At 41.2% G+C, this 67,286-nt stretch overlaps 3 protein-coding genes across 3 annotated transcripts; 2 read left to right on the top strand and 1 right to left on the bottom strand.

Moving 5' to 3' along the window:
• The first annotated feature begins 7,702 nt into the window (after window positions 1–7,702).
• vps11 (VPS11 core subunit of CORVET and HOPS complexes) lies at window positions 7,703–32,992 on the top strand. The gene is made up of 16 exons (XM_076888937.1): window positions 7,703–8,369; window positions 10,970–11,114; window positions 11,201–11,336; window positions 11,421–11,584; window positions 14,705–14,952; window positions 15,154–15,355; window positions 15,483–15,634; window positions 15,891–16,077; window positions 16,232–16,375; window positions 17,618–17,815; window positions 17,919–18,080; window positions 24,134–24,267; window positions 27,284–27,486; window positions 27,622–27,793; window positions 32,062–32,284; window positions 32,455–32,992. The coding sequence occupies exons 1-16, from the start codon at window positions 8,191–8,193 to the stop codon at window positions 32,617–32,619; spliced, it is 2,814 nt and encodes a 937-aa protein (XP_076745052.1). The 5' UTR covers window positions 7,703–8,190; the 3' UTR covers window positions 32,620–32,992.
• A 589-nt stretch (window positions 32,993–33,581) lies between these two features.
• Window positions 33,582–52,336, top strand: hyou1 (hypoxia up-regulated 1). The gene is made up of 24 exons (XM_004574911.4): window positions 33,582–34,015; window positions 34,876–34,951; window positions 35,145–35,238; window positions 35,359–35,437; window positions 35,551–35,705; window positions 36,288–36,364; window positions 36,461–36,642; window positions 38,558–38,673; window positions 39,795–39,981; window positions 40,200–40,334; window positions 40,454–40,536; window positions 40,622–40,754; window positions 40,904–41,091; window positions 41,264–41,402; window positions 41,747–41,804; window positions 42,579–42,655; window positions 42,815–42,988; window positions 43,166–43,320; window positions 43,398–43,485; window positions 49,841–50,097; window positions 50,172–50,256; window positions 50,431–50,686; window positions 50,791–50,889; window positions 51,294–52,336. Exons 2-24 carry the CDS (start codon window positions 34,882–34,884, stop codon window positions 51,341–51,343), a joined length of 2,937 nt encoding a protein of 978 aa, XP_004574968.1. The 5' UTR covers window positions 33,582–34,015; window positions 34,876–34,881; the 3' UTR covers window positions 51,344–52,336.
• Window positions 52,337–54,443: 2,107 nt separating this feature from the next.
• Window positions 54,444–55,293, bottom strand: h2ax1 (H2A.X variant histone family member 1). The gene has a single exon (XM_004574912.4). It carries the CDS (start codon window positions 55,202–55,204, stop codon window positions 54,818–54,820), a length of 387 nt encoding a protein of 128 aa, XP_004574969.1. The 5' UTR covers window positions 55,205–55,293; the 3' UTR covers window positions 54,444–54,817.
• Window positions 55,294–67,286: the final 11,993 nt, after the last annotated feature.

The following is a 67,286-nucleotide window of genomic DNA, read 5'->3' as shown; positions in this document are numbered from 1 at the left end:
TGCACTCAGTCATCTCTGATAACTGGTGATTTTTTTCATAGTGCTGTGGAGGAATGTTGTTACATTCTTCTTTGCGGAATTGAAATCTGCCACATTGGAGTGTTTTAAGAATGAAAAACCTTTGACTAGGCCACACCAAACCCCTCACAGGTGGACTTTCTAGTGTGGTCTCTGGTAAGTCCAAATTCTCCTTCAGGATTTTCTAGTAGAGAGCAGAATTAATAGTTTAAACAATCATGCAAAGTCATCTGGGTCCCAGACCTCACACTACCATCATACTGTTTAACTGTTGGTATGATGTACTTTTTATGAAATGCTATTTTGGTTTTATGTTAAATTGTACGAAATGTATCATTTCCAAAGGAGTTCAACTTTTCCCTCGTCAGTCCATAGAGTATTTTTACCAAAATTCTTGGATCATCAAATTGGAGTTTTTTTGTTTATTTGTTTTTTGACAGCAGTGGCTTTGACCTTGGGTCTCTTCCATAGATATCCCTTATTGTTGAATCATGAACACTGCTTCATAACTGAGGCAAGTGAGCCTTGCTGTTCTTTACAAGTTGTTCAGTGTACTCTTGCAGTAATTTTGGTAGGCTGGCCACTCCAGAAAAAGAATCCCACTGTTCGCTGGAGTCTCAAAGCCATAGAAATCCTTTCCAGTCTGATAGATGTCATCTTTTTCTTTAAGTTATGGGATGATGTCCTTTCGTTTAGCCTACTTTTCTTTGTCAGACAGGTTCTGTTTAAGTAATGTCTTAATTCAGCAGGTCTGGCAGGAGTGTGGATAGTGAAAGTGAACTCGGGTTTCTAAAAATGTGGTTCATCACAATTTATTATGTAACATGTTGGGGCAAATACTTTTTCAAGGCACTATGTGTGTGTGTCAGTAACAAAACCACACATCTACAATACAGCCATAATTTTGTCATTTTCCCTCACTTTTTCTACCTAGAAAATGCTTCTATAATGTTGAATTCCTATATTAATGACCTAAATGATTATAATACCCTTTTGTGTTAGCACTGTCTTCTTGAATGTAATCATTTTGTACCTGTATTTTTCTAATTCAGTCTTGATTGTACTGTATTGTATGCTATGATGGTATACTGTTTCTAAGGTACATAGTTGTTACAACCAACAGTTCTCATGACAGAAAAGCTGCTGCACCTTATAGTCACTGGAAATGTGGGGCAGTTTTAAGTCCAAAGGACTGTCATGTCACCATCCATAAGACTGATAAAAGAAAGATTTGTGCATATTGAGTGGTTGGAAAATCTCTTTCCCCGGTTTGTTACTTTTTTCCTTTGCAGTAAAAGTAAAAGTCTGTTCAGAAGAGTTCAACTGGGACACTTCTGCAATCACAACAATGAAATGCTTGAGTCCCGGTTTATTTATTACTGCTCCTTTTTATAGTTTTAGTCAAATAAAAAAACAAACAAACAGTGAAATATAGAAATGAATATGCATCTGTTTATACATGCACATGTATAAGGTTATTTACCCTTTACTGGATGTAGATCATGACTTTTTTGTGATGAAGAGATTGTCGGATCTTCTAAGTATCTTTCCTCCAATAGGGTTGTATATCATGTGCTTACTCTAATTTATGTTACTGTAATCATTATGAAACGTCTGTTTTTGATTGTTAAAGCCCAGTTGTTACATGCAGCCTTGCCTTACTGGAACCCCTGCTTAGTGTGGGATCCCTTAGCCACCCGACCTTCCATACCCCACATCGTCCTAAACTATGTCATGACACTGTTTGCTGATGCAACTGTTATTCCTTTGACACTTTCTTCTGACGCAACTTTTGCTTCTTGAACACCTATTAAAATAACATCTACTACATCTGTGTGGAATAAGTGTTTTTATATACATTCTTCCATTGCCTCATTATATTTATAATGAACAGCTAGTGCCCTGTTTTGTGTGTGTGTGTGTGTGTGTGTGTGTGTATTAGGGGTGGGCTATGAGGTGCCGTAAGGGACATTATTACTGAAACGCTCTCACACACACAACTGAAACGCTCTCACACACACTACTGAAACGCTCTCACACACACTACTGAAACGCTCTCACACACACTACTGAAACGCTCTCACACACACTACAAACACAAATAAATATACCAAAAAAATAGTTGATAACTGTACATGGACCACAGCACAACCACCATACTAACGTTGTTTAAAACAGATCTGACCTGTAAAGGTGTCCTGTGGAATCTGCCAATACGGCGAGAGCAGCAGGTTCTTTAAGTCATGCAAGTTGAGAGGAGGGGACTCCATTGATCAGACTTGGGATTTGGGAGGATTATCCATTTGAAAGAGGCCACTGCCACGAAGGGGTGTACATGGTCTGCAGTACTGTTCAGGTATGTGCTATGTCTAGAAATGACATCCACGTGAAGTCCAGGACCCAGGGTTTCTCAGAAGAATTTTGCCCAGAGTGTCACACCATCCTTGCCAACTTGCTTTCCTTCCCTCTTGCTGCCATGGATAGCTGTGGATCAGTCCCCATCTTCTCTGGTCTGCATGCCAAATATCCTTGGGCAAGATACTAATCCCATGCATGTCAATGTTAGATAAAAAGCACTTACATAGCAGAGCATAGAAAAAAGTGCTTGTGCGAATGGGTGAACGAACCAAGTTGTCTAAAGTGCTCAGAGTAGAAAGGCGCTATATGAGAACCAGTCCATTTACCATCTCGTCCACAGATAAATGCTGCACATGCATCTGTCTGTCCTCATCACGTAAAAGAAACCGTGATTCACCAGATCAGACTACCTTCTTCCAGCGCTCCAAGGTCAAGTTTTGATGCTCACATGCAAAGGGACTGTGACTGACCTGTGACTTTGCAATCCCATACAAAGCAAGCTGTGGTGCACTGTGTTTGGACTCTTATATGAAACTCTTTTCTGCTATTTCTGTTATATTAGCTCTTTTTTTTTTTTTTTTTAAATATTGTACCACATGGGCCAGCCTTTGTTCCCTGCGCCAATCAATGAGCATTGGGCGCCTATGTCCCTGTCACCGGTTTACTGGTAGCCCTTCCTTGGACCGCTTTTGGTTGGTACTCACCACTGCAAGATATTTTTTAAAACACAAGTGTAATTTGGTCTTGCATTCTTTTAGTTTCTTCTCCACATTCAATGGCTGATTTTGTTTTAGGTCCTTTGATATCAAATATTCTATTTGTAATTAAACAAGAATATGTCAAATATCTCTTTGTTGTGTATCATGGACAAAAAGAATTCACTTTTTTAGTAGGATTGGAATTCAATTTCCAATATTTTTGGAAGATTACATTGGCCTCCAGCAACACTGTGAGGAATGCTGGAGTTGTTTTTGATCAGGATATTTCCTTCAATGCACATATTACACAAATATGCAGGACTGCTTTCTTCCATTTCCACAATATCTCCAAAATTAGAAACATTCTGTCTCAAAGTAATGCTAAAAACTAGTTCATGGAACTGTTACTTCTGGGACTTCTGTAATTCATTATTATCAGTCAGATTATCAGATTATTATTTATCCTAAAACTCCCTGATCCAAAATGTTGCAGTAAGAATCCCTGGCATTGGCACTTGCATGCTCACTCAGCCCCATTTATCTCAAAGACCTTATAGTACCCTATCAACCCAATAGAGCACTTCACTCTTCAGATTACCGGCTTACTTGGTAAATAGACTGATTCTTATATAGCACTTTTCTACTATCCTAGAGTATGCCAACTGCTTGTGACTTTACTTGTGGCATTTAAAAGTAGAATGGGAAGCAAAGCTTTCAGGCCTCTCTTCTGTGGAGCCAGTTTCCAATTTGGATTCAGGAGACAGACACTATCTCTACTTTTAAGATTAGGCTTAGTGGCGCAAAGGTCAGCACTTTGTGAAATAGTCCATCTGTCACAAGCAACCTTGCCAAAGTCACTTAAACCACTTTTCTTCCTCATTCTGAGGTTCGATTAGAACTTAAACAGGTTTTTTCAACATTCCTAAATACACTAAGGTACTGTGACTTGATTGGTTGATTAGATATTTTTGGAGGATCTGCTAAACAGGTGTACCTAACGAAGCCCCAGTAACCCCCCTCTCACCTTTATCTGTACCATATATAACCAGTGTTGGGGAGTAACGGAATACATGTACCGCGGTTACGTATTTAAAATACAAAATATGAGTAACTGTATTCCGTTACAGTTACCGTTTAAAAAGGTGGTATTCAGAATACAGTTACTTTGTTGAAATAAATGGATTACACTGCGGTACTTTCCTGTTTAATATTGTCGCGGGTCAGGACTGTTTGGGTTTTGTTTGACAGCTACGTGCTGTTGTTCCAGGCGGCAGCGTTACGGTTGCCATGGTTACAGGGCGACGCTCTCTCTCTCTCTTTTGACTGTGTGTTTCCTGAGAGCCTTTTCGTTGTTGTTGTTGTTGTGCTAAGCTAACAGGCTGAATGCTACAAGCATAGCTCTAAAGAATGTAGCATCATGGGCAGTGTAGTCCGTGTTGCAGGGAGAATGGACTGCCATACACGTTATGGGTCTGTGAGCGCGAGGAGGGAGAAAAAGGGGAGTGGAAAGGTACGAGTTGTCGTCGAGGAAAAACGGGAGCTGGAAGCATGTAAATATAATAATAACCACTGCAGCCAAGAAGAGTGCCTGACGAGCCCAGTTGTAAGTAAGCTATTAAGACTCGACTGTACACCGTGTTCGTGTTTTCCTCCGAAAACAATAAGTTCCGTTGGAGCAGTCTTTCAACGCCTCTCTCTGTCTCTCGCAAGAAAAGTTGACCCACACAACAAAGTAAAGCTATTTTTCGGCTACGAGCCGACAGGGACCCCGCCGTATTAGCCAGAGGTCCCTTTACTACAGTTCGGAGTCGCGGACCTTCAGTAATAGTAATAAATCACACAGCAATAGTACATTCACGTTGTTGTAAAAAGCATGATAATATATTAAGTAATCCAAAGTATTCAGAATACGTTACTGTCATTGAGTAACGTAACGGAATACGTTACAGAATACATTTTGGGGCATGTATTCTGTATTCTGTAATGGAATACATTTTAAAAGTAACCTTCCCAACACTGTATATAACTGTAAACTGTATAACCGCTGCCATAGCTGGACTGGCCATCGGGCATACCGGGCATCTGCCCGGTGGGCTGATGGTGATTTTTCGTTTTTAATGGGCCGACGGTTTTTTTTTGTTTGTTTGTTTTTTTTGTAACGGTATAAACAATGAAAGGTGGTGGATTGGCCAAATGGTCATGATCGACTCTGGGCTGGACCAATTACAGCCGATGAGGTCGAACTTTAAAGTTCTGTATTTTGGTGTAAAGGAACGTCATTTGTCCCGAACTTCAGCAATTTTTTTTTATAAAAAAGACACAAAGCTGGAGTTATTCTGTGTCTTTACGCTGCACAGCTGCCTCTTCTTCTCTCATTCTCTCCCCCTCCATCTCCTGTTGCTACTTCAATCATGAAACTCATCAATGATCAGCTGATCGGCTTTGCTGTCCTAAGTCCGTCTCGTTTGTTTATCCCCCACTTTGCGCCAGAAAGACGAAACCAGCGGATGTCGCGCTAAACAACAGCAACACGTTTAAGCTTGATAAGCTGTTGTTATAATTTATTTGATATTACTTTCTAGTATCAGCTGATGTTTGCTGGAGCCACAGCCGTAAACTTTTCTTTCTTATTCTCATTTAAAATGTCTAGGTTTTAATAAATACAACCAAATCTTACAACCAAAGTGGTCATCTGATGTAAAATATATAAAAATTCATTATTGTATATAGTAAATATTAAGTCTAATATATGCCCTAATAAGCTATAGTACCATGTGTGCAGTCTGCAATTCTGTTGCAGAAAGATATTGAATCTATTTAATTACTGTAGAAAAATAACTGGTTTCTGTGCATTTGTTTTACCCTGGCAATACATTAAAGTCGATTACGTCGATTAAGCATCATGAGGCGGAGGGTGGGGGGGTGGTCCCCTATTTTTTTTTACTGGGAGTTGGCAACCCTGCTAGTTAGGTATATGTAATTATTGATTAGGTTGTTTGATATTTCTGGTAAGTAAGTACCAGAATAGGGAGGATGGTGTAGGTTTAAGTTTATTAGATTGATACATATATACCAACAAGACAGTGTACATCACTGTCACAACAGCATTTGTTTTCATTCAAAGGCTTTATGGCTTTTCCTATAATACCTGGTGGGCCGTTCTCTAGTCAAAATGCCCAGGCTGATTTTTTTGTCCCAGTCAAGTCCTGACCGCTGCTATATGAACAAATACACACATTTTTCTCTGCAGGGCCCTATTTCAGGAAGCCGGTTTAGTGCAAACTTTGAGTAAGTATACCCTGAGTTAACGAAAACTCTGGGTTTTCGGTTTCACAAAGCGAGTTTAGATTAATTCTGAGTGAGTTACTATGACGACACACTCCGTGAAGCTAACCTGCCCCCTAGCAGGTTTACTTCAACTAACCCTGACGTTCTCTGCCTCTTTGTCGGAAACCTGACTGTAGGAAGTGTCAGACATGGCGTGCCCCTTCCTTGAAGAGCCAGTAGATGTTGAAGCCCAAATTCTCCGCAGAGCTCTCCGCCGGGAGAGAGTGATTAGAGCGCGTTTGGACATTTTATCATTTCCTGATGATTTCCTGTGTGAACGTTACCGTTTTTCAGCACAATCTATAATTTATTTGAATAACATCCTCAGGCCTAATATTGCTCATGTGACACATCGCGGACATTCTCTCAGTTCTGTACATATTATTTGTATTGCACTTCGGTTTTTTGCAAACGGGAGCTTTCTGTATAATATTGGTGACGCTGAGCACGTTTCCAAGGCTACCGTCTGTCGGGCAGTCAGGAATGTTACAGTTGCACTGAAACGTCTCCTGTACTCGTTTGTGGTGTTCCCCGGTCATAGACCCACACGATTTATCAAAGAGGGATGCCACAAAATTGCAGGTATCAGGATGAACAAAACTTAATTCATGATGTGGTGATATTTGAACTACTACTTAAATTTTACATTTATTCTCATGGTTCCCAGGCGTGATTGGCTGTATAGATGGCACTCACATTCCAATCATTGCTCCTTCAGTAAATGAAGGAGACTATGTGAACAGGAAGTCTTTCCACAGCATTAATGTACAGGTACATAGTTCCCTGTAGCATTTCAAACTAACAAATTATTTCACTATAGTAATGGATGCTAATTTGTGTTCTCTGCACTGTGAAGATCATATGTGATGCTGCCAACATTATCACAAATGTGGAAGCCAACTGCTCAGCCTCTGTGAGTGGTGGTGGTGGAGGACCCCCACCTGTTTTTCGGGCCTCCGCTTTTTTTTCTGTTGGCTATAACGGGTCACATTTGAGCATACAGAGTAAGCAAATATGTACTTGTAATGTGCTCAGATAATTTCAATAAGTGCTTACAGAAAGAAAATTAATGTAGCCTCTAACTGCAATCGATTTACATCGGACAAACAGACCAAGCACTATGGCTCATAATACAATTACACCACCTGTTTGGACTATATTTTTATATTTCATTTTTACTTGCTGCCAGGAACGTTTGGGGCCTGTTGGGTTGCACCTGCGCTCACATCACGTCACAAAATAAAATGTATGAAATAAAAAATAAAATATAATAAAATAACGTGTTAAATGGGTGGAAATCCCTAGATCAATGTTTAAATTAACACTCACGCATTGACTCTGTCGGCTATGTTTTGCCATGCATGCTCCCTTTCTTTTGCAGCTGAGCCTGTGTTACTTTTTTTCCGCGGAATTTGCATGTTATCGGCATATGCTGCCATCAGAATTTCGGCCTCAAGCGCTGTAAAATACATTGACCGCGCCTTCTTTCCCTCCGTCTCCATGGTGACTCGCTTAATCTGTGCTCCACTAATCAGGGCTTTATGTATCCTCGTGCGCGCGCTTAACTTGGGGTTAAAGCAACTCCGCGTTGACTGAACTACTTGTTATCAGCCTTTCTGAAACCGAATATTCCGAGTTGGACAGTTCGGGGTTACTCAACCCTGAGTATCGTTTTTCACTCTGAGTTTTCTAAACCGGCTTCCTGAAATAGGGCCCAGAGGTCTGCCTCATGCCTGCTATAGCCAGGAAATGGAGAACCAGCGATTTGGTCATGTGACTCACGTGTCACATGACAACACCCCAGTCTGCAAATACTAACAAAATGGCAGCGTTCTTACAGTGGAGGAAATTTGTCTTCTTTGATAAGGATACGGTGAAGGACCCAGATGACAATGGGAAAAACTTTCTTCTCCCAAAAGGGATCTCGGCTTCTGACTCCGGTCGGGGTCATATCGTTCTCGGAGATATCCTTAAATGGCAACAGTTAGCTACATTAGCTGATGTGATGCTAGCTTGCTGATAACTGACGCTAAATAACCCAGAATTCGTGACAGTAAAATTTTAATTCAGGTAATGTAGAGCATATCTTCGAGATAAGTAACTATTGTCTTTGCAGGTTATTGAAGCAGTAGGTTGTAGGCGGCGACAGAGCTAGGCTGGCTTCGTTTTCTGCGCCATATCAAGCTACATGCAAATGTATACGTTATCGTTGGAGTTGAGGCTCGACTGCTTGTCTGAGACTGCACGAACCCTCGTGGACTTCTTTCCGTCTAAAGCTACATTTTACGTATTTCCCACTTAATCTTTAGCTTTACTGGGAACTTGTAGTTAGTCATCGTGTTTATTCCAGCAAGAAAAAGTAAGGGAAAAGCCGCGTAAAGTTCGTAAAAAATAGTGTACAACAGAAAGGGTTGACATGCACACCAGCACGTTAGATGCTAATCGAGCTTATTATAACCGCCTTGCACGGGTTTCCGATGGAGACCCACAGGGCTTTAGAAAATGATTAATACTGGCCTAGTATCCGCCTATATCCATTGTATCTACATAAATAATATATTTTTTAATATGCACCTTTTAAGACACACCTTGGAATGAAAATGTGTTTTAAGACTATCTTTTAAGATGAATAGATGTTAAATAAATGTTGGGAATGTGGTGCGGGAGACAGCTCCAAAGATTAGGGGCCACTCAACTGAGATGTTCAGAAAATCATGAAACTGCAAGACTGTGGAAAAAGTTCAATTAAGAAGCAGAATCTTAAAATTGATTCACTATTTTACATGATGCCAGTTGAATGACAGGAGTACACATGGTCTCTGAAAGTGTTTCTGGTAATGACATGATCACCAACATTTTGGAAGGTTTAAGGCAATAGAGGTGTCTGTGGTCAGCCAGAGAGGATGGATTTACTGTAACCAGAGCATAAACAAGAGCTGTAAGGGATGGGCTTAGCCAACTACATAAATGTAAATCTCCAGACGGTCTGATATAATTTTAACCTGGGAGGGAGGAAAGATTAGAGAATTTCAGCTAGGGCAGTGCGATATGACCAAAATCTCATATCCCGATATAAGACATCTATCATCCTGATAACGATATAAACCACAAAAATGTAACATTTTCTGTAATTCTGTGAATCTCGGGCAGCTCGACTTGCGTGAAGTGTTTCCAGCTGGGCGTTGTTTACCTGGAGGCGAGTTTTTTAACCTTTGTATGAAACTATACATTTTTAGACATAAGTTGTAACGGCCGCCATTTTTTGTGTAAGTATTTATTACACAGCCTGCTGCTGGGAAAAGCCTATTCTAACGTTTGAGTATAAGGTTTATTTTTTAGCACCTGACGGCTCTTTTTTTTGCTTCTCATCCGTAAATACTCTGCATAGTCTTTCAAGTGATTCAGTTTATTTTGAAAAGTCTCAACAGGATCTTGAGCTTTATTGTGAAAGGTTTATGTGGAAAATAAACAAGCGGACACGCGATGGTTATACCGTCATTGTTGCTAACAATGCATAAAAACAGGCGCTTGTCCGTCCATAGTGTGGTTATATTAAATATAAGAGAAAGAGTGAACTTTAAGAAATTAATATAGCCACTACAGTGACCATCAAAACGATGACAAAATATAGCCGTAAACAGTTTATTTTGCCACGCCTGGAAACAAACCATAGCGTAAAATGAAACGATAGACGTTTTTATATTGTCATCCGATATATATCGTTATATCGAACAGCCCTAATTTCAGTACACATAGAGATTTTTGGTTTCTACTAGAAGAACATCTGTTTTAGTGAGAGAAAAAGTTGAGACAGCGGAACTCAATTGAATGGCCATGAAACTATGTCATTTCTATGTCATTGGCATAGAAATGAAATTGAGTAAAAATCTGACCAAAACATAAATAATAAAATGGTGATCTAAGAAAGACCCACGTGGAAAAAAACCACTGACAACTGGAGCAGCACAAGTATAGTTAAAATCATAAATGATCTTAAGTTTCTGTGGCTGAAAACGAGACTGCAATTGTTTAAACAGGTTAAACATTGTCTAGTAAGGTGATAGTAAGTTTTTCTTTTGAAAGAAAAGGTAGTTAAGGTGAAAGGGTCTGCACCAGGTTCCTCAAGTGTTGGAATTATCACAATTGTTTTAAGAGCGGAACAGTTAAATTAGACAAGAGTGAATAACGTCAGGAGAGGGGATAAACAGGACTTCCACTTGAGTTGAAGTGGGTTAAGATGACAGGCAGAAGGCCTAGATTTATTAATAAATTCAGGTATTTCCTCATCAGTCACAAGTATGAAACTACAAAGGAAAGGAGTATGACACTTTCACAATATAATATAACTTGTGAAATTACTTGGAACCAGGTCTTGATGAATAATATTAAAATAAAATATACTGTGCATATAGTATGTAAGCATATACATTTATGTAAGTATATTGAAAAGAGAAAAGGATGGGGTATTTTTTTTAATTAATTTTGCAGCAATTTTATAAACAGCTTTTTTGTATTTTAGAAATTGTTTTGTAAATATATTTATCCTTAACCTTTGTAGTGTTACATATGGAAGGTAAGATCTGGCTTTTGATGCGCTCCTTGCAGCTGATGTCTTTTCAGGCCTACAAGTTGCGAGTTACACATCTCTACCAGCTTAAGCAACACAGCATCCTTGTGTCAGTGGGTCAGGATGAACATGGAATAAACCCTGTAGTAAGTCTGATGTTTCCCAGAGAAGTCTCATTTTCAAAACACACATACAGAAACCACTGCTAAACTGAATAATTCTTATTTCTTAGGTAAAGGTCTGGAACCTGGACAAGAGGGACAGTGGAAATCCTCTCTGCACTAGGATATTTCCTGCAATTCCAGGCAACAAACCAACTGAAGTTTCTTGCCTCAGTGTGCACGAAAACCTGAACTTTATGGCAATTGGTAAGACTCGAAGAAAGGTTCTTTTGGTCTACTGACCCAGTCGTCATTCTGAAAGGTTATAGCAGATTCTGTGTTTCCTGGCAGGCTTCACGGATGGCAGTGTGGTTTTGACCAAAGGTGACATCACCAGAGATCGTCACAGTAAAACTCTGACTCTGCATGAGGGAGCTAGCCCTGTCACTGGCCTCGCCTTCCGCCAAGTAGCAAAAGTTACCCATCTGTTTGTTGCCACCCTGGAGAAAGTCTACGTAAGTCACCATGTGCTATACAGAAATGAGGACCATCCTGTGCAATATCTTTGAAATGTCAATTAATGGAAGTGACCTAACAGTCGCTACATTCGTTCAAAGTTGAACACTTTGGCATTTGCTATTCAGGGATCTAGACTAACTTTTAGCCACGGTTACTTAACAAAAGTTAAGTCGCACCCAAATTTTTCAACTGCACCGCTTAACACTGCAGTTTTACATGTTCACTTTTTTGTGGGGAAAATTGCTGTCCATATAGACAATATTCATTTGTAAATGATTAACTAACAATCTTGTCAGCACAACGTTCTTTATTTGGAGCACAGTTCTACAAGAAAGATAAGTTACTGAAAAAGTGCTTGTGCTTAAAGTGCCAAAAAAGTATTAGTACTAGTATTGTAGACAATGTTAAACTTAATCATCATCTCTGCCTCCTCTGATGAGCTGTTTGCTGATTCGATTCAATTTTGCCTCAGACATACAGAAATATTATAATTCTGATCATCTATCAGTACTGACACTGTGAGACTTCATCAGAGGTGTGAGCATCACAGCAGATGCTTTTGTGTCAAAATAATTGAGGATAAAACAGAAAAACATGAAGCAGAGTTTCCTGGCCTGGCTTTTTATATTATATAACCTTAAAAATATTCTGCAATTTTGCATAATTTTAAAAGTGTAGTTTCTTTAGTATTGAACAGCAGAAATTAGGCTCTCTTGTCCGAGGCTCATTTGAGTTATTAAAAACAAACAAAACAAACAAACAAACAAACAAACAAAAAAAAAAAAATATATATATATAGCGGCCAACAGCGCTGTAAACAACGGTATGAATAATGCCGTTTTGCTTCGTGGTGGAAGCAAAATAGCAGAAGTTAGAGCGAATTAATGAAGACATTTTTCAAATGTGAAGCGTAGTTTGGATCTTCTTTTGCTGCTGGTTCAGTGAATTTTGGTTGGAGAGAGACAAAACCTGCAGCTCAGAATCTAGCGCAAAAAAGACATAAACACAAAGGGCGAACCCACCGACGCATCAGAATCAGTGAGCTCTTGGCTTTCAGCCCCAACGGCGTGTCCCTGTATGGGCCGTCGGGTGAGAAAGCCGAGTAAGAGAAAGCTGATGCGCCGGGTCCGTGCTCTGTGTTTACGTCTTTGTGTGGAATCCGTTTACCTGTTCTCATTTGCTGTTTGGTGGTTGTTGAAATAGTTTTGTGATCTTTAACCTCAGATTCTGGCATTTCTGGCAAAATACATTTATATTTAAAAGTTGATTCAGGATTTAATGAATCGATATCGCTTTATTCAAGCTACTCACCTCCCTCTATACACCTGCACTTTCAAACGTACACATGAAGGACTACAGAAATATCTGGACCACGGCCAATCAGAGAGGTCCCACCCTTGACTATCTCTGATTGGTTTAGACCACGATAGGGGCATAATGTGTGTATGTTGTTGACCACACGGAGACTTGAACAGCTGTTGGTCGCACCGGTGTGACCTAGGATGCTTTTTTCAGTCGTACCATTGAAAAAATTTGGTCGCATTTGAAACCACATTGGTCGCACTCTAGAGCCCTGCTTTTATGTAAGATTTAAAAGTGAAGGTTTACATTTACTAATATCAAAAAAGTACAGGACCCACAGTAAAAAACAAACAAAAAAAACCACACAGTCTGCTGAGCAAATTCTCCTCGCCATCCAGAGGTCCAGATTAAAGGATTGGGCCTTTGCAATTTGTGTTCTGAAACTGTGGACGAACTACCCCTTCAGATCAGGAACTCTCCCACATCAGCTGCTTTCAAAACCCATTTGAAAACTAATTTTTATTCTCTGCTTTCAAATCAGAATGAGTTCAGACGACTTTTTTTTGTGTTGTTTTTTTACTCGTGCTTTCTCATTTTATCTTATACTGTTATTTTGTTCTGTGATTTATGCTGTTAGAATATATTACATGTACAGCAGCGGTCCCTGACCCCCAGGCCAGTCATTTGGTACCGGGCTGTGAGAGTTGAGGCTCGGGTGTGAAATTTATGGTTTTCAGGGATTTTATTGTTTTTTGGGGTTTTTTTTAATAGTTTTTATCGTTAACTCGGTGTCCCTGGGATTTTCCTGTGTGTTATGAATAAATCTTTTTTTTTTTTTTTTGGGGGGGGGGGGGGGGGGTGTACTGGTTTTATTTTGTTGCATTTATCCACGAGACCTTAAAGGCCAGTCCGTGAAAATATTGTCGGACATAAACCGGTCCGTGGCGCAAAAAAGGTTGGTACAGCAATTTGGTCACCAGCTGTTGTTTTTAAATGTCCCGCAGAAATGACTAAAGGTTAATCTTTCACTTTTGTGCCAAAGATTAAATATGTTTTTGTGATACTATGCAATATCTATAGCACTTAGCCATCTTAAGAAGTTGATTCAATTCACCTGGATATATAATGGAGAAAAGAGGAGGTAGAAGAAAAATTTCACCCAAGTGATGTCTTCAGAGTTATTAAAAGAACAATCAAAATCAGCACTACTGCATAGCTTTCAGCCACAATATCAGTTTCATGATCATTAATATATCAGTTGTCATGACCTTAAGTCATGAATACTATTTGCATATAGTTGGGGGATCACGGTATTGTAAGATGGTGAAAGATGTACCTAGTCCCCCTCAGTGATTCAGAGATTGTTGTTTGTTGGCCATTAATTAATTTCTCGGATTATTGAGCGTGTATCAAGACACATACCCATCTATTATTGAGTGCTAGATTGTGCAGAGTCTGTATTGTCTTTTCAATGGTTTACTGATGCGGCTTTGTTCCCACTGGGGATTTAATTGGTCAGTGATCTTAATGTTCTGTCATTACAAAGGCTGACAATCATCATGTGGAGCCAAAAAGAACACATGCAGTAAACGTGGTGTTGATGTTGTCTAAATGTTTTTATTGTTCATAAGAGTTGAGATTATTTGAAGTATTGGACATTTAAGTGATATTAAACAAAGGTGTGCTCATTTCGGTTTTATATTGGATTACCTTGTTTATCCTGTAGGTTTTAAAGAGAATGTTCTCATAGTTTGAAGGTGAGCATACAGTCTTTCAGTCTTTTGAAGTACTCTTTGTCATCTTTATTTGTTTAGTGTTACACCCTGTCCATCAAGGAGTATCCAAAAGTGGAGCTGGATACACACGGCTGTGCACTGCGCTGCTCATCCCTGGCAGATCCATCCCAGGATTCTCAGTTCATTGTAGCTGGTGAAGAATGTGTGTACCTGTATCAGCCTGATGAACGAGGGCCCTGTTTTGCTTTTGATGGACACAAGCTATTGGCCCACTGGCACCGTGGATATCTGTTTTTACTCATAAGGGATGTAAAGTCACCCAACAAGTAAGAACAGGACTGAAAGAATGAGGTGACAGTAATATTCACGGAGTATTTCATCTGAAAGAAGAGAATATTGAATTTTAATATTCCGTTATTCAAAGCCATCTTTAAATCACAAATCTTAATTCAATAATCCATATTCATCAGGTGACTTACAAAAATACATGTCCTATGAGACAATGATTCTATTCATTTTTAATTCAGGACATGCTTCAGTAGTGGAGAGAGCTCGCCATCAGACAAACAGCTGCTAACTATCTATGACCTGGACAACAAATTCATTGCCTACAGTGCCTCTTTTGATGATGTCATTGACGTGGTAGCAGAGTGGGGTTCCTTCTACATTCTGACTAGAGATGGAAAAATGTTTGTTCTCCAGGAGAAAGACACACAGACCAAACTGGAGGTCAGTTCAGTCTCTGTAACTGCTGATTGAGGAGTTGTTTAAAAGCAGTGATGAACAGTGAATTGAATCATCTATAAATCTAGTTATTCAGGTAGAATAACTTTTACCTGAATGTTTGTCTTTAAAGATGCTGTTTAAGAAGAATCTGTTTGTGATGGCCATAAACCTGGCTAAGAGTCAGCACCTGGACAGTGATGGAGTATCAGATATCTTCAGACAATATGGTGATCACCTGTACCTTAAGGGGGACCACGACGGTGCCATTCAGCAGTATATTCGGTAATTGCATTTGCCAGGACTGGAACTTGCTGGATGAGAATGAGTTTTGCCATTATTCAAAGGCTCAATTTATTGAAAAGAGTGCAAAGATAGCAAGTGCTGAAATTGAGAAATTTCATTATTGAATGATGATATTATTATTATTTCTTAATTTTCAAGTGTTTTAATCACTGAACATATTTAGTGATATATACATTACAGATCAAATGAGCCATTAATAAAATCCCTCTTAAAAATACATTGTTTTCTCACACAGCACCATTGGGAAGCTGGAGCCATCATATGTCATCAGGAAATTTCTAGATGCACAGAGGATCCACAATCTGACAGCCTATCTGCAAGCCCTGCACAGGCAGTCACTGGCCAATGCAGATCACACTACACTGCTGCTCAACTGTTATACCAAGCTCAAGGACAGTTCCAAGCTGGAAGAGTTCATTAAGGTGACTGACTGGTGAACGTGAGCACTGATGTGTTGGGCTTTTGATGATTAAGACTGCTATTTAATTCGGACTGTCATTAAAACCCAGATTGGCAAGAGTCAATAATGGTTGGTATATCATAAATGTGTTGTCTTCCCACACTGTATTTAAACAGAGCAGTGAAAATGAAGTACACTTTGATGTTGAAATCGCCATCAAGGTTCTCCGGCAGGCTGGCTACCACAGCCACGCTGTCTTCTTGGCTGAGAAACATATGCACCACGAGTGGTACCTAAAGATCCAGCTGGAGGACTTGAAGGTACAAATGTTCAAACCTTTCTTTAGAGATAGATGTTCATCACTTCTCTGGGCTACTAGGAATTGTCCTCTTCTTTTTTTTTTTCCTTAACCTTAAAAAGCCATCCAATGCATTACTAACGTTTCCTTTGGCAAACATTGCAACTTGTAAACATTTTTTTATTAGCAACTAAGAGTCTTTCAGTTCTTGTCTGAAAGATTTTGGTCTGTTTTTCGTTCAAAGTTTTCTGTTTCTATGACGTTCCTAGACTGTCTGGACTTGCATTCACTGTTTTTGTGCTCTTAGAATTGAGATGGTCTTCAGGTAAGGTATATCTTGGATTTGGGTTACGATCACTGTGATATTTGCATTCAGAATTCTTCCATTCCACTACAGGACTTCTTTGCAAAATGGATCTACTGACGCTAAATTTTTGTTATGAGTGGGTCCCACAAATTGGTTTGTTATGTTCATAGCCATAGTATTATATTCTCTAAGCAGTGCTAGACAACTGCTTAGAGCAGCTCATGGCTGATTATTATTGATATAAGGTGGTGATTAGTCAAAATAATTTTTAAAGCTAATTAAGACCTTTTAACATTGTAAAAGTTATTTGTGAACTTGTGCACAGTCCTGTCCTTTTTACCCCTCCACTGTAAAAGGTGAATCAGAATCAGAGAGACTTTATTTATCTGAAAGGGGGAATTAAGATAAGGGCAATTAATGAGGGGTAGTGTCCTCACCCAACCTTGGGCGGGCAGTGTGGACACCCGAAGGAGGCAACGTAGTATTATCAAATTCATTTCATAGGTGCGTCTACTATTAAAAGCTCAAACAAGTTGGAATTTTAGTAACTTTAGTGTCTGTAAGGTCAGATGTCAAGTTTTCTGAAAATCTTGTGAATGCAATTACTCAAGAAGAAAGTCAGCTAGAATTTTGGAATTTATACCACATCAAAAATAAAATAGTATTTAACATATTAACTCTCTTTCTAATGGAGAGTGGATATTTGGCAGAGAGTGGCAGCTTGATAGTTTAGTGGTAAGACTACACGTTTTTGGAGCGGGAGTTGCAAGTTCGATTCCCACCCAGTATTCAGTAAGGCTAGACCCCTCTTGCTAACCTAAAAAAAGCCCTGGAATGGTGCGGCTACGTCTGCAGCCTGTCCGCAGTACGAACACAAGAACATTTCACTACACATTGTACTCTATGATACCGTATGTGACAAATAATAAAAAGCTTGTTGTTATTATTTTCCCACAGAATTATCAAGAAGGGCTGCGCTACATTGGGCGTCTGCCTTTTGAACAAGCTGAAAGCAACATGAAGCGTTATGGCAAGACACTGATGCACCATGTCCCTGAAGGTACCACGCTCCTCCTGAAGGGCTTATGCACTAATTACCAACCCAGTGGAGACGCTGCTGAAAAAGACAGCCTGGACAGGAGTGTGGTCAATAAGGTCTCTGAGCAATACTGTTATTCTCCTAGATAATCATTAATTTTGATCATAAATTTGAAGTGTTTATCAGAAATATTCTCCTCCACTACTGTTTGTATTTTAGGCAAACTCTGAGGAATTCATCCCGATTTTTGCCAATAACCCTCGGGAGCTCAAAGCCTTCCTGGAGCACATGATTGAGGTGGACCCCCGTTCTCCCCAGGGTGTGTATGACACACTACTGGAACTACGGTTGCAAGACTGGGCACATGAACAAGATCCTGAGGTCAGTGCATAACATTTAGACAGTTATACAAGCTGCCATGAAGATTTTAAAAATCGAGTGTAATTGTCATTTCAGGAAATTGTTTTTCATTTACTTGTTTATTTATTTTAAACAAGGAAAGAATCCTTATAATAAACTTTTTTTTATATGGATAAAAGCATTTCAATAAATATTTAGACAAAACAAACCTATATGGAATATTATAAAAACTTGTGGATTGGCGAAATGATTGAAAATGTGATCCATTCTTAAAAATGTACCAAAAGAAACGGAAACCGATTCTCATGAATGGAAATATAGAGGGTTTGTAGCAAGACGCAAAGGACTGGTTATGCTCACAGTTCTTGTATAGTGCTTTTCTACTCTGCCTGAGGACTCAAAGTGCTTTATACAATCTTATTCACACCAGCACATTTTTCTATTCTGAAGTGCTTTCTATCTAACAATTGATGCATTGGTGAAGGGAGTATCTGCCATCAAACAAGAAGACAGCCGCATGTAACTACGACGGTGTTTGCTAGTTCACCTTACATGCATTAATGTAATAACGTGATTAGCCTACTCAACGTAAATCACACACAAACAACATTAAGCTACTCACGCAGAGAAGAACGGCTGCTGCTGCTATCATCATCCGTCATCATTTCTGCTACACTGGCAGGGCTAGGGGCCAGGACTCTACTCTTCGGGTTTTTGGGGGATTTTGCTAACTCCGGGTCTGATAACGGGCAACCCACCCACAGTAGATGTGCTCGGTGTGAGGTCTCGCAGCAAGCTATCAAATCCGGCGCATTTCTCGGCTTTTAACAAAATGCTATGCATCGCCAGGTGTTTCATCAGATTCGAGGAGTTACCTCTGCACAGTATCAGCTTAAAGCACTTGTTGCAGGCTGCTGAGTTTGCATCTTTTGCTGTGAAGTACAGCCAGACTTTTGACCGCTTCGCCTTGGGCATTTTTAATCTGTAGCTCTGCTCTAAAAGAACGTACGTATCTGGGCCCGCCTACTATCCTCGGAAAGGTAAAATGATTGGCTAGAATCCAAAGTGTATGACATGTCAGGGGAAAAAAAAAGCACTGAAATAAAGCACCAAAATGTGCGCTGCTTTTCGGTCTGGTTACTACCGTTTATGTCAGAACCGGTGCTATAATGGCACCGGATACCGGTACCCATCCCTATCAATGACAAAACAATTAGTTGTCTGGCCATCAACCCACCAACCTCCCTCTCACCAGCCACCTCTTCCATCTTATCCAGGGAAACATGAAGTGTTCCCATACCAGTCAAGCGTTGTAATCTCTACAGGCTGTCCTGGGTGTCCTCCGGGGGTCTCCTCCTGGTAGGATATAGTAGTTATACAGTGGTCCCTTGCTATTCACCTTTTGCAGCCTCGCTTTTTCGCTGATTTTTTTTTTTTTTTTTTTTGTGTGCAATTTTGCATGCTTTTTTAATTTTATTTTAAACAGCACATTGTGTTCTGTGTCCTGATTGGCTGTAGACCAGGGGTCACCAACTTTTTTGAAAGTGAGAGCTACTTCTTGGGTACTGATTAATGTGAAGGGCTACCAGTTTGACACACACTTCTGAAATAACAAATTTCCTCAATTTATCTTTAATTATATGTTATCATTAATAATTAATTATATTCATCTATGTAAAGACACTGATTATGTTAATTATTTTTCACCATAATTATAAAGAATGCAAGTAGGAAACAAGGTAGGAAACGGATAAATATCAATATGCAACACTTTATTTCTATAAATCTCTGCAAGTATTTACATTTTGAAGTGATCACTTCTACAACATTTTTACTTACCACTAACACATTTTAACAAATTATGCACTGTTACATAGGGCTGCTCAATTAATCGAATTTTAATCACGATTACGATCTGGGCTTTCAACGATCATTAAAAATGACTGAGCTGATTATTAGCCCCTCCCTCATTTATCCGCGACACCTTAAAGGCCGGTCCGTGAAAATATTGTCGGGCATAAACCGGTCCGTGGCGCAAAAAAGGTTGGAGACCGCTGATTAAGAGGACCCGAGGGAAGCTCGGAAAGCTAAGCAGAAGTTATTTGGAGAGTGACTGCCGTTGGTTGAAAAGAGAGTTAAAAAAAAAAAAACTTCAGTGGTGTTGCACACTATTTTATATTATTTTTTTAAAGTCATTGTTAACCCTTTAAAGCCGGTCAGAGCAGTAAGCTCCGTTTTGCGTAACTATTGTTAAATCCCTGTAGAACCTGAACCGTGTAAGCTAGCGCAATAATTTGTTTTGCATATGAAACCGGAGGAGTTGTACTCACATCTTATGCCATCAGCTTGTCCTCGGTCACGGTTTCGTTCCACATATAGCTTTGCAAAAATTGCATAAAAAGCGCTTGCAGGAACAAAAACATAATATTCCAGAAACACGCTTTGCCGTTCCTATCAGCTGTTCGTAACACTTCCCACAGTGAAATGATGCACATGCTGTTTTCTTTGCAAATTTGCATCATAGGATTGTTTTTTGTTTTTCCTGCAGTATATAAAAATTGCTGTATCTCCAAAATAAAACTATGAAGACACTCAAAATAAATTTCCTGTGGTGGGAAACTATTTTTTGCAACTTTATTGTATTTAAAGTTTTGAGGGATAAACCTCTTAAATTTCTCCAAGTAGAAATATATGTAAACAAAACAAAAGCGATTTTCAATTTTTTTTGTAGTTTATTGCACTTTTTTGCAATTTATGTAATTACTATGGACTTAATGCATACATATTATTAAAATATGGGCTATAACAGTTGTATTGATGTATAGCAACTTGAAATGCTCCCACAAATGGCACTACAGCATGTAAAAAAATAATATAAGCTCTGGTGGACTTGGTTCTATAGTAGGTCTTAAAGGGTTAAGTAATTATCGTCAAATAATCGTGATCTCAATTTCAGTGAAAATAATCGTGATTATCATTTTTGCCATAATCGAGCAGCCCTACTGTTACATACATTATTTCTGTATGTATGTAACATACAAAAATCAACTTTCACATTTTACAGAACTTTTCACCAAATTTGCAGCATTTTAAAACAAATTATCATATGTTACACTTAACAAACACATTTGTTTTTCAATAATTAAATTCAACTTTGACATGACACTGTAATGTTGCCACTGAGAACATCTAGTATGGCTTTCTTTGTCTGTTAGTGGGAAACCTGGCATTGCATGCTGTTCACCAGTGTGTTGTAATCTGGGGTATAACTTGACACTGCAACTCTGAGTGAGTCTTGCAGATGTGCATCAGATAGGCGTGTTCTGTGTTTGTTCTTTCATTTCATTTATTTATTTCACACTTGGTACAACAGTTTCCACAGTTAGTTCTTTCAGACAAACCAACCACACTTTCTATCGGTAAAGCACTGCAACCATGTGTGAAAAGGAGCAGGAAGAAGAAAATATTCTTATTAAACCATGCCCCCTATCTACAATCCAATTTATATTGCAAGTGGGCACCAAAAATCAAGGAACAAAGTAACATTTATCTCCGGTCCTAACGCAAACCAAACAACAAATTTACAATCAGAATATACCACTCCACATAGTAACAAGGAGAAAAGATGAGTAAATAGAATAAAATGAGGCAAAAAATAAAGTTCTGACATGAACTTGATGAAGTTCATGTCAGAAAAGGCTGATTCACAAAGATAGGTTGAACCAAACAGGCTGGCAACTTTTGTAGCTGCTGTGCATACACCACTGTACTTTTCTGTGTCAACAAGGCACCAAAAGTTTGGTGTACCCTCATAGGCTTTGAGGTGGAGGTCATTTTGCAATGTTACAATTTCGATTTCCACCTGTCCAGCATCCAAGCTGAACACTGAACTTAGTTTCTCAGCAATGCATGTTGTGTCCACATTCATGAAAGGATTGGAAATGAATGACACGCATGGCTCAAGCTGATCAAGGTCACAAAACCTATTCTCAAACTCTTGACCAAGTCGGTTTATGACTTGTGTACTTTTCTGCAACTTTGTCAAAAGTCTCAGATGCAGAAGCATTGTCTTTCAGCACCATCTGCACAAAGGGAAAGTGCAGCATCTTTTTTCTCTGTAAATTCACAGAGAAGATGCTCATCTGGGCTTTAAATCCATTTAAAGCACTTATCATGTCAGCAACAGTCTTACCTTTACCTTGCAGCTCACAGTTCAAATGGTTCAGTTTCCCAGTAATGTCCGTTAAAAACGCAAGGTCAAGTGTCCACTCAGTGTCCTCCAGCAGAGATGTGTCTTCCCCTTTGGATTGCATGAACTCTTTGATTTCACCCAAAAGTGACAAAAAATGAAGCAAAATCCATCCTCTGCTGAGCCATCGGATTTCCGTTTGTAGTAGCAAGTCACCATATTCAGCTGACAGCTCCTCCAATAGCACCTTGAATGTTCTGTGCTGTTTAGCTCTGGAGCGGATGCTGTTTATGATCTTCACAACGGGAGTCATGACGTGCTCGAAGCCGATCACCTTTGTGCATAACGCCTGCTGGTGAATGATGCAGTGGTAATGCATGAAGTTTGGGAACTCTGTGTCACCTTTACAGTGAGTGATGAATCCTGCATGTCGGCCGATCATAGCAGGAGCTCCGTCGGTAGTCATTGATACCAGCTTTTCCAGCGGTACCTTTTTCTTCGCAAAAAACTCCGTCACCGCGTTATAGATGGCAACTCCCCTCGTAGTTGTCTTTAACGGCAGTAATGTCAGAAGTTCTTCTTTTGTGGAGAAACCATCAAATACCACCCGATAAAGACCATCAGCCGTGCTCTACTGCTGCTGTCCACAGACTCGTCCCACTAGATGCTAAACCACCTGCACTTTGCCAGATCCTGATCCAACTGATCGGCCAAGTTCCCGGACATAGCCGACACTCTTCTAACAATTGTTAGAAGAGCGTTGGGCGACTCCTGTGGGTGTGCCTTTGGTTTCATTCTATAATACTGGACTTATTTTTCCACAAATGGTTGGACTTTGGGAGTGTTTAAACAAGATAGAAAAGCGAAAATTTTCTTCCCTGTTTGAGAAAAGTGTACAAAGTGTGTAGTGAGGGGTTTTACAGAATTAATAAATCTATAATTATAAAAAATACACTTGGCTACTCTGCGGATTTCACTTATCGCAGGTTTTTTTAGAACGTAAATCCCGCAATAAATGAGGGACCACTGTACTCTCATTTCCACTGCTTGTATGCACAATCTCATTCTAATGGTGTTAACAAAAAGATCAGGCCTAGACTAACAGATTCATGGTGCTTCTCAAAAACGATGCTCCATCTTCATCTGGTCGTACATGGCAGCATAACAGTTAGGATACATCATTTTACCAGAATTGTGCATCAATAAAAATTATTAACAATTAGATTAAATTATTAGTAAATCTCGTAACAACAACGACAATCAGTCATCTAGTCAACTAGTTACACACTTCTCTAGTTTATACATCACTATTAAATTTAATAACTCTTAAATTTAATAACTCTTGAATTGAATTCAAATGAAGTGTTCAAGGCTATGTTCTCTGCATAGATTCAGTCAAATGCTGCGAAACGGATGGGTTAGCACTTCATGATGCAAAAGGATAATGACCTAAAGCGTTATACAAAAGCTACCCAAGTGTTTGGTCACCTGATCTCAATCCAACAAAGCATTTTTTTTTTAGTTACTGAGGAAAAAACTAAAGGCAGCAACTGAACGGTTAACTGCAAAACACTTGAATCAATTTTATACATATTACATTAAAAATAATGTTATTTTGTTCAGAAAATGAGTAAGTGACTAAAACACTTTTAACTCATAAACATTTCACGCAAAACTTTTGTTAAACCACTTGAATTAAAGCAGATAATCTGCAGATCTGAATGTTTGATTTAAAGTTCATTATAGTAGTGTTTAACAAAAACAAACATATTACATTTCAGTGCTTCGAGGCAACTGCTGTGTGCATTTGACGTTATTCTAATAAAGCTCAATATTTATTGAATATGTAATATTCTGCTTCTCATTCTGTTTTTCTTTTTGGCAGAGAAAGAAGGTCCTGCAGGGGGAAGCTGTGTTGCTACTGAGGAGTGACAACACTGTGTTTGACAAGGCCCTTGTCCTGTGCCAGATGCACAACTTCAAAGAAGGCATCCTCTACCTGTATGAGAAAGGCAAACTGTAAGTGAGCAAACAGTCTGAATACTTATCAAGCACCACCTCACAACATCTCATTATTCACTGTTTTAGTGTGATAGGTAAAACCGAATGAAAGCTGTAAGATGTGTCAGTATCAGCAGAAGCCAGTTTAGTTCAGTAAATAAAGTCATTGTGTCATTGTTTGTGGTTGAATATTAATGATGCGAATGCACTCATTATGAGTTAATTTATGTTTTAAACATAACCCTAACATATTATTGAATCTAACACAGTAGTAATATGTAATAATTATCATTTCTAAATCTGGGTCTGGATTCAGATATAGTGTAGGTATAGTGCATGATGCAATCTTTTCACCAGAGCCACCTAACTGAGGGGAATTTTAGTCATGAATCACTTAAAAAGACACTCAGCTTTCATCAATATATCTCGTCTAATGAGGTGTAACAAAACATTGGATCATTGTTACACATCACTGAAGGATGTTTTATCAATAAAGGATGCTTTATTATACATCCTCAGCTTATGTGTACGTCAGCAAAAGATGCTTATAGGTCACTCCTGTTACCTACCTATGCTAATACCAAGCCCTGGAATGGCGTGGCTACGTCTGCAGCCTGTCCACAGCTCGGACACAAACACTTCACTACATGTTGTACTGTGTATGATTGTGTATGTGACAAATAATGGTTTGTTTGTTGGTGATCCTGCCTGTGTAAAATTACTGCTTTTTTATAAAACTGATGTAATTTACTTGTTCCAGTCTCTTGTGAAAACATGATAATTCCTTTCAAGCTTTTAAGTCCAACCCCATACTTGGATCTTCTCTTTGGGGTGATGGTTTGGATAATTATCTGTAAGAAACTGAAACTCATTCCATCAAATTGATAAATGGTCTGACTTGTGAGTTACAGCTGTACCAGCATGGCTGCATACCAGACAGTTAGAGCAATTAGCTGATTTAACTTGACTTTTTCCTTTGTGTAATGTCCTTCTAGATAAAGTTTTAAAAGTTTTAAAAAGTGCCCCAGCATGCATCAAATCATAGCTAGGATGTCCTACACAATGTGGTAAGGATTGTTTGTTGTACTGACTTGCACTGTGTTTCCAGATGACATTGTGATCTGTCATGAGAGGAATGAGTCATCTCTCATTCCTTTTTATTTTTCTAGAAAAAATTGAAGTCCCTCATTTAATGCGGGACTTATGTTCCCTAAAATAACCTGCGATCGGTGAAATCCGCAAAGTAGTCAACTTTATTTTTTACAATTATTACAGGTCTTTTAAGGCTGTAAAACCCTCACTACACACTTTATACACTTTTCTCCGACAAGCATGAACATTTTCACGCTTTTCTCTCTTGTTTAAACACTCTCAAAGTTCAAACCTTCGTAGAAAAAGAAGTCCAGTATTATAGAATGAAAACAAAGGCACCTGCAGGTGCCTTTCACGGTGCAAAACGTTTCGTCGACATTGTTGTGTTTGTTGGGGAGAAAACTTACAAACATACAGTACAGCACTTCATAGTCACACTGCCAGCGATCAAAGATTTCTGTAAGTTTGACAAGCCGAACACATTCTGTACTGTGCAGGAGATACAGCAGGGAGGAGATCGATTGACAATGGTCTACAGCCGAGCAAGATGCAGAACACGATGCACTGAAAAGAAAAAAAAAAAATTGCACACACAAAAAAATCAGCGAAAGTTGAACAGCGTTATAGCATGGGACCACTGTATTTGCAGTGATTAACCTTAAGTCAATATTTGGCAAGAGTACTTTTGTTCTTTACAACACAGCCTGAGCTGTCTTAGGCAGACTTGTCACTTCTTTAAGTAGCCTTCAGGAATAGTTCTCGAGGCCTCTTGAAAAATTGTCTGTACATACCGATGATGATTTGAACCAAAAAAAGAAAACCACAAAGGAATTCATCATAAAAAATGTCCTAGAAATATATAAGACTCGCTGGCACTGGTTTTGAGTCCAGCTCTTGTGCAGTTTGGCATACTTCAGCCTTTCCATTTCCCTTCCTTAAAAATGACTTCCTGGTGATGGTGAGGAGGATGGCTCTAAACAGAAGCCCTGTTGATTTCGCAATCAATTGTTTTTGCCCAAATTATGGTTATTGATGATTCTGTTTTGACACATATGAAGCTACAGACACCAACAACCACTGTGAAACAATATAGCATCCATAACTGCACCAAAGAGTAAAACAGTAAAATATGGATTATTAAATATTAGGTCTCTCTCTTCTCTGTTAGTACATGACTTAATAATTGATCAACAAATCGATTTATTCTACCTTACAGAAACCTGGTTACAGCAGGAGTTAGCTTAAATGAATCAACACCCCCAAGCCATTCTAACTATCAGGGGACTGGGAACAATCCTCCCCTCCAGCTTATTAATAAACCAAAGACCCAGACAGTTTTAATTAATTTGAAAGCCTGATGCTTAATCTTGTCAACCCCCCCAAAAAACAGTTTTATTTGCTATCTGTCATCTACTTAGCCTTTACTCAGTTTCTATCTAATTTCTCAGACTTATCTGATTTAGTGCTCGGCTCAGATCAAATAATTATTGTGGGTGATTTTAACATCCATGCAGATACTAAAAATCACAGCCTTAATGTAGCTTTTAATCTTTTATTAAACTGAATTGGGTTCTCTCATAATGTTAAAAATAAAAACAAAAAACAAACACACAGCACTTTAATCAGACTCTAGATCTGAATATTTAACAGTATTCCCCAAAAACCCTTGTTTGTCTGATCATTTCCTAATAACATTAAAATTTACAATAATGGATTACTCAGCAGCGGAGAGTACTTTTCATTACAATACATGTCTTTCTGAAAGTGCTGTGTTGCTTATATAAACTCACACTTTAAAGCAGAAATGGTGTCTCACTCATTTGTAAGCTGTTCGTGTAGCCTAGAAAAATAGTTTGTTGCTCTATTTAAAACGGGAAAAAAAGCCCTGCGTAAAGCTAGAACATCTTACTATTTATCACTAACTGGAGACATTTGTATGCAGGTACCAGCAGATTATGCACTACCACATGCAGAATGAGGAGTATGGAAAAGTAGTGGAGGCCTGCAAAAGTTATGGGGACCAAGAGTGTTGCCTTTGGGAGCAGGCGCTGGGATACTTTGCCAGAAAGGAAGAAGACTGCAAAACTTATATCAGTGAGGTCCTACATCACATTGATCAAAACAACCTGATGCCTCCATTACTTGGTAAGTACATTTTTATCTTCATGCATTGGTTGTTTAGAGTGTGATCCACACGTTACAGTATAGGTTCAGGTAAAGATCATGTCAGTTGAATGTAATTTTAAAGGTGTCATATTTTTTTTTCTTTTGTTGCTGTAGTGGTGCAAACATTAGCCCACAACTCGACAGCCACTCTCTCCGTCATCAAAGACTACCTCATCAACAAATTGCTTAGAGAGAACCAACAGATTGAGGATGATGAACGGAAAATCCGACAGTATCGCGATGAAACGGCTCACCTTCGCTCAGAAATCCAGGAGCTCAAAACAAGGTTGGTCACATAAAGGATGGGATTTTCTGTAAACGTAACTCTTTCATAGCTAATACATCAAGTCCATGCCTATGAGTATTTGGAAAGTAACAATTATTTTTAACCCTGCTAAGAGGGTTTATGTGATTTGCTTGCTGTGTATTTGTCCGACTCTATTTCAGCTTAGGGGGAGCTACACAGTGGGGCTGCCACAAACGATTATTTTGATAGTCGACTAGTCGCCGATTATTTTTGCGATTAGTCGACTAATCAGATCATGCATCCATTGGACGTAAAACGTACAGCTTATTGCACCAGCATGCGTCTGCTCTTATATAACTATCATTAGCTTACAGCTTTAAGTGTTTAAGGTATGTGCTAACTAAAAATAAAGACAAGATGATAGTTTATTAAATTTTAATGAAATTTGCAGATTGTTTCGGTGAAGTTTAATAAACTCCTTGCTATCTAAAATATAACAGGACACCGGAGTATATTCTCCAGCATCTCACACTTCTGATAATCAGTTGTTTGCTTGACGTTTATTCAGCTGTGTAAAAACTATAACTTTCATCTCAGCCAAACCGATTTTGCTCAGGAACAAATAAAATACTAAAAAAAAGCCAAACAATAACATTTTTAAGTTATCAAAGTGACTTATATATGTTTAACCTGAGTAGCGAAAGACGGCGGTGGGTTTGAAAACGATTTGCCGGGAGTCCGCTGTTCTCATGGGCTCTAGTGAGCCTTGCCCCCGGCTAGCTATTGAGCTAGTGGGTAACAGACGTCTCCGAAAACGTCGGAGCGCTTTTGAAAATATGTGGTGTCTTGATAAACTGAGCAGATATTTGAGGTTTACACAGTTACATTCTCGCCTGAAAATATGTTAAATGTTTATTTTGTGACCCAGAAAAAATAATAAGAGTAATATTAAAACTAACTAGCTGCCGCCATTGTTTGAAACTGAGCTGGGCTGCGCTATGAATTCTGGGACACAGCTTCTTCTTCGGGGTACAACGGCAGCTGGCATCCTTGTACATGCAGTGCTGCAATCTTCTGTTTCAGTCCGTTATTACACTCTTAAATCCTACCTAATCCGACGTGTTGACTATTAAATCAGTCGTCGACGATTTTGATAGTCGACGTAATCGTGACTAGTCGACTAATCGTGGCAGCCCTACTACACAGTCTCAGACTGCTCTTTGTTCATGATGTGTTCAGCTGATACTGGGAAGAAAAGTGTCCGTAAATATCAAAAACTTCATCAGATAGGAATTTTGCAGATCTCACATTCAGGTCATTTTCTGGGACATTTCCAAACAACTTGCAGTAGATACATTTCTCAGATATTTGTTCCATTCTGACTGCTTCCACTGTGAACTTTACTAAATTGTGTAAAAATCCAACTGTAGCTCTGACAAACTGACCTGATGTTCGTGTAATGGTGAGGAGAGTCGTGTCTGCTGCTATAAGGTCCTAAGCATCTGAGGGAGAATACTGAGAGAGAACAACCTGAACTGCAGTGTCATGGTTGCCAAGCCAATCTGTGTCTATGTGCATAAAGATTAATTTCGCATCACTCTAGCGACAATCCGCAGAGTGAATGGTAAATGGTAAATGGACTGGTTCTTATATAGCGCTTTTCTACTGAGCACTCAAAGCGCTTTACACAACTTGTGCATTCACAAGCACATTTTCTAAGTGCTTTCTAACTAACATTCACTGCACGTACCAGTGACACTGCACGTACCAGGTACAAGATATTGTCGACAAGACATGGAAAGAAGTGTGGGCTTACCTGGACAGCGACCCTCGTTGTAAAGTCACGAACCAGGCTTCCATTTTTAAGATTTAGGCCAGCTCACTTGGTCCAGTCAATCTTGAGTTGTGGTTCCTCACCCCGCGAACAGCTCAGTGTTTAATTGATGAGACATAAAATAATAATAATTTCCAAATAAACAAGAGGAGGGAAGCAGAACCCCAGAGATGCTTGAGTGGCCTCTTCTTTCAAAACTCTGCGTCTCACAGCCTTGCCCTGATTGAGGACAGTTTAATACACCTGGAGGCTCTCAAACCCATTTCCTTCACATCCTAGTGGCTAAATCCTTGAATAGGCATATAATTTCATTCCGGCTGTAAGTTTATTGACCATATTTTGACCTGGCACAAAAAGGTATGGCAGCTGAGAGCAGCTGCAATAACATGCCAAATCCCACCGTTACACCTGCTTTATTTTCAGTACTTGTATGCTTTCAAGTGAGTGAAATCTGAAATCCTTGTAAATTGCCAAATTCTTTGGACTTCCTGCTGACTTGCTGCTTGTTTGTGGTTCTTTCTGCTGTTTTGACTTCATTTCAAAAACAAGAGGAATATTTGGATCATTCCATTTATTTACCTTGAAATGTGCTTGAGTTGCTTTCACTGTGTTCACCACAGCTGATGGTGGTGTATGATGAAGTGTTACTGGCTTTCCATCTCTTATGTGTCTGCTAGTTCATTTTAGTTTCATATATAAATTTGTTGTTTATAAGTGTAAACAGAGGTTTTCATATTGAGGTAAATTGTTTGAATATTGTTGAAGAAGTCTTTTATTGTTGACTTTGACAGTAAAACTTGTTTTCTGAACTTGGTCACATCCTATTTTCTAGGTGTTTTGGTGATGCAAAACTCTCCCCTTAAGGATTTATTGATTTTTGTGTCACACTCTTTGTCTTTCTCCTACTCTGCTCCTTCTCTGTAGCTTGTGTAAAAAGTGTTTACCCCCTTTTTGATTTTACTTTGTTTTTGCGTATTTGTCACACTTACATGTTTCTGAGTGAGTACAAAGATAACCTGAGTAAATACAAAATACAGTTTTGAAATGATGATTTAATTAATTAAATCACTACCAAATGTGAAATCATTAATTGTCTGTAACCACATTTTTGGAAAGATGAGTTCAGTTTCACTAGACACACCCTGGTCTGATTAGTGAAACACCTATTAAATTAAAAGAAAATCACTTAAATGACAAAGTAAAAGTTCACAGAAGAAATAAGTTTTGACATCAGTCTGGAAGGGGTTACAAAGCCATTTGTAAGGCTTTTGGGATTGGAAAACAGACATGGCAAAAATGGCAGAAACCCCCTCCTTGGAACAAAGACTCATCTTACACAATGATCTCAAAGATTTTGCAGAAAATACTCTGTTGACCGACAAGAGAAAAGTTGAACTATTTGGAAAGTTTCTGCCCTATTACATCTGGTATGAAACTAACACAGCATTTCACAAAAAGAACATCATACCTACAAACAAACATGGTGGTGGTATGCAGCTGCTTTGTTGCTTCAGGATGACTTGTTGTAGTTAATAGAACCTTGAATTTTGCTCTCTATTCTAAAATTCTGAAGGAGTATTTGGCCATCAGTTTGTGGCCTGAAGCTCAGGTGGAGTTAGGTTATGCAACAAAGATAACACAACAACAAGTCCACCTCATAATTCCTGAGGAATAAAAGGTGGTTTTGTAGTAGCCTAGTCAAAGTTTGGACAGATTATGTGTGAAAGCCCTCCAATGTGGCTGAACAAAAATGGTTCTCGAAAGAAGAGTGGGGCAAAATTCCTCCATAGCAATTTGCCTGTTATTACTGTTGCTTGTTCCAGCTCCAACTGTCAAGGGTAGCACAGCCACTTATTATTTTTAGGGGGCAGTTACTTTTCTATATGGCCAGATAGGTTTGGATAGCTTTTTTACCCTGATAAATGAAATAATAATTTAAAATTGCATGTTGTATTTGTTTGGGTTGTCTTTAATAAAATTAGTTTGAAACATGTAAATCTGACAAATATTCAAAAGATAAGAAATCAGTACCCAGGCACCTACTTTTTCACAGCACAGTATATCAACACCTCTGTGGACAACTTAAAAATTCCTTTAAATAGTTACTATGCGCAGATTGAGTACTTGTAATGAACTTCTGATGTCACGATACAAGCACAATTTTGTATCTGAGAACTAATTTTCCCATTGAGATTATGAAAGTAACTGAAACTGTTAATGCGGTATTTTTGGTAAACCCCTTAAATTAAACTCAAAAGTCTGGACTCCAGTCACATCTCGATCATGTTTCTTTCTATTGTAAGATGTATGAATCTTATTGTAGTGTACATCAGCAAAATAACAAAGAATATTGTCACCATCTATTTACTTATGCACCCAACTTATCTCTTACTGCTCATGTCAGTAGAGTGCTGTAGAGTTATAGAAACTGCCAAGTATGACCATAAATCTTAAACTTAATATTTCCACACAGTGCCAAGATATTCCAGAAGACAAAGTGTAACATGTGCAACAGCCCACTGGACCTGCCATCTGTTCACTTCCTGTGCTGCCACTCCTTCCACCAACACTGCTTTGAAAGCTATGCTGAGAGCGAGGCGGAGTGCCCAACTTGCACTCCAGAAAACCGAAAAGTCATGGACATGCTGCGTGCCCAGGACCAAAAACGCGATTTGCACGATCACTTCAACAGACAGGTAACAATAAGTCGTACACCAAAAGACAAAGAACGTGTTCATGTTGAATATGTGCGTGGTCTGCTTTAATATTGTCTAATAACCTGCTTTTGTTATTTAAAAAGCTTATTTGAAAACTACAGGAATATTGGAAAATACAAGTTTTCTTTTGTCTTTGCTCTGGTTTACAGTTACGCAGCTCTAACGATGGATTCTCTGTGGTAGCTGACTATTTTGGCCGAGGAGTCTTCAACAAATTGACCCTAGTTACTGACCCACCTGGCAGCAAATCTGTAGGGAATCTGGAAGTCAACCTGCAGAGGGACCTTCTCATCCACACCAAGAGAAACAGCTAGAAATCTTGTATTTACAATCTCAATTTTACCTGAGAGGCTACATCTTATTCAGGTTCAGGACAAGATGCTGCATGTGTTGCCCCCTTTATTTATCAGAAATTAAAGCCACCTGCTTTTAGTAATTTTGATGGTCCTTTTTACATAATTGTTTCAGTTTGGGCCAATGACTGGAAATTGCCTACATTTGTGTTTTAAAATGGTCATACTGTGATTTGAATAGTCACGTGTTGGAGGCTTTAGCTAATGCGTGTATGTGTATGTACTGTCTTGCACATAGCAATCAAAAACAAGTCAGCCATTGATCTTTATTGAAATTACGCCTGGCACTATAACCTGAGCATTACATTTGAAAATAAAGTCGTCATTAAGTGTTTCAGTGCTTCCTGACATATTTTGTGTTGTGTGCTCTGTAACCTTTAAACTGTCAACATTGCTCTTTGACATTACTGTTTATGGCATTCTGAGTATGTAGATGTATGTTGTTCGCTTTGAAGTGTTCATCATTTGGACTTGGCACGCAGCTTTTGTACACAAGCACCTTATAAACCACTAATTCTATTTCCTACATCAGGTAGTAATTTGCAACTGACTTCCATGCATGCATGCGGATTTCTATAGGGTATATATTAAAATCACACATGAAGACATTAAAACAGCCATTGTGAGAGCAAACAACATAAAGTTTATTAAAAAATTGACAAAAATGTCCTCACTTTTGTCAATAAAACAGTTTATTCCATGGAGGCACGTGGCGTGCTCACGCTTTACCTGGAAATTGCGTCATTCCGGATACGCCCACTATGTTGACGTGTAGCAATGAGATCGAGATTTGGGTTCAGGATTTCGCGTGGACCAATCACTAAGCAGTGCGTGGAACACGGTGGGCAGGCTCTAGCGTTACATTGGGACCAGTCGTCAAGACGGTGGAAAGTAATTACCGGAAGCTTAGAGGTGTCTCCTTCATAACAAGAGCACATAACTAGTTCAGCTCCTTTAATCAATAACACCAACTTTATACGACCCCCCTGCGAAATTAGAAAATGTCAATGATAACAATTTTAATATATAAATATAAATGTGTTCTTTATTTCCAATTCAATCAACTGTAGGGAAAAACTAATAACTTGCGCTCGGTCGCTTTATCGTCAGTCTTCGATTGGTTTTCATCCCAAAAGGTAACCGGTTACAGTATACTTGGTTTTAAGTAACTTGACCACAGTTTTTCTCCCGGTCGCGGCTTCAGTGGATCCAATGAGGTGACGCCGCGTTCCGGGCCCGACAACTGAGAACAAGCCGGTGATAAGGGGAACCAAAACTACCGAGTGTGACAACAAAGAAGCTCTGAATAAAGATACCAACCGAGAAACTAACCTCATAACCCGCCTGGAAAAGCACAGTATGTTGGTGTCTTTCACTTTTATTTGTGCCGACTGAAGACTGATTCAATGCTAGCGCTGTAGCATTATATCGATAAATGTATGCTTTTATAGTGATGGTTTTGCAGACAGTATACTAGCTAACTGTAGCCTTCAACTTCTGTTAGTGGTCTTTGTATCAGCGTATCGGTACTTTTGTTTAGAGCGTACACTTCTGGTCCAGCTGTACTTGAGTAGACCGTTTACTGGTGTGTATCTCACCTGGCTCTGTAATGGTCAGGAGCGTGTTGGTCATCTTATCGTTAGCCAGCACGTATAGAGGTTCGGAAAAGCTAAAAAAGCGGTGGCGTATTAATATGTAATAAAACGAAAAAGTAAGGCTTTCTGGTGTACATCCGTTTTTCATTCATGTGTCCTATCTCGATGGGTACTAGAAGTTTCTATTCGTGTTCCTTTTTGTTTTCTCCCTTTAACAAAAGCATTGTGCAGGTACTTGTGTGGATCTGAAGCTGTGGCTTCAGCACACTGTTTGATAATGCTATTAATGCCACGTGTTCAGAATGGTGTATGCCTAAGTAGGTGGAATCAGGTGCAATACATGTTTTTCATATCCTTAAGCCAAGGTCATCACCAGGCGAGGACACATTAAAACTTTTGGACAGTTGTTTAAAAACCGACACACAGCAGATAAAACAAGTCTGTTTTATCAAGACATATACTCTACAGTTGAAAAACGTTCAAGAAAAGTATAGGATAAATGAGCAAAAGAACATCTTAAAGCTTATGTGAGGATACTTGTTAGGACCAGCTAGGGTATATATCAGTTCTGCTAATGCCTTTATTTTTTTACTAAAATGTTTCCCTTTTCTGATTTTTACAGCTAGTGATGGAGGGTAGAAAGCTGGTGCCGGCTGCTCTCTTCTGTCTTGTTCTGGCAATGTTCCCTTCTCACATAGGTAACATAATAATTTAGCTTGACTTTTCTTCTGGTACTTAAGGTTAACAGTAACCATAGGTTACTGTTAAAAGCAGCACAGTTTGAAACATGGTCTCATTGATGAACACATGCAGTGGAATAGAAAAAGTACACTGTAGGTAGGTGTTAGCTGTCTGCCTGCTTTACTTAACAATTGATCTTTTTGTCTCCAGTGACCGTGGCTGTCATGTCAGTTGACCTGGGCAGCGAGTGGATGAAAATAGCAATAGTTAAACCTGGCGTGCCAATGGAGATTGTTCTAAACAAGTGAGAGCACATTCCCAAATAGAGAAAATGGCACCATTGCGTTCCTTATTTCTTGTATATGCTCAAAAATAGAAGAAAAGCATGCGTTGCTACCATTGTATGTATTGTCTTTTCCATCAGAGAGTCGAGGAGGAAAACACCCACAGTTGTATGTCTCAAGGAGAACGAGAGACTTTTTGGAGACAGTGCAATGGGAGTAGTAAGACTTCTTCTAAAATTTCCAGAATTGACTTAATCGGCTAAATCACAACTGCATATTCAGATATTGCCATGTATGCTGTTAATGTTTCCATGCTTTGTACCACATTTCAGTCCGTCAAGAACCCCAAAAGTGTTTATAGACATCTCCAAAGCCTCCTGGGTAAAAAGCATGAGAACCTCCAGGTGGCACTCTACCAGAAACGTTTTCCTGAACACCATCTGCAGGAGGACCCAGTGAGAGGCACTGTCCACTTTAAAAACTCAGAGTGAGCCTCTTTATATGCTACCTTGTTTTTATTTATTCACTACACATTCACGCATATTCATATTACAAAATCTGTATACACTAGGAACAGATGTAAAGTAAACACCAAAAGTGTGTTATTGTGTGCTACCAGTGTGGCTTCACAGCTTTGACATTGATTCTTGGATCTCTGGAATTTCACTGGTCAATGCCATTCCTCCAGAAATTATTACCTGATTTTGTGTTTTGTTGTTGAGAGTTCTGCCTAACACAGGGGTGGGCAATTCCAGGCCTCGAGGGCCGGTGTCCTGCAGGTTTTAGATCTCACCCTGGGTCAACACACCTGAATAAAATGATTAGCTCATTACCAGGCCTCTGGAGAACTTCAGGACATGTTGAGAAGCTAATTTAGCCATTTAAATCAGCTGTGTTGGTTTAAGGACACATCTAAAACCTGCAGGGACACCGGCCCTTGAGGCCTGGAGTTGCCCACCCCTGGCCTAACACATCAGTCCAGAATTTTACCGATGTTATTAATCGGTTATTACCAGAAACACAACACTCTCCTAGTGAGGCTTACCTAAGTGTATTATGTTTCTGTCAGAGAAATGCAGTACACACCAGAGGAGCTCTTGGGGATGGTCCTTAATTACTCTCGTGGACTGGCTCAGGACTTTGCAGGTTAGTTTGCTTGACGCAGATGATGTATCATTGTGAGGCATGTTCACATATGTTCAGGACATATTAAAAAATAAAAACATTCTCTTCAATTCACAGAACAGACAATCAAAGATGCAGTGATCACTGTCCCAGCCTTCTTCAACCAGGCAGAGCGCAGGGCAGTCCTGCATGCTGCACACATTGCAGGTCTAAAGGTCCTTCAGCTCATCAATGACAACACGGCCGTGGCCTTAAACTATGGGGTCTTCAGGAGGAAAGATATTGACAGCACAGCTAAGGTAAAGGTTCAAGCTTCATACCTAAATACATGCATTAACTCTCATCCTACCAACACATTTTACATACGTGGACTACCAACTGGCGATCTCTGCGGACACTGCAAATAAGCAATCATAATCAACAACTACTCTTCGAGTAGATCTTCCTACATTCAGCAATTGGAGTTTTCCTCACTTGCAGAAAGATCCTTATTCCTCAGATTGGAGCTTGTATTGTGTCGTGATCATGTCAGATTCGTCTCTCATGCTTTAGCTTTTAGGTACACTAGATTTAGCAACATCTCCAATTAGGGCTGGGCCATATTATACCGTTCACGGTAATACCGGTATAATGTTAGGCAACGATAGGAAAATGAAATATCGCGATAGAATGGGAGTAAAACGCGCATGCGCAGTGCCTTTGTTTTCATACGCACATGGCCGATTGTTGAGTGAAATAGATGAACCAGAATTGGTTTGTAAAAATGGTGCAACTTCCGTGATGTGGAACTGGTTTGGTGTTTGTCCGTCAGATACACAACAAAGCACATTTTTTTGCAGAACATGCAAGCGGCCGTTGTTATTGTCGTATTTGTCGGACTAAGATGCTCTTAAATCTGGGAGTAATCTGGGTCCTAAACGCCGTATTCAACACTGCAGCATCACTTAGAGTTAAAAACTGTCTAAATTCTTTCATCTTTAATAAAACGATCAGCATTGCTGCTTTACCAGGTGTAACTATAAAGTTTAACTTCCAGGCATCCATGAAAACAAAAGTTATTACATTTAACGGAGTTAGAAGTTAGCAGGAAGCTAGCGGAAGTTAGCTCGCTAGTTTCGCTAGTTACCTAAGCATGATATTACATGTTCTGACTGAGAGATTTCTGAAAAAAATCAAACGTACAGCTCTGCTATCACTTCCAACATAAATGAAGACAGGAAACTAAACAGCAGTGACGTTTGTAGGGTTACTGAAGTTGGGCTAGCTGGTATATAATGATGTGCTACGTGATCGCTAGCGACACAGCTATGTTAGCATAACATAAACAGTGAAGCTGGAGGACGAACACTAACACTTTTCCACTTATAAAAGTTAACGTGAAGGTTCTTCATGGTTAGAGACAAATGCAATCGCATGGCAGGATGCTGTAAACGGACCAAACTTCAGTCAGGAGAACAACTGAGATAATCCATCCACAATACGAGGTTAGTCATTAATATACTGCAACAACATGGGAATAGAGCAGCTGCCAGAGAATTCAACATTAATGAATCAATGGTACAGAAGTGGAGGAAGCAAGAAGAATGAGTTTAATAAAGTTTGATTTATCTGACTGCTTTTTTTCGCTTAATGTACCTTATAATCCCGTGCACCTTATGGTCCGAAAAATGCGTACTGCACACTGCAGTTTAATGTTGCAAAGCACCTCTTTTTAACTTCAGTGGATATTATACATGGTTATGCTCAGGATATGTCAGCCCATTTCTACTGGAAATGCCTTTTGGTTAAACTTTCAGCAAGGAATTTGAATTTGCACTGTTACATTTTTATAAAGCTTTAATATACATAAAAACCAGCTTCTTGTTTAAGTGAAAATAAATGGAAGGTTGTCTTTTTGCGCTAGTAATGTTGTGGAGTTGTATTTTGTCTCGCATCAATTATATCGTCGGTTATATCGTTATCGCAAATTTTCAAATATATATCGTGATAAATATTTTTGGCCATATCGCCCTGCTCTATCTCCAATTATATGACAACTTGCAGTCTGGAAAATTCCCTTTCCATTTGATTTGATTTCATTTATTTCATAAAACTTTATTAATCTCAGAAAAAGTCTGACTACAGAGCTGATTGATCAGAGGTGATATTTGATGTTGTTTAAAAATGTGATGAGTGATTACAAACTGCTGAAAGCCTGATCTCGTTCCCTTCCAGCATGTAATGTTTTATGATATGGGCTCTGGCAGCACCACTGCCACAATCGTTACCTATCAGACTGTCAAAACCAAGGAGTCCGGGACTCAGCCCCAGTTACAGATCCGAGGTGTTGGGTGAGTCCATTGATCCATGCAGCGGCACTGCCACTGACAGAGAAGCAGATATTAGAGTTGATTCTGATAATGGTCGAACAAGAAAAAAACTTGGATATACCTAAACTAAAGGAGTTTGGAACTAGAGTAGAATAGAATAAACCTTTATTATCCCACGGATAAGAAATTTCGGTGTTACACAGCTCTTATAGCAAGGGGAATATAAAATATAAAAAGAAGACACAAAATGGTCCTCTATACATAAGCAACTGAAGTTCGTATATACAGGTAACAAAAATTGTATGGAGATGCGTACAAAATGTACAGGGATATGTATAAAATGTACAGTGGTCATCTTACTCACTAGTTTGTTTGTTCAAAGGATGTTAAACTGTGTTATAAACTACCTGCTTAAAATGTAATTCAGAGATTACAAAATATTTTTTGTTGGCTCTCTTATTCTATAAGCCTGATCACAGTCTAAGTTGCAGCTATAACAAGAATGCCAAATGCAGACACAAAACTTGCCTCTTATTTTATTATCTTAACAAAGATACACGTTCTATGTACAGTCCAGTAAGCTATCTGGGTATAGTTTTTGACTGTATACTGTATATGAAATACTGCATTCATACTTCTGATCATTTTACTTCCACTTAACGTTAATAACTACCTGTTTATTTGGCATCAGTGGGAAGTTTTTCCTTCCCCATGACGCTAAAGTGCTTGCTCACAGGGATTCGTCTGATTGTTCAGTTTTTCTGTGATATTGTAAGGTTTTTACCTTACAAAGTCCAAAAAGACATAGATGAGCGAGTTTGGTGTCGAAGTATAGAGTAGGTATGGCTGTTACTTATCTGCTGCATGGAAACAGGACAGTACTGTTTCCATTGTACGCCTCTGATTTCCAGTATATCTGCCATCTGCAGAAGTTCTCTGACACCGCAGTGGCAGGAGTTGGAATACAGGGAGCTGGTGCTTCATGCGTTTGCTTGTTTATCATGTTGTAGCTGTTACTAACTAGAAAGGGTTTTGTATTTGTTGGTCAGTATTAAAACTATTAAATTGTAATTTGCTCTATAAAATAACTGCCTACTTTACATCCATCCAGACTAAAGTGTGCAAATGTGTTCTAACTTAAGGTTTGATCGGGGTTTGGGGGGCTTTGAGATGGACCTGCGACTTCGTGACCACCTGGCCAGACTGTTCAATGAGCAAAAGAAGAGCAAGAAAGATGTGCGGGAAAATCACCGGGCTATGGCCAAGCTTCTCAAAGAAGCTCAGAGGCTCAAGACTGTGCTGAGTGCAAATGTAGACTTCATGGCCCAGGTGAGTCCAGAGACAGGAACTTCAAGCACTCACTCCGTCTTACCGGTTGCGTATGTCATTGTAATGGTCTATGTTGTAGCTAAAGTCACTGTGATAAACTGCAACACATGAAAACGCTTTGCCAGAATCTCAAAATCTGAAATCCACACTGCACTCTTAAACTCGCAGAAATCTTGCACTTTCTTACTTTATCTTTTTTCTTTTTTTAAATTACCCAGGTGGAAGGTTTGATGGATGACATTGACTTCAAAGCTAAGGTGACCAGGAGTGAGTTTGAAGAACTGTGTGCCGATCTGTTTGAAAGAGTGCCTCGGCCAGTGCAGGATGCCCTGACTGCTGCAGAGATGAAACTGGTCAGTATGCTCAACGTGACAGGATGTGGGCGGATTTGGCTCCAAACATGGGATACAACAACAGAATTAGAAGTTCTGTCATCACCAGACTATTAGACGTTTTATGTTTGTGACAACAGGAGGATATTGAGCAGGTGATTTTAGTAGGAGGCTCCACTCGTGTGCCAAAGGTCCAGGAAGTGCTCCTTAAAGCTGTGGGCAAGTAAGTGTTGTCCATAGAGATGTTTCCATCATTCTCAAAATTTTAATTTTCCAAACTATACTAAGTTTGTTTTCTCTACGTGCAGAGAGGAACTGGGGAAGAACATCAATGCAGATGAGGCAGCAGCCATGGGTGCAGTGTACCAGGCCGCTGCCCTGAGCAAGGCTTTTAAGGTCAAACCTTTCTTGGTTCGAGATGCAGCTGTTTTCCCCATTCAGGTCAGCATTCAGGTCCTCTGCTGCTTCAAACTGAGTGCATCATGAGTACAATCATACTTAACTGAGCTTTGATTAGTCTGATTAGAGTAATGGGAAATTCAGAGTAAAATCCATGTCAACACTGACTGCGTGACATCTCATTGTATTAGGTGGAGTTTACCCGGGAGGTGGAGGAGGAGGAAAGTGTCAAAACCTTGAAACATAACAAACGCATCCTGTTCCAGAGGATGGCAACCTACCCCCAGCGCAAGGTCATTACATTCAACCGTTACAACGATGACTTTGTTTTCAACATCAACTACGGTGACCTCAGCTTCCTCAGTCAGGAAGACCTCAGGTTGGAACTCTTTGAAAAATACTATGAAATGAGGTTCATTTTAACAGTTTATGGCAAAACCCCATAAAAAGAAGATATTTAAATGTATTCCATCCCATCAGTGTGTGCCCTCACGCTTTAATTGGATGCAAGTGTAAGGCAAAACTGTGTGCTTCTTGCTCGTGTGTCACAGTGTGTTCGGCTCTCTGAACCTGACCACAGTCAAGCTGTCTGGAGTGGGGAGTAGTTTTCAGAAGCATGCAGATGCAGAGTCGAAAGGAATTAAAGCCCACTTCAACATGGATGAAAGTGGAGTGCTCCTGCTAGACCGGGTCAGTTAAACTAACATGAGCTGCCTCACGACAGTCACTTATTCAAGTTCTGCCTTCTCCTCCTGGCAGAGTTTCAACAAAGCATTTCACTACTGTACTATCATTTGCAACTACTATTAAAAGAAGATAACTGTGCTTGTGGATTTCCTTTTTTTTAATCTTTGGCTGTAATGTTGGTAATTAGGATTGATGAATTTCAAGCCAAAACATTGGACTCCAAATGTGAAATCCAAACATGGGAGGATTGACGTTCCATGCTCACATAACAGCTTTCAGTGTTAATGGAAAAACTTTGTGATATTTAAGCAAACCAATGTTTAAAAAAATGTCATTTTCATACACAGGTGGAGTCTGTCTTTGAGACTGTGGTAGAGGAGAAAGAGGAGGAATCAACATTAACTAGTAGGTTTCTTGCAAACATGAGCCAGTGCTTGAATCCATTCTCAACTCATACTGCTAACATGAGGGGACTAACCCCAGACTGATATCTTGTGATGAAACTTTGACTGCAGCCAGACATCCAGTTAAAGCTGACACAAGCATCTGATACTGTTACATAAAAAGCTCTCTACTACAAAGTAGAAAAATGTAGCTTGACAGAGAAGTTAAATTGTTGGATTCTTGCTGATGTTTAGCACATAAGTTGATTAAGGCTCTGTGCCCTTTACTTTCTGCTTCCTGCCTTATTTGCTCATTATGCTAATGTGATAGCTAGTATTTAGTCACAGCTCGGACTCCTTTGGTGTCAGTAACAGTAACTGTTCAAAATTATTAGTGCTAAGACCAGCTTTATCAGTTGCAGTCATAGCAGAGGAGTTTATGCACTCCAGCAGCCAGGTCATTTTTAATTAAAAAGTTAATCATCTTAAATATTTTTGATGTTAAGATAAAAATTAATACGTTTACTTTTATTGAGTGACCTAAAGTCTGTTATAGAATAACTGCAAACACCTGTAGATGAGAACCCTCGTTCCTTGGCGACTCACTGCTCTTGTCCATCATTAACTCCTTTTTTTTTTTTCCACTCACTTATGTTTCACTACTTCTGTTATGCAGCACACAGGAAGTTCTGCTCGTTTTGATTGATTTGACATCGTATGTACTTTTGCAATGGCCTATATTGTAGAGCGTGTGAGTTGTCGTATTTAACTGAGGGAACGATTTGCTGTCTTCCAGAACTCGGTAACACCATTTCCACTTTGTTTGGAGGAGGATCGTCAGAACCTGCTCCAAATGTAACTGAACCTGTTCAGGTAACGTCACCTATAAAAAGCAATACATGCTGGTCTAGGAATGTTAATACGTTCTTGCCAAGTGTGATTTAACTTTACCATTATATAAAGAACATAAATGGTTGTCCAACACTGAGCAAAGGGTCGGCATGGCATTGGCTCTTGATTTGTTGTGCCTAGGATGAGGAGGAAGTACCTCCAGAATCTGGGAAGGACAGCAAGGATGAGGACGGCAAGGATGAGAATCACAAAGACAAGGCTACCAGTGAGAAACCCAGTGATTCAGAGAAGAATTCAAGTGAAGACAAAAACCAAGAAAAAGCCAAAGAGGCAGGAAGCACGACCGAGGCCAAGGTAAGAGCTTCATTTATAATACTCTGTGAAATGCCTCGGTCTGAATTCAAATGCTGACATTTATCTGCCTGTGCACCTTTTTAAAATTTTGTGTAGTGTTTGGTGAAAATGTATATTCATGAGAGATTAGCCTTCACAAAGCTGTTATTGATATTACCCATCTGTCTCCCGGCGAAGGAGGAAAAAGACGGAGACAAATCTGTAAACACTGAGGTGGAGAAGAAGGCCAGACCTCAGAAAAAGAGCAAAATCTCTGAAGAAATCACACTGGAACTCCTTATCAATGACATTGTTGATCCCACGGCCGATGACCTGACATCCTCTAAGAAAAAGTACAGCTTGATTTTCATTTATTTTCTGTTTTGGTTTCCTGGTTTTCTCAGCTAAAGGAGTCTTTGTGTGATTTCAGACTGCAGGATTTGACAGACCGAGATCTGGCCAAACAGGAACGAGAGAAAACACTCAACAGCTTGGAAGCTTTTATATTTGAGACACAGGTAAACAACATGAACATCCTGTGTGTACCTGTTTATGTTTATTTATTTACTGCAAGTGTTTTCTATCTGACATTCACACAGAAATACCCCAGCCCTCCCTCTCCCTGGCCATCACCCAGGAACTTTGATTCCAAACTTTTTTGTGTTAGGGAATGGCGACATGAAGGCTGAAAACATGTTAGCTTTTGGACCTTCTGATACTGAGCTAGGTCCGGAAGGGCTGAAGAAAGCTTGCTGGAAGTGATGTTGTAGTTCATGGACTGATGGTTTTGCTTCTGCTGTTGAGAACATCACTCTCTAGACTGGGAGGGAGGCAGCAGTGGTGGTGAAGAGCTGGTTAGTGGTGAGGTGAATGGCTTGTTGATAGGCAGGGTTTGAGTGCAGGGGTGTGGCTATGAAACTCTGAGTCCTAAGCATCCCAGAAACGACACAGAAAGTCATAAAGTCAAACATAATTTTTAAAAACACCAGTATAGGCTCATGAGGCCCTGATGGTAAAAAACTACATTTCCGCAAAATGACGTCACTTCTGGTTTCGGGCAGGACATGGCGGACATGCGATAGTTCGCGCTGATGGACGTAGGAAGTGTTACAAACAGCTGATCGGATCGGCAAAGTGTTCCTGGAATATTATGTTTTTGTTGCTGCAAGCAGTGTTGGTCAAGTTACTTGAAAAAAGTAATCAGTAACTAATTACTGATTACTTCCCCCAAAAAGTAATCCCGTTACTTTACTGATTACTTATTTTCAAAAGTAATTAATTACTTAGTGTGGCATGAATAAGGCACGGCGGGACCACGGAGCGACGTTCAGAGCCAACTTTATTTGATTCACGTCACACCACACCACCACCAACCCCTGAGTCCCCGTGTTTTAACACGGCGGGCGTGATTGCGGATGCCGTGCAGGTGCGTCCGCACGGCCCCGCAGACCACGCCCCACCACATACCCCCATCGCCCGATTGAGGCCGGGAAGCAATCTGGCCGAACCTACTCCCCCGCGAACTGGGGCGAGACTTGGCCCCTAAACATCGGCGCCCCAGCCCCTGACCAAGCGACGGGGAAGCGTCCGTTCTGGTGGCCGCCCGCGCATCCAGCGGCAACGGCGAAGCTGGTCCGGAGGTCGGCCGCGTAGCAAGCGGACACGGCCCCACAGGCATGGCCGTGAGCTCCTGCACACAGGCGGCTGGGCAGACGTCAGGCGCGCAGAATCGACTGGTGGCAGCGAGGCTGGACTAGCCAGCCCGCCGATCCCCGGCCTAGCGGGGCTGTCCCGCTCCTCTGCCTCCAACTCCGGCTGCACAGGCTGCCCTGGAGCAGGGACCTCCGTCTCCCCGCACAGCTGCTCCGCCACCGCCTCCGCCACTCCCGTTTGGAGCGGCTCCCCGCACAGCTGCTCCGCCACCGCCTCCGCCACTCCCGTTTGGAGCGGCTCCCCGCACTGCGCCTCCGCCCCCAGCAGGCACAGCCCCTCGCCCACCTCTGGGTGGAGCGACTCCTCTGCCTCCGGCAGGTGTAGACCCTCGCCCGCCTCGTCCTCGGCCTCCGATTGGAGCGGCTCCTCCACCGCTCCCGGCAGGAGCAGCCCTTCACCCGGCTGCTCCTCCTCCTCCGGCAGGCTCGGACCCCCGCGTGGCTCGTCCACCACCTCCGGCTGCCGAGGTGACCCACACGGCTCCTCCACCGCTTCACTGTCCTCGGGACACACTTGTGGGGGTGGCGCCCAGGCCCAGAGCAGCGCTGCCAGCTCTGCCATCTTCCCCAGGTGGCGTTCGCTCTCCTTCCGCAGCTCTTCCTGTTGGCGACGCACCTCCGCCGCCTGCTTCCGCTGGGTGGCCGCTATTTCGGCCACCCTCTCGGCCAGCTCTTTCCTTTCCTGGCTCTGGTAGGTACCCGCCATGCCGCCTCCTGGGTTTCGGCACCAATGTGGCATGAATAAGGCACGGCGGGACCACGGAGCGACGTTCAGAGCCAACTTTATTTGATTCACGTCACACCACACCACCACCAACCCCTGAGTCCCCGTGTTTTAACACGGCGGGCGTGATTGCGGATGCCGTGCAGGTGCGTCCGCACGGCCCCGCAGACCACGCCCCACCACACTTAGTTACTTAGTTACTTTTTAAAAACACGATTTACAACCTGAAGAGGTGATAAAGCGATAGATCTACTTTCTACATTCTACTTTTTCTGCATAATCCATCATACAAAATGTAATCAAATGGAAAAGTCTCTTTTTTTAAACTTGTTTTATTAGTTTTAATCTTTTAACTTTATGCATCAAGCAAAAATTAAATTATATGCAACATTCACTGACTGGAAGAAATTTGTTTAACATTTAAACCTAATTTTTGCACATTCCAGCACATAAAATAAAATATTTTTTTGTGTTTACACTCACTCTTTCAAATAAATGCAAGTAAAACACAGCAGAAAATATATAAAATCAAAGACTAGCGGTTCTGTTGCTCTATTCTCACCTATAAAGCAGGAGTGGCGTAGGCGGAGGTTAGGGTGCAGGTGTGCCACAGCGGTCAGTTGAAGAATCCGCGAGTTTCTCTCTGAATTTCACATTACATCGTAGGGCACTAGGTGCTTGCTCAGAAGTTAAGGGGGTTTTTTTCGCTGTAAAAAGAAGTTTTCTTCCCACGCAGTGATCAGCGGACGCTAATGTTTTTGTCACTTTTTATGGAATCAAACTCAAAGTAAGGTCAGTACTTCCACGCTTTAAACGCTGCACACTCATACTCTCTCCCGCACTCGATATATTATCCATTGTTCATCTGCACACAGCTGTTGCCACAAACGTCGCACTCGCTTACGTCACTGTCATGAGACACTCTCGCAAGAAAATCACGGTTTTAGTAACGCAGTGTGCTTACGGGAAAGTAACAGTAATCTAATTACTGTTTTTGCAATGGTAATCCCTTACTTTACTCGTTACTCGAAAAAGTAATCGGATTACAGTAACTCGTTACAAGTAACATGTTACTGCCCATCTCTGGCTGCAAGTGCTTTTTATTCAGTTTTTGCAAAGCTATATGTGGAAGGAAACTCTGACTTAGGACAAGCTGATGGCATAAGATGTAAGTACAACTCCTCCGGTTTCATATGCAAAAAAAATTATTGCGCTAGCTTACGTGGTTGCAGTGCTACCGGGATTTAAAAATAGTTATGCAAAACGGAGCGTGCCCGCTCCGACCGGCTTTAAAGGGTTAATAAACTCAGCCGTCTGCTCCTTGCTATCTAAAATATAACAGGACATTTGCGTAAATTCTCGATCATCTCACACTTCTGTTTAATCAGTTTTCCGTTTGACGTTTGTTCAGCTGTAATCTCAGCCAAACCGATTTACTCACAAAGAAATAAAATACTGAAAAAAGCCAAACGATAACATTTTTAGGTTATCTAAGTGACTTATATTTCATGTTTAACCTGAGTAGCGAAAGACCGCGGGGAGTTTGAAAACGATGTGCCAGGAGTTCGCTGTTCTCGCCCTGACTAGCTATTGAGCTGGTGGGTAACAGACGTCTCCAAAAACGTCGGAGCATTTTTGCAAATATGTGATGTCTTGTTTGAAGCTGAAGGATGTGGCCCCTAAATTTGGACACAGTGGGGGCTGCATCCTCCCAAGGCCTATTACGTCACAGCAATGTGACGAAGGCTGTCCAAATTTGTAGACTCCTCCAACGGAGTCAAGGCTCGCTAGAGCCGGCGAGAACCGCGGCACATCATTTTCAGAAAAAATAAGGCGACTAGTCAACTAATCGTTTGTGGTAGCCTTATTAAAGACCCTCAAGGTCACCTTACAACAAAATAAAAACATAAGGTAAACAAAAACTAAAAAAAAGAAGTTAAACAAGGTAAAAAATAGACTAAGACTGTCATGATAAAGCATATAGATGGGTTTTAAGATGCCAAGCAGAGTGCTGTTGTGTCTTTTGAGATGTGAAGGTGATGGCTGACAATGACAAAGCTTGAGTGCAGGGCCGCTCTTACAGCAATAGGGATAAAAGAATGAAAACAAATTCCTCTTACCATTTTGGCAATATCTGCTGGGGGCAGGAGCGTAGCAGGATGCTAATTCTTTGCCCCACTTCTTCCTTGCAGCCCATGCAGAAGGAACATAGCCACCATCCCAGGAGAATGAGAAACTGATTTTGAAACTCCTCGGATGCTGCGTCCACTGGGTCCATTCTGAGCAGAGTGTACAGTCATTAGGTGGAGTGTGAGGAGTGAGAGCTCAAATATAGGACACGAACACAGGCAGGCAGAATTATAATCTATAGAAACAACACAGTGGGTCCACATGAACTGGCATTCAGACAAAGAACAAGACTCTAAATACATAGAACGTGTGACAGCGGGGGAGAGGGACATATGGCTGAAAGGGAAGCAAAACTAAAAGTAAAGCATAAGGAACAGGCACTCTTAAAAATAAAGCATTAAGTGAGAAAACAGACACATGCATGAATGTACACAAGAGGTTATTTCAAGTTTCTGTATTAACCCTAAAGCATGGGTGTCAGACTCATTTTACATGGTGGGCCACATGTAGCTCACTTCGATCTTAAGCAGGCCGGACCAGTGAAACTCTCGTCACTGTCAGTGTAAAGAAGTTACATGTTTAATTGTTTTTCTGCATAATGAAGAAAAAGCTGCTGTGACAAAGGTAGAAATCTGCCAGCATGAAAAAGTTCTGGTAGCTCACTGCCCAGAGGCTGCCCAGCTTTGTTTTTTGTTTTTTGTTTTTTTAACTGTAGTTGTGGAAAAAAAAAACTTGAAATTTCTATAGTCTGTTTTTCACAAAGTTAGAAAGGTTTTATTAGAGACATAGCTTTTGCAAGCAGTGTTTCACAAATTATGCCAAATTGGCATCCTTTGCTGCTGGTTCAGTGAATTTTGGTCTAAGAATGATGAAACCTGCAGTTTCAGAATCTGTGAGATGTCAGCTTACAGCACCGGTAAACAGACATGTGGATCGTGTTTACGTCTTTTTATGGAATCTCCTGCTCTTTAATCGTTTGGTGTTTTACCTGTTTGGTGGTTGTTGAAATGGTTTTGTTGCTGAGATTTTGAAGTTTCTGTGGATACCACACGTCTATATTTAAATATATAGAGATATGGAACATTCCGTTTAACCTAATGTTCTCCCTCTCGCCCCCAGTACTGGGTAGCATTGAGTTTCAATAAGTTAATTGTTTATTAACTTGTTTTGCCACTTGTTTTGCACATATTCAACTCTGTATATTTTATATATTTTATTATTATTATTATTATTATTATTATATTTTTTTTTTTTTTTTTTTACTATTTAATTTGTAAAAATGTGTATATACACACACACACACACACACACACACGTAGGAAAATATTTAGTATACACATCCAGAAATGCATACACTATTATATATTGTACATATATTTATTAGTTTCAGGTTGGCCATTCTTGTATTTTGCTCGTTTGTGTTGTTGTGTTTGCACATCTCTGTTGCTTGTGGGGCTCGCACACAAGAATTTCACTCGCATGTGCTGTGCCAGTGTGCCTTCACATGTGATGTGACAATAAAAGTGATTTGATTTGATTTGATTTGATATTGCTCAATTACTTTGTTTAGTGCGAATGGCCATATGGGAAGTTTTAATCATTAAGAAAAACTGTAAATACAGTTACAAGTCCATTTGTGTCTGTGTGCGGTGAGCACAGATCGCGCAAGTTAGGAATTCCAAATAACTTCAAGCGCACATTCAGGCCTATGAAGACTCACTTAGACACTCAGGCACTCTGTATCATTGACATGCAACCAGATGCTGCTAATTTTATGTTTTTGCTTGTTTCTTCACTTTTTCCCAACACGCTTGCATTTAAATCTGGCCCCCCATCTCTCTGTGTACCTGGCTGGTACTACTATACTTGCTGTCTTCAGAATGTCTGCCCCTCCTTCTTTCACATAATGGTATGATCCCAGTCTGACTTTGAGTCTGACTGGGCACATGGTGTGTCCATCAAAATAAAGTCCCACCCCCACTTGCATGGATTCTCAGCAGACCTAAAGACTTGTATACCAGCGATTAATAACTGACATATGAAACTATGTGGCACCCAGGCTGTACGTTTGACACCCCTGCTCTGAAGCAACTGGGAACAACAACAACAACAATCTTTATTTATAGAGCACATTTAAAAGCCTTGGGCATACCAAAGTGCTTTACATAAAACAATAAACAATTATTTATTGAAGCAACTGGGAACTAGGACTAGAGTGAAAATTTCAAAGTTAAAAACAAATATACAACAAAATAAGAAATTAAATTCTTTTTCCCCATGTAAGGGTTCAGTATGCTCTTTTTCCAGGACAAGCTGTACCAGGAGGATTACCAGCAGGTGGTAACCGAGGAGGAGCAGGAACAGATCTCAGCCAAGCTGAAAGAGGTGTCTGAGTGGATGGATGAGGATGGCTATGCTGCCACCACCAAACAGCTGAGAGAAAAACTCTTTCAGCTGAAGAGCCTGTGCAAGGACATGTTTTTCAGGGTTGACGAACGACGCAAGTGGCCGGAGCACCTGGCCCGCCTGGAAAGCCTGCTCAATAGCTCCAGTTTCTTCTTAAAGTAAGTGGTTAGAAGGAAGGAAATGTAAAGTTAGTCATGAGCCAGTCGTTGACTGAGTTTTTGTTCTCTTAAAGGAGTGCGAGGCTGATCCCAGAAGATGATCAGATCTTTACTGACGTCGAGCTAAACATGCTAGAAAAAGTCATCAATGAAACAATGGTAGGTGGTGACAAGCTTTTTCTTGCCTGAAAGCCTGTGTATCTGAAAAGCCTTTCCTCTTGAGAGAAATCCAGGGTTTCTCGCCAAGACTTTACATGCCTGTTCACATGGGCTGAATTTGTTGCTATGTTTATAACTGAGCTTCGTGTGTGAAGTCACCTCTGCTTGCTTTAGGTGTGGAAGAACGAGACGACAGCAGAGCAGGAGAAACGCTCTCCAAAAGAGCGACCGGTCTTGTTGTCCAAAGACATAGAGTCCAAACGGACTCTTCTTGAGCGAGAGGTCAACTACTTGTTTAACAAGGCTAAGTTTGCCAAGCCTAAACCCAAAGCCAAAAACAGTACAAGCACAGATAAAAGCAGCAAGGCTAACAGCACAGCTGAAGAAAATGTCAGCCCTCCTATAGAGGAAAGCACAGACACCAAGAGTGGTGGGTCAAACAGAAAAACACACATTCTTTCCCCATTATTCTGTTAAACTAATTAGAAGTGTATTAAAAGAACTTCATTATATCTTTTTTTTTCTTAAATTTAGATACAGGAAGTTCAGAAGAGATACCATCTGATGAAACCCCATCCACTGAGAGTACTCTCGACAGCCAGTCACAACCTAAAGAAGAATCCGCAACTACAGGTTTGTACACCACACCTGTTAATTAGTGTTAGTTAATGGAGCCAATTAATGGTTTGACAATCTTACTGCTTCCATAGAAACTGGAAGCCAAAGTAGCAGTCAGATCCTCCTAATCAAATGTAGTTGATTAACTAATGATCCACCTGTGACCACATGTATACAAACTTTGACCAAGAACCAAGCTGAGGTGGGTGTCTCCCGAGTAGAACCCGGGATAGATTTGGGACCCGCTGGTGAGACTATATCTATCGGCTGGCTTGAGACACCTCCGGCAGACTTCAACACCTAAAAATATAATTTCACTCACTCACCACTGTATCTCCAGCTTGCAGAGAGAACATGGTCATAGTGGAGCTTTTACTGTTTTGCATATTTATGGTTCCGATCTCTGTCCTTTTTTCCAGGAAAACTGGAGAGAACCCAACCTGAAAACCACATAGAGGATGAATTATAACAGCTGGAACTGTAGAAGAAAAAATATTTATTGACAGTGTCTAAATGTTCAGCTTCTCTCTCAGACTGTTTTTTTTGGGTTTTTTTTGTTTTTTTTGTCTCGTTGACTCATTTGTTGAACCTCTGGACACACGGTGAATAGGAACTGGACATTTTTCTGCTCCTTGTCTCCACTTGAGTGTTTCATCTTCATGGATTCTATAAATGAGAAGTAGTTTCACATGAATCAAGCCCCAGACTGCATTCTTCCTGACAAAATGCCTTTTCACCATTATCTTATCAATGCTAATCCAGAGGGAGCTGTTTGGCTAGTTTACAATGTCTTTAATAACAATATTTGATGTTTTAAGTTGGTGGATATACAAACCAAGTTAGTGCAGCACTTAACAGTTTTGGTTACAGTCACAGCGGATACAGTGTTCTTGTTTTTGCACCAACCTATAATTCCTTTGGCCCTTTAAATTGCTGCCAAAAGTGTCATCTAGTATATTAAGCATATGTAAAACTATAAGAATGAAAAATGTGTTAATTTATTGAAACTTTAACTACACATAATGTAGAGGAAGCCCCTATGTTTTTCAGCTAAAATTCTGAATCCAATGTTATCAGAAACATCCAGTGTAATGTTCAGAGGGTGGGATCCTGCCCTTCAGGGACAACTCGCTTATTTCTTTTTTTTTTTTTTTCTTTTTTTTTAAACATTTTTCCTAAAATTCTGCTACTCAATGGACATTTTATTTATTGGTAAATGTTCCGACAAGTTATCCACCAGCAGCACTTACAGATATTCACATGGTAGTGTCCTTTATGTGGCCCTTAGTTTTGATAGTGGACTGCCCCCGTGTGTGCAGACAAAACAAGATAAATACTGAGCTCCCAAATGGTGATGATTTAACAGTTCAACAGTGAGTTCACGCATCTGCCTCCTGCTGTCATGATATGGCTGGATTTCAAAGACGTTTTCTACTGATGCTAATAAAGCTTTTGACAAGTGCTTCGATGTTGTTTTATGATGCCAGTCACACTGAGTGCTTTCAGAGTCTTCATATAAGCTGCTAGTAGAAGTGTTTAGCTTTTTGTTTACATAACAGTGTGGTGCACATGTTTGCACCATTTTTCCTGTTAGAACACGGGAGTAAGGGGTTTGGGTCTGCTATATCCTTCTCTGTACTCTGAATAATGCAAAAGAAATCAGGGTGGAACCAAGAATAAAATTTGGAATGGGAGATGGAAACGGTTCTTGTATTCCTAAACTTAATAAAAATATTTTTGTTTGTAATTTTAAGACACTTTGAAGAGTAATGTATATGTTCCTCAGTTTTTGTAAGTGTCTTAGTAAGGCTGAACTGGGGTTGAACTGCATAGTCCCTGATTTACCATACTGTGTATGTTTAATATATGTACCTTTACAACTAAATTAAGGAAAAGATTTTAAAAGTGGCTTGGTTTGTAATTATTGAGGCTGCTCATTCAAAAACTGAAACAAAGTGAAAGGTGACATGAATCCTCCTGTCATTAGGATTATTACATTAAGAACTGAGGCTGGCTGAGGGGTTTAAGAATATATATAAATCACCCCTGGTGGCCAGAAATCCCAGGGCAGTTTTTTTTCCACACTTTGTGGAAAAAAACAACAAAAAATGGCATTGCATAAAGTATCTCCCACACAAATACCAGGACAGTAAATGAAATTCACCAGAAGTTGGAGGTGTCTGAGGATAATTCTCTCCAGGATCTTTATCAGGTGGGAAACAGACTACAGGTCAGGTTTGTGGCTCTGATTTGTCAAAACCACATAGAAAGTCTTACACCTCAGACCAATGCCCAGAGTACACTGCCGTACCCACTCCAAGGCTGGTTTTATGCTCTTGTGTCACGTAGCGATTTTCACATCACATCCTGTGTCACGAGACACAATCTTTGTTGCGCTTCAGCTGACAAGCAAAAGATCTTGGACAAGGGCAATGAGGTCATCAGCTGACTGGAAGAGAGCCAAGCAGATATGAATGGATATGGAACTAATTAAAAGCTCAAATTAATATTGTGTTTGTTCGTGGTTTTCACTTCAATTTATTTTAATATTTATGGTTATCTGCTAAAAGAATATGCAGACAGAAAATTCTGGTGGTCTCTTATTTTCTTGAATTATGCATATCTGTGGCTTATGGCATATTTAGGAGACCATCAAATATTGCTGGTATGTCAATATCAGTCACAGTAGTGTTGTTGTCAGCATGTAACTGTAACCATTTTCCAACACACTATGTTGGTTGGCTGTTGTATTGAATGTGTAATATATGACTCACCACAAAGAAAACATCTATATGTGCAGTTTATGAAATGTTTGGACCCTGAAGATTAAATTATGACCAAGGCAGGTTTCATTTTTTAATTTGTGTTTGTGTAATAAACATTCATTATATTTGTAAGCTTAAGTGGAATATGTTGGTAATAACATTAAATGTTTTCCATGAATACTAATGACAATAATATTGAGCCAAGTAACAGTTAACATATACCCTGCTGCAATGAAACAGCTAAACACTCCGTGCCAAGCCTTTGTAAACAGCATATGGCTAACTACAGGATCCTTCTGATTCTCATTTTTGGTTATTTTAAAAACAGACATTGAAAATATTGTACGTATTATTGAGAAAATGCATTCACTTTCAATTCAAATGGCCCTTGCAGAACTAATACTGGCAAAGTCCAAGTGTACTATGTGTATTTGTTAATGCGTTTATGAACAACAGCATACACACGAGGACTTCAAGCACAGGAGGGTCAAGAAATTTACATCTTCCGTTTAAATCGGGAGAAAATGTTCATGAATCATAAAAGAACAAAATTTTTAGTTTATTACAGTAACGTGAACTCAAATTCATAGCAACCTACTTTGACATATTAGTCAATGTGAAATCTTGTAAACACCTCGCATTGTTCCACTGAAGGCCAATCTCTTTTGTGAAAGGAAGAATCTAAATGAAGAGAGAGGGGAAAAAATACTTAGTACCCCTGAACACAACACCACAGCCAGAGAGGCCATTTCTGCTCAGCTGTCGTTTGTTCCATCGAAGAGACGAACAGCAAAACAACAAAAATAAAGACTTAACAGATTTCTTTATTGAAACACCATGACATAAACAATAAAACACATTTGCACGTAGCAGCATTGCGAAACTAAAACATGTTCCGGCCCATACTTGGTCCACTTTAAGAATGGATTTTTTTCCCCCTATGGCCGTCATCACCACCCAGCCCGCAGAGTGCCTCCATTTTCCAGAGCCAAAAAACGCAACAACAGTCAATAAAAATGTCCCGATACTGTAAGTTATAACGCAGAAACAGCAACACCATCCCCGTTCGAAAGGTTGTTTATCAAAAAAAATATATTAAAAAAAAAGTGGCTGGCCCCACGGGAAACCTTTTGTCCCGGCTGAATCCAGACCTCTAGGCAGTTTGTTTTGTCTGTTTTTTACTTGCTCTTGGTCGGTTTCTCCGTCTTCTTGGGAAGGAGGACAGCCTGAATGTTGGGCAGCACTCCTCCTTGGGCGATGGTCACTCCCCCCAGCAGCTTGTTGAGCTCCTCGTCGTTTCGTACTGCCAGCTGGAGGTGCCGGGGAATGATTCTGGTCTTCTTGTTGTCCCTGGCCGCATTCCCTGCGAGCTCCAGGATCTCAGCAGTCAGATACTCCAGCACGGCCGCAAGGTACACGGGAGCCCCGGCGCCGACCCGCTCCGCGTAGTTTCCTTTGCGCAGCAGCCTGTGGACTCGACCCACCGGGAACTGGAGTCCGGCTCGAGAGGAGCGGGACTTGGCCTTTGCTCGGGCTTTGCCTCCGGTCTTTCCTCTGCCAGACATCCTTGATAATGTGGCTACTGACGACGTAAACAGTATAACAACCGTACAATGACGCCCTTAGAGCTTTACGTAATGCATTCGTGAATATAGCGCTATAAACCAGAAAGCGTTCTCCGATTGGACGAAAGGAACTGAACTCCACGAACCAATGGCACACCACATCCTTTACCAATGCAGGTCCTCGGATGAGCAATGGCCCAATCCTAAAGAAGGATCGGCACGCTTAGATTTACATAGACATGCTATAAATAGGAGATTGTGCAGGAGGCGGTATTTTGAGCTGTGATGTGTTGGGGATTTAGTCAACGCGACGGAGAAACTGCCTGAGCCGGCAAAATTAACCCCGGGCCACAGAAAAGGCTCCCAGAAGGCCGTGAGCAAAACCCATAAGAGAAGGGGGCGCAAAAAGCAGGAAAGAGCTATGTTATTTACTTGTGTAATGGCACGGTAAGATAATGGCCATTGTTTTACACATAAGCAGGCATTACATTTTGTACTATGTATTTAATATGGTTGAAATACATCAAATGCATCAATAAACACTGTATGTAACTTTCTCATTTTCTTTAGACCACATAATTAAACGTTTATGTTACATAAAAAAAAACTGAAGTAATAGTCTTTGGTGCCAAAGAAAAACGATTACAGGTCACCAGAGAACTTCAATCTATACACCTAAAAACCACAAAACAGGCGAGAAATTTGGGTGTAGTGATGGATGCAGACCTAAACTTAGAAAAACACATTAAGACAATAACAAAATCAGCTTACTATCACCTCAAGAATATATCAAGGATAAAAGCTCTGATGTCTCAACAGGACCTGGAAAAACTAGTCCATGCATTCATCTTTAGTAGGCTTGATTACTGTAACAGCATCTTTACAGGTCTAACCAAAAAATCAGTCAGACAACTACAGCTCATTCAGAACTCTGCTGCTCGAGTCCTCACTAAGACCAAAGAAGTGGACCACCTGAGGTCTTCACACCGGCTGCCTGACCGTCAGAGGATAGACTTTAAAGTTCTGATGCTGGTCTATAAAGCTCTGAATGGTTTAGGACCAAAATACATCAGTGACCTCCTGACCCAGTATGAACTTTCCAGATCCCTCAGGTCATCTGGATCCGGTTTTTTATCAGTTCCCAGAGTCAGAACCAGACATGGAGAAGCTGCATTCAGCTTTTATGCTCCATATATCTGGAACAAACTCCCAGAAAGCCTCAGATCAGCTGAAACACTCAGTTTATTTAAATCCAGGTTGAAGACTCCCCTATTCCCAGCTGCATTTGAATAAAACACCAAATCCACACTTGTAAGCTTAAATTTCAAAACTTACATTTTAACTACTGATTTTATCTAGTGTTTTTTTTTTAATCAATTTTAAATCATGCTTTTTATTTGTTTTTGTTTTTTAATGTCTCTGTAAAGCACTTTGAATTACCTTGTTGTTGAATTGTGCTATATAAATAAACTTGCCTTGCCTTGCCTAAAAATGTATACCCCAATAAGTATATTACAGACAGCTACACAACACGAGGTCAGTCAGTTAGAAATACAAGTCTAATTTCAGCTTCACACTATTTTTCATTAGAAAAAATCAGATGGTTACATACTTAAATTTACATAAAGTGTCATAAATCTGCACTGTCATCAGCACATTTTTCACCAATGCAAAGGTAGTGGAGCCCAGGGTACGACTGGCCATTTTTGACTACTTTTCATTTTACCTTTAAAAACTATTTACTTTCCCTTGTTTGGTAAAATTATTTTCAGCATAATCTGACATGTCTGAATTTACAGTTATTTTTTTCATTCTGAGATACTGCATAAACACCAAATCACACAAAAATGAATTCAAAGTAGGAAGGGTTAGGGTTAGGGGTTAGTGAACCCCCCATGTTCAATGGTTTACTTTGCCAAATTCTTAATTTTTGCACCAGCACTGGAGAATGAAGAGAATGAATTCCATTAGAATCAGGCCTTACACTGAACGTCTTAATTCACTGGACCGGTCTGTTATGTTTTAATATAGTGTTTCATTTGTCTCCGATTTCTTCGTAGGGAACTTAAGTCTGACTTGTTAAAGTATGAATGTCTTTTTTTTTTTTTTGCACAGCTTGTACACATTTTACTTTCACTTTACAAAATGGTTATTGTATTTAATTGTCATGAAGTGGAAAGAATGAGAGGACCCAAATGCAAACACTGGAACAGAACTTAAACTGAAAACGTGCCTTTATTTGTGGCAGAACAAAACACAAACGAAAAAGCAAAGGGAGACAAAGACTAAACTATCAAAACCTGAACTGGGAAACAACTAAACATAAGTACATGGAACATAAAGACCTGAAACCCAGACCATGAGGCACCTGAGACTCACAAACACAAGAGGAGATGAGCAGACAATCCAGCAACAAGCAATGAAAGATGGAAGATAGATTTATTTCACAAAGCAGCTGATGTGTAAGTGCTGTTTTAGCTTTGAAACTTAACATCGGCATTTTAATAAGTAAACTTAGTGGTTTGGCTAAAAAAGTGTATGCTCACTGGACACTTTATTAGGTACCCCTTGCTAGTGCCTTCCAGACCGCCTTAATTTGTACTAACAGATTCAACAAGGTTCCTTCAAAACTTTAGACTATATTCATGTGGGGTATATTACTGTGCATCGACACAGTGAGCAACAAACCCTCGGTAGGCTGTTGTAAAAAGGAAATGAAAATCAGATACGATTACGCCACCTGCAGCCTGAAATGTTGATACAAGGCATATCTATGCTGAATTCTGACCTGATCATGTAAATGTTGCAGCAGAAATTGAGACTCATCAGCTAAGGCAAGGTGTTTTATACCTACCACTGTCCCGTTTTGGTGAGCCTATGCTAAATGTAGCCTCAGTTTCCTGTTCTTAGTTGACAGGAGTGGCCAACAGTGTGGTTTTCAGCAGCTGCAGCTCATGTTTTAAGCTTCATTTTCGGTTACTATTGCTTTCTCCATCAGCTCGAAGCAAGTCCAGTTATTCTCTTATGACCTCTGAAATCAACAAGGCATTTTATTGCCACTCACTGGATATTTCACACAATTCTTTGTAAACCCTCGAGATGATTGTGTGGAAAAATTCCAAATCACCACCTGCAACTGCCATGTTCAAAGTCACTCAGTATAACCTTTCTTCCAGATTATAATGCTTGGTTTAACTAATGTGTCTATATGCTTAAATATACTGAGGTGCTGCCGTGTGACTGGCTGATACGAATATGATATAGATTAGATATTAACATTAATAAGCAGTTGAAAAGATGTACCTAACAAAGCAGCAGTGAGTGCACATCCATACATAGATAAAATCCATATTAGAAGAGTATATTAGTAATTTATAATAATGTTAAGAAATATACTCTAAAACACTTCAGTAAAGACTCAGAGAAGAGAAACACACAGAACTTCTTGCTAGCAAAGGCAGCCTCCAGCACTGAGGCTCGCACTGAGAAACTGCCCCGGTCTTTATTTATACTTCAGTGAGCGTTTGTTCCTTACATTGGTGGGTGAGTGTGTGTGTGTGTGTGTGTGTGTGTGTGTGTGTGTGTGTCCGGCCCCATAAACAACTTCCCTTAACCTGCTGGTCTGGAAAATCCAACAGTTCATCTATATGTAAAAAAAAAAAAGCACTTAAACTAAAACTGACATAGCTACGTTAATCCTACCGTAAAACAATAAGACAAGGTACGACCTCTCTCATGCTAGGATGTGGGGGTGAACACCCTAGAATGTTACAGACCTCCTAGGATGAGACATTCTTTCAATATGCCACCAACTATATACTTCTACACACAAATGATTACATGCAGTATTCTACCATATGCAAACTTATATCATTAAAAGACTATACTGACTACTAAGTACAATTTTCCATTGACAATTAATATACTTAATTTGTAATAGAACAATAAAATAATAAAACAGTAAAATAAAAACAATTTAAACTCAATTTAAAATAATCAATAAAAAAACAAAAAACAAAAAAAAAACCACAAACAAACAAAAAAAAAAAAAACAAACAAAAGGGTGATGCATAAAACTAACCACAGTTGGCCAGATTAGAGTCAAGTACAGCACAGATGTGATTACTTACATGCAGTTAAACAAAACAGGTCACAGTTGCTGCTAATAACACGATGAAACCAACACGAGCCTGCTCAGAATACACAAGATGCACCTGAGCTTATTTTTGATATCAACAAGTACAAGTTCAAAGAAAAGTTATTTGCTCTTTGTGTGTTTACTATGCTGTGAATTTAATTTAATAATTTTATTTCATTTAAAGTAGCCTCAACTCGTCTCACCTCATGTCTCAACCTCCACTGAGATCTCTGGTGCAAGGAGAGGATTTGAGGAAAGAAATGGCGAAACTGAAAAATAAGAACTGAGAAAGAGGATTGGATTCAACAGCTGCATTTAGTTTGTTCTTGAGCACAGTAGTGAACTCCAAATTGCTCCTGGTCTGATATAAAAGCTTAATATAAATGCCAGAATATCGAGGGAACAGTTTACCCTGCCCGGGATAGGGTTACCGGGGCCCCGCCCTGGAGCCAGGCCCGGGGAGGGTGCCCGAGGGCGAGCGTCTGGTGGCCGGGCCTTAGTCCATGGGGCCCGGCCGGGCACAGCCCGAAGAGGAGACATGGGCCCATCCTCCCGCAGGCCCACCACCCGCAGGAGGCGCCATAGGGGTCGGGTGCATTGTGAGCCGGGTGGCGGCCAGGAGCGGAGGCCCTGGCGGACCGACCCCCGGCTGCCAAGACTGGCAATAGGGACATGGAATGTCACCTCTCTGGTGGGGAAGGAGCCTGAGTTGGTGCGTGAGGTTGAGAGGTACCGGCTAGATATAGTTGGGCTCACCTCTACGCATTGTCTGGGCTCTGGAACCAGTCTCCTGGAGAGGGGCTGGACTCTGTCTCAGTCTGGAGTTGCCCCTGGTGAGAGGCGGCGGGCTGGGGTGGGTATTCTTATATCCCCTCGGCTTGCTGCCGGTACGTTGGGGTTTTTCCCGGTGGACGAGAGGGTTTGTTCCCTGCGCCTTAGGGTCGGGGAACGGGTCCTGACTGTCATCTGCGCTTATGCGCCGAGTGGCAGTTCGGAGTACCCAGCCTTCTTAGAGTCCCTGGGGGGGGGGTGCTGGAAGGTGCTCCACCTGGAGACTCTGTTGTCCTGCTGGGAGACTTCAATGCTCACGTGGGTAACGACAGCGAGACCTGGAGGGGCGTGATTGGGAGGAACGGCCTCCCTGATCTGAACCCGAGCGGTGCTTTGTTATTGGACTTCTGTGCTAATCACAGTTTGGCCATAACGAACACCCTGTTCGAACATAAGAGTGTCCATAAGTGCACGTGGCACCAGGATGCTCTAGGCCGTAGGTCGATGATCGATTTTGTAATCGTATCACCAGACCTGCGACCATATGTTCTGGACACTCGGGTAAAGAGAGGGGCTGAGCTGTCAACTGATCACCACCTGGTGGTGAGTTGGATCAGGTGGCGGGGGAGGACGCTGGACAGACCTGGTGCACCTAAACGCGTAGTGAGGGTGTGCTGGGAACGTCTAGCAGAGGCCCCAGTCCGCGAGATCTTCAACGCACACCTCCGGCAGAGCTTCAACAGCATTCCAAGGGAGACTGGGGACACTGAGTCCGAATGGACCATGTTCAGCGTCTCCATTGCCGAAGCTGCTGCATTGAGCTGCGGCCGCAAGGTGGTTGGTGCCTGCCGTGGTGGTAATCCCCGAACCAAATGGTGGACACCAGAGGTGAAGGGAGCCACCAGGCTGAAGAAGGAGGCCTATCGGGCTTGGTTAGCCTGTGGGACTCCGGAGGCAGCCGACAGGTATCGACAGGCCAAGCGGAATGCGGCTCGGGCAGTGGCTGAAGCAAAAACTCGGGTGTGGGAGGAGTTCGGAGAGGCCATGGAAAAAGACTTTCGGACTGCCTCGAAGAGATTCTGGCAAACCGTCAGGCGTCTCAGGAGGGGAAAGCGGTGCTCTACCTGCACTGTGTATAGTGCTGGCGGAGCGCTGTTGACGTCGACTGAGAAAATTGTCGGGCGGTGGAAGGAATACTTCGAGGACCTCCTTAATCCCACTGACACGTCTTCCGGGGAGGAAGCAGAGTCTGGGGATGAGGGGTGTGACCCACCGATTTCCGGGGGCGAGGTCACTGAGGCAGTTAAACAACTCCTTGGTGGCAGAGCCCCTGGTGTCGATGAGGTCCGCCCCGAGTTCCTGAAGGCTCTGGACGTTGTAGGGCTGTCTTGGTTGACACGTCTCTGCAATGTTGCGTGGAGATCAGGGGCAGTACCTGTGGACTGGCAGACCGGGGTGGTGGTCCCCATCTTCAAGAAGGGGGACCGGAGGGTGTGTTCCAACTACAGGGGGATCACACTCCTCAGCCTCCCCGGGAAAGTCTATGCCAGGGTGCTGGAGAGGAGGGTTCGTCCGCTAGTCGAACCTCGGATACAGGAGGAACAATGCGGTTTTCGTCCTGGTCGCGGAACACTGGACCAGCTCTTTGTCCTCTCGAGGATACTTGAGGGTGCATGGGAGTTTGCCCAACCAGTCTACATGTGTTTTGTGGACCTGGAGAAGGCATTCGACCGTGTCCCTCGGGGCGTCCTGTGGGAGGTGTTGCGCGAGTATGGGGTGTCTGGCCCATTGCTACGGGCCATTCAATCCCTATACAACCGTTGCAAGAGCTTGGTTCGCATTGCCGGCAATAAGTCGGACTCGTTCCCGGTGGGTGATGGGCTCCGCCAAGGCTGCCCTTTGTCTCCGGTTCTGTTCATAATTTTTATGGACAGGATTTCTAGGCGCAGCCAAGTGGCGGAGGGCTTTCGCTTTGGTGGCCTCAGAATCTCATCTCTGATTTTTGCGGATGATGTGGTTCTGTTGGCTTCATCGGGTGAGGGCCTCCAGCTCGCACTGGAGCGGTTCGCAGCCGAGTGTAACGCAGCGGGAATGAGGATCAGCACCTCCAAATCTGAGGCCATGGTTCTCAGCCGGAAAAGGGTGGAGTGCCCACTCCGGGTCGGGGATGAGTTCCTGCCCCAAGTGGAGGAGTTCAAGTATCTCGGGGTCTTGTTCGCGAGTGATGGGAGAAGGGAGCTGGAGATCGACAGACGGATTGGGGCTGCGGCTGCAGTAATGCGGACGCTGCACCGGTCAGTCGTGGTGAAGAGGGAGCTGAGTGTAAAAGCGAAGCTCTCAATTTACCGGTCGATCTACGTCCCTACCCTCACCTATGGCCACGAGCTGTGGGTAGTGACCGAAAGAACGAGATCGCGGATACAAGCGGCGGAAATGAGCTTCCTCCGAAGGGTGGCTGGCCTCTCCCTTAGAGATAGGGTGAGAAGTTCGGCCATCCGGGAGGGGCTTAGAGTAGAGCAGCTGCTGCTCCACATCGAAAGGAGCCAGCTGAGGTGGTTCGGGCATCTGGCAAGGATGCCCCCTGGGCGCCTCCTGGGCGAGGTGTTCCAGGCATGTCCCACCGGGAGGAGGCCCCGGGGCAGACCCAGGACACGCTGGAGAGATTATATCTCTCGGCTGGCCTGGGAACGCCTTGGTATTCCCCCGGACAAGCTGGAGGAGGTGGCTGGGGAGAGGGAGGTCTGGACCTCTTTGCTTAGGCTGCTACCCCCGCGACCCGACCTCGGATAAGCGGATGAAGATGGATGGATGGATGGATAAATGCCAGTAAATGAAGTACATTGTGTAACCTTGAGGTGCAAAACACAACATCAAAGTTCAAAAGACAAAAATGAACAACCTGATAATCAAATCAGTGAGCCCTTTCCTCATAGTATCTACCACCAACAAAACATTTTTAGAATGCTAACACTCTCCTCCAGTACCTTGGCGCACCCTGTACCCCCACAACATCCAAAGACTTGAGAAACTCAGCATGAATCTTATCTTGGGCCGCCCCCTCCAAACAGAGGCTAAAGAACCCCTTTGAAACCACAGACTGCAGTTCACATGGGGAGGACATTGACAGTCTTACCCACTGCATCACAGGTTTTACATCAGCTCTTTACCCTCAGTGCCACTGGAGGAAAGAACTTTCAGTTGCTATCCATGTACAATGTCCCCACACCTCCAGTCCTGCTGGAGGTGTGATGGATGTCAACACTGCTCTCCCTGAAGTGTTCAGGACCCCAATCATCCACAATGACCTGGCCAAGATACTGAACTCTAAGTTGACCCTGCATTCAGAATAAAGTGGTGTAAAAAGTCAAAGGACTATATATAAATAACAGTGCATTTCCATCTGCTATTGGCTCTAATTCTCACTTCTAATGTCCAAACTACATCACTGACTTTAATGAACATACAACCTCAGAGTGATTTCTTTAGTCAAGGTAAATCCATTCATGTGCACGGTATAGCTGCCAAACATGGCTTTCCCTGATCATTCTTAGCTAGCTAGGAATGTTAACAACTGATTAGCTTACAAACACACATTTAACTTACAAGAAAGTGTGCCAGGGCCTCAAGTCTTTTTGTCAGTCCAGTTTACTGCAGAACACCTCACGCTGTCAGTTTGAAACAGTCAGGTTTGGTTTTGGAAAATAAAGGCTGGACCTCCTCTCTCCATCCCCACTCCATCCACCCTTCCCAAACTAACATATGCAAGTTTCTCTATGATTGCAGCTCCCAGTCAAAGCTGTCATTATGACGTTGCATGCCAATCTTACAACATTAAGTTAGTAATTGGAATTAAGCTTATGAGAAAGAATACCCCATGAACACTAAGCAACATGATGAGAACTACTAATATTGGCAGAAATATTTATTTGAAGATAACTTTACTGTTTTAGTTTACCCCATTTCCATCTGCCGAGTGTCATGTGATGGCTGTGTGCAGGCAGAAATGGTGGACCCAAAATGCAGACTCACGGAAACTAAACAAATTAAACACAAGGTGCTATAAATCAAAAACAGCAAATACTGGAGCCCAGAAAACAACTCTAAACAACCAAACAAGAAAAGGTTGCCAAAAGGTGCAGGCAGTCAGGAAAACAGTTCCAAAAAAATTCAGGGGCCAGCCTGGAGGTTGACAGCACAAAAGTCCAAACCTGGGCAGTTCAGGAAGCCGACCGTGCGAAAAGCAACGGCAGCGAGGCAAGCGAAGGAGGTCCGGAGGCCGGCCATGCAGAGAGCAGCGGCGGCGACACAGCTGGCCGCGACAGCGATGATGTCCAGCCAACGGCCTGGAAAGTGGCCAGACAGGGCGAGGACGAGCAGGGACAGACGGTGCGGGGACAGACGGTGCGGAGACCTTCGGCGTAGACAAAGTGAAACCAGCCCGTGCAAAGGCCTCAGGCAGAGACGAAGCAGGACCAGATGGCAGCATGGCAACCGCAGGCAACGAAACAGATGGTGGCGCTGCAGGCGACGGCGTGGAAGCCGCAAATGGTGGCGCTGCAGGCGACAAAGGCTATACAGGTCTCTCGGACCCTCCAGTGGAGACAGGAGACAGCTGGAGTAGTCCAGAACCCCCAGCAGGAACAACAGACCAAGGCCGGACGGGGCCCTCGGACTCTCCAGCAGGAACAGATGGATGGACGGGCCCCTCGGGTCCTCCAGCAGGACCAGGTTGCAGAACAGATGAATGAGGAGAGGAGTGACGATGGCGCCTGCGCCGTTTCCTACGGGATGAAGGAACAGGAACCAGTGAAGAAATGGAGACCTCCTCCTGATCCTCCGACCACATAGCCGCTAGGAAAAAGCCAGGCGAACGAGATCCCCACTGGCGTGGGGAGGGAGAGGAAGTCCGTGGCAGCGGTGCGGAAACTGTCCCGTTGTGGTGACCACTGCGGAAGCTGCTTTACAGCGAGCTCAGACCGCTGCTGCATTGGCGTGGTGAGAGAGGGCAAGCTCACGTGCCCTGACCTACTCCCTCCAGTGATGGTGCTGCCCAGATTGGCATCCGAAGCAAACTGCTGAAGCCGGGTGCTGGTTTTCACCATTGTTTCCACTGTGCTCAGTCCCACAGACATAGCCCGTAGGCTGTCGGACTGGGATATGCGGTCCAGCAATTTAACCAGCCTTTCCATCTCAGCGCCTGACTCCGAAGTGAAAAGGTTTGCGGGGTCCATGTTCTGGTTGTGATCTTCTGTCATGTGACGGCTGTGTGCAGGCAGGAATGGTGGACCCAAAATGTAGACTCACGGAAACGAAATGTGAACTCAAAACAGCTTTAATGCTGAATTCAAAAGGGAAACAAAACTAGGAATACAAAATAAGCTTATGCAGCCAGAACACACAGGAAGATGAGGGTAGAGCACAACACCAACAAACTGAAACACAGGGCTTAAATACATAGAGGGAGCAATCAGGGAATGGGCAACAGGAGGGAAAAACAGCTGGGGCAAATCAGGCCTAACGAGACAAAGGAAGCAAAACCAGACGCATTTACATGAGACACGGTCTTTCAAAGTAAAACAGGAAACATAACACAGACTGAACTTACAGACACTGGCTGTTTCCCAAGTAAGAGACTGCACGCTTGAAGTACGCGCACTACACGTACTACGTACGGTGCGTACTATAAGTACGAGAAGTGCGGAAGTGAGAGGCCTGTGAAATGGGACGCTTCGTCGAGCTGTTCAGGTTGCCTAGCAACCATGATACGAACCGCGAGACACGTTACATACAGCTTTGTTTGACAGAAATGAAGGAGAAAAATGTTTTGTTGGTCATTCATTTTTGTCATGACATCACTTTAGTTGAGTATCTGAGGCTGAGACCACGGGACTGTAAAACATGATTGTTGGGCTTCATTTCTGTGCTGAACAGTCATTTAAGATTAGTTAGTAAATAACAATTAGTTAATGTTGTTCATGAGACTAAAGTCAACTCACTGTGGCAATGTAAATATAATATGGCCAATATTATAGTATTGTCAGATTATTATGATATATATATATATATATATATATACATATATATATATATATATATATATATATATATATATATATATATATATATATATATATATATATATAGTCACTGACTTTCAGCTTGTTGTGTTTGTGGATATATGACTGACTTTAATTATTAAGCATTCGCACATAAATGAGTGACGTCATATTCAGTACTTTTGACAGTTCACTCTTCGGCCGCTCCATCTTATTAGGGAAATTCCACATACATGTCAGTTTCAAAACTCAACCCCATCATTTAATTTGTTTTTGATTGAAATTGAATATTACTTAAATTCTCTTAAATTAACTTCCAATATAAAAGGTTTATCATTGATTGAAATTCATTCAGAAATGTTTAACGAATGAGCTGTCACAACTTTCAAGTACAAAGTTGTTATGAAGTCTGTCACATTCCTCCCCTCTTTTTTTCTTTTCTATCCTTTATTTATTTATCCTTCTTATTTCATTGTACTGTATATTGTTACTCTTATTTGCCTTGTATGTCTACTGTACAAACTGAACTGGAATGACTGACTGTTCGCTTTATAATTTCAATAAAGTTTAGAAAAAAAAAACAAGAAAAACCTCTTCGGCCGCTCCCTTCTGCTGTATTTTGCGGCAAAATTATCCACACCCATCGCCGCGCTATGAATTGTGGGATATATGGGACCATGAAGCGTGCACCGGACCACGCTTGATATTTGGGGAAATCGACGGCGCATTTGGAGTATGCATTTGAAGTATGCATTTGAAGTACACTTCGAATTGGGACAGCCGTCGTCACGTGGCGGTGACGTAACCGCACTTAAAATGCGTACTTCAAGCGTGCAGACCCTGAATTGGGACACAGCCATTGTTCTCTAAACATTTAGGTCAAACATAGTTCCATCATCTTTTGTTGCTTGACGTTGAGAGTCCTTACAGTATTCAGGTATTGTGCACAACATTACAGCAATTGACACAGACTTAAAAAAAAGAGAAAAAACTGTTTTAAGTAGACACTTTGATGTACTCTGGATAGCAATCTCCTTCATCTTTGTCATTTGGAAGAATTAATAATTCAAAATCCATATAAATCCACCTTGATGTGACCTTACCAAAGACCATCTTC

Source organism: Maylandia zebra, linkage group LG10, assembly GCF_041146795.1.
Source record: "Maylandia zebra isolate NMK-2024a linkage group LG10, Mzebra_GT3a, whole genome shotgun sequence".
Taxonomy (NCBI): domain Eukaryota; kingdom Metazoa; phylum Chordata; class Actinopteri; order Cichliformes; family Cichlidae; genus Maylandia; species Maylandia zebra.
This window is presented reverse-complemented; position numbering and strand designations above follow the sequence as displayed.

Bases quoted from the DNA above. Each gene is read 5' to 3' on its own strand.
- vps11 (XM_076888937.1), top strand. From the start codon at position 8,191: ATGACAACACCCCAGTCTGCAAATACTAACAAAATGGCAGCGTTCTTA. The intron at 8,370-10,969 runs CCTTAAATGGCA...AGTGTTACATAT, and splicing joins CATATCGTTCTCGGAGATAT to GGAAGGTAAGATCTGGCTTT. The intron at 32,285-32,454 runs GTAACAATAAGT...TCTGGTTTACAG, and splicing joins ACGATCACTTCAACAGACAG to TTACGCAGCTCTAACGATGG.
- hyou1 (XM_004574911.4), top strand. From the start codon at position 34,882: ATGGAGGGTAGAAAGCTGGTGCCGGCTGCTCTCTTCTGTCTTGTTCTG. The intron at 36,365-36,460 runs GTTAGTTTGCTT...TTCAATTCACAG, and splicing joins ACTGGCTCAGGACTTTGCAG to AACAGACAATCAAAGATGCA. The intron at 41,403-41,746 runs GTCAGTTAAACT...TTTCATACACAG, and splicing joins GAGTGCTCCTGCTAGACCGG to GTGGAGTCTGTCTTTGAGAC.
- h2ax1 (XM_004574912.4), bottom strand. From the start codon at position 55,204: ATGTCTGGCAGAGGAAAGACCGGAGGCAAAGCCCGAGCAAAGGCCAAG.